This window comes from Dipteris shenzhenensis, chromosome 2 (genome assembly GCF_047967505.1).
Source record: "Dipteris shenzhenensis isolate YYH24624 ecotype China chromosome 2, Dip_SZ_1.0, whole genome shotgun sequence".
NCBI lineage: Eukaryota > Viridiplantae > Streptophyta > Polypodiopsida > Gleicheniales > Dipteridaceae > Dipteris > Dipteris shenzhenensis.
Window position 1 is genome coordinate 6,091,609 of NC_141597.1, and position 72,089 is coordinate 6,163,697.

General features: G+C 41.4%; 2 protein-coding genes across 2 annotated transcripts; both read right to left on the reverse strand.

Moving 5' to 3' along the window:
- Positions 1 to 12,156: 12,156 nt before the first annotated feature.
- LOC147904275 (uncharacterized) lies at positions 12,157 to 13,643 on the reverse strand. The gene is made up of 2 exons (XM_087393853.1): positions 12,639 to 13,643; positions 12,157 to 12,521 (listed from the first exon to the last, which is right to left on the reverse strand). The coding sequence occupies exons 1-2, from the start codon at positions 13,516 to 13,518 to the stop codon at positions 12,439 to 12,441; spliced, it is 963 nt and encodes a 320-aa protein (XP_087249979.1). The 5' UTR covers positions 13,519 to 13,643; the 3' UTR covers positions 12,157 to 12,438.
- Positions 13,644 to 49,769: 36,126 nt separating this feature from the next.
- LOC147904276 (putative pentatricopeptide repeat-containing protein At3g15130) lies at positions 49,770 to 54,424 on the reverse strand. Its single transcript, XM_087385172.1, has 5 exons — positions 53,766 to 54,424; positions 52,731 to 53,687; positions 52,061 to 52,541; positions 51,536 to 51,892; positions 49,770 to 49,883 (listed from the first exon to the last, which is right to left on the reverse strand). The coding sequence occupies exons 1-5, from the start codon at positions 54,422 to 54,424 to the stop codon at positions 49,770 to 49,772; spliced, it is 2,568 nt and encodes an 855-aa protein (XP_087241298.1).
- Between the last annotated feature and the right edge of the window lie 17,665 nt (positions 54,425 to 72,089).

A 72,089-nucleotide genomic window follows, 5' to 3' on the forward strand; every position in this document is an offset into this window, starting at 1 on the left:
GAGATCTATAATTTTATGGAAGACTATGTTATGTGTGCTAGCCTTTGATGAAATTATAGATCTTTCCAAGTACACTTTGGCACTGCAATGGATGAGAGGATTACAAAGAATATTACTATCTCCTAAGATGGTATGGGAGATATCTATAATTTCATGGAAGGCTATATAGTGGGTTTCTTTTCATGTGCTAAAGATGTGGACTGTCATATGCTAGTTAGGACCTGAAGTATGATGCTAGGACTAGTTAATGCTAGTATACTAGTAGTTAATGAAGATGTGGACTATCATATGCTAGTATATGCTACTTAGGACTAGTTAATGCTACTTAGGAGCTGAAGTATGATGCTAGGGACTTGTTTTTGAAGTCCTTGAAAACAATCGTCATATCAAAAGCTTTTTGCCCAAGTCCTTTACATGTGCTTTGGTAGTGCTTTGCATGTGCTTGTTACTGCTTTGCCAGTGCTTTACGACTACTTGGGCTTTTCTTGACTACTTTATGGGTGCTTTTCCACTACTTTCTACTTGTAATGTGCTTTGCATGAAATTTACAAGTTCTCTATATGTGCTTTGTGATTACTTTACAAGTTCTCTTGATGTCCATGGAGTGCTTTACATATGTGCTATGATTTCTATTCCATAGAGTGACTTCTATCCATGATTTCTGTCCAACTATGCTCCCTTTGTTTTGTGCATCGACATAGGTTGAGTTCTTTCAACGATTCAAAGAAAAAATTCTAGAGATCAGGATTCAGCAATGATAGTTTGAGTGCTTGAAGCCCTATTTTGTTAAAAAGATGAAGGACAGGTACACATGCTGTTGCATTTATCATCTACAAATGTGTTTTTTATAGGATGCAGTCAACTAGTTGAGGACCCAGAGTTTTGGGATACATGGAACATGCTGCAATTGTGTTTATAAGGTATGTGGAAATAGCAAAGGGGAGTGGCTGCAAAGCTGTTCAACATGCTAACATGGGTGTCACTAGTCTTTGGAATTCTGTGTTGTGCCCTAAACCTCTTGAAGCCTACCACCATCGTGGGTGTCTTTTGGGTGACTACAAAAAATGTGGCCCACTCAAAATGTCATGCTACGCACACGAGATGAATTTGTTTCCAGAAAGTTGATGGTGAAGGTCTTCCAGAATGTGGACACAGGAACCAGAAGCAATCAGCTCCACAATTGGGGGAGGATTACCAAAAAGCGAGCAGAGAAAAGTGAGCAGCCCCAAATAAGCGAGCAAGATTAAATAGGTTTCAAGCGAGCGAGAACCTCATCCAGCATCTTATTCCTCTCAATATCATTGGAACAATTAATGTGATCATAAGCAAATTAAACATATTCCAACAACGAAGGCATGCCTGAAACTCACAATTAACTTCTCTTTCATCCCCATACTATCAATTTGAGTGGTTGTGGAGAGGTAGAGACACAACAATACATAAAATTGCACATGCAAATAACATGCCAAAACACATATAGAGCTTTTCTAAAACACCACCAAACCAATCACAAAAGCAAGCAGTGAAAAAGCACCACTAAAGCATTGTCATAGCACTAAAAAGCACATGTAAAACACTCCTCAAATAGAAAGTAGTGGGCAAGCAACCACAAATCAATGTTAAAGTACTCATAAAGTAGTCAAGAAAAGGACAAGCAGTCATGAAGCACATCCAAAGAAGTAACAATCACATGCAAAGCACTGCCAAATCACATGTAAAGCTCTATCAAAGCACATGTAAAGCACTCTTCAAATAGAAACCAATGGACACGTTGCCACAAATCATGCAAAGCACATTACAAGTGGAAAGTAGTAGAAAAGCACTCATAATGCAGTCAAGAAAAGGACAAGCATTCATAAAGCACTACCAAAGCAATAACAAGCACATGCAAAGCACTGCCAAAGCACATGTAAAGCTCTGCCAAACCACATGTAAAGCACTCTTCAAATAGAAAGTAGTGGACAAGAAGCCACAAATCAATGTTAAGGCACTTTCAAAGTAGTCACAAAAACTTACAAAGAACTTGTAAATTTGTTGCAAAGCACATTACAAGTAGAAAGTAGTGGAAAAGCACTCATAAAGCAGTCAAGAAAAGGACAAGCAGTCATAAAGCACTGCCAAAGCAGTAACAATCACATGCAAAGCATTGCAAAAGCAGTGCCAAAGCACTAACAAATAATCAAAAAATCAAGCTGTCAAAAAGCAATTTTTAAAACAAAAGCAGTGGTAAAGCAGTCACTGAGCAATTCTTAGCAGAATCCAAAAAGTCAAAAGCACATGCAAATAACATGCCAAACCACATACAGAGCTTTACTAAAACACTACCAAACCAATCACAAAAGCAAGCAATGACAAAGCAGCACTAAAGCATTGTCATAAAACTGAAAAGCACATGTAAAGCACTCCTCAAATAGAAAGCAGTGGAGAAGCAGCCATAAATCAATGTTAAAGTACTTTCAAAGCAATCACAAAGCACATACAAAAAACTTGTAAATTTCATGCAAAGCACATTACAAGTAGAAAGCAGTTAAAAGCATTCATAAAGCAGTTAAGAAAAGGACAAGCAATCATAAAGCACATGCAAAGCTTGCCAAAGCAGTCACAAAGCATTGCTAAAGCAGTCACAAAGCATTGCCAAAGTAGTCACAAAGCATTGCTAAGTCACTGACAACCAATCAAAAAACCAAGCTATGCAAAAGCAATTTTTAAAAAGAAAGCAGTGGTAAAGCAGTCTCACTGAGCATGACTCCAATACCTTAGAAGCTTCTAAAGTGAAAAGATAGCTCTTAATCACTTGCAAGATCACTTCTAAAGTGATAGACCCAATTGGGCACATGTGAAAATACTTCTAACATTGCTAAAGCACATGCAAAGCACACTGTAAAGCATAAGCAGAAACTAGTCACAAACCATTATCAAAGCATTTACAAGAGAAGCTATGAGTGACACAGCCCCACAAGAGGACTAATCGGCATTGCAAAGCAGTCCAATAGAAGATCCACTTGAATGTGTGATTCCTTAACTTGGAGTCTACATGGCTCCAAGCAGTCACATAGCAGTGAGAATGCAACCTCACATCAACTCATCATGGCAAAAACCAGTCTAGAAGTAGTTCATTATGGCAAAAAGCAGTCTAGAAGCAATTCATTGTGGCATAAACCAGTCTAGAAGCAGCTCATCATGGCAAAAACTAGTCTAAAAGTAGTTCATCATGGCAAAAACCAATCTAGAAGCAACTCATTATGACTCATATGAGGAATCATGGGGAGGCGAATCTAGACCTGAGGTTCCTCAAGAAGATGGATTGGGTGCTTCACATAGGTTTTTCTGTTTATCCTCTTTCTACAACCATCTTTCTTATTGGGGGACACCCATGATTCCTAAGTCCAAAATGCAGACACAATATCTTGAACCTCCTGTGTAATGTTCTTGCATCATTTTTGTTGTCTTTGGCAGGAGGATAGTGACAACATTCCCTGTTCTTTGATTGGCAATTGAGATTTTGCAGAGTAGAAGTTTCTCCTGTGGTGGACACCCAAAAGTTTGGAAGCCTTTGGAATGTAGAAATCTTCGCATTCTTGCCCATAAATATTCATCAAATTCATCATGGCTCCATGGTTGTTTGACATGGGTTAAGGTGTTGCATATATTGGTTACGATTGCTTCCTGCAACAACTGAACTTCTTTGTTGGCACTATGCAAATGCTTGATATTGGGATGAAACAAGATTTGCGTGAAGATATCCTTTTTGGTTTCTGAGTCCATTCCTCTTATTTGTTCTTAAAAGAAGGAAAGAACCTCCTTTGCTATCTTTTGTCTCTTGTCCATGTTAGATACAACATTTTCATGATCTGCCATAGCTTGTTGTGCCCTTGCTTTCTATTGTTGCTTTCTTTTCTTTGTAGCCTTGTACTCTCTACTAGCGTCTACCTCTTTTTCTTGACAGGTCAGTTGCGTCAATGTCTCTACATTAACATCCTCAAGTCCCAGAGACAAATAAACTAGACACAGCTATAAAAAGTATCATAAAGCATCGCCACCTGCCCTCATTTACAATGTCATTTGAGAAATAGAAAAGCAAATGTGTTTCCTACAGAGGCACATACCATTTTTTATAGGAAATCTAAGTATGAACTTTGATGGTCCTAGGGACGTTGTTAATTCAGTAGGAGTGCTTGCAAATATTTAGTTAGTTTGAAGTGTTGCTACTCTGCTCTAGTCTCAAGTTGATTTGTTCCTTGCTGTGTAGTGGAATTCGCACACTCCACTCCATTCCATTCAGGATCTCACCTCTTCCAGCATCTGTTTGAAGTGATGCTACTCTGAGGTTGTTTACGAGAGATAGAATGCAAAGAAAGAACCAAGAGCACCGATGAGAGAGAGAGAGAGAGAGATTCCAGGTTACATATTCAAAGCGGGAGGTTTTAGAGAGGGAGGTTTCAGAGAGAGAGAGGTTTCAGAAAGAGAAGCGAGACTAGCAGTTACAGCGTCTTTGTTAGTTACACATCATGGATGTGGGACGTGGCTTTTATTTTTAAATTTTGCGTGATGCAGCTGGTAATCCCCACCACTACCAGATCAATCAAGACATGGTATGGGCAATATTCAACCTACTAGTGGTGGCAAAGAAATATTCCAAGAAAAGGAAGAACCTCGACTCTCTAAAGATGGTATGTCCCTATGATTGCCACAAGTGCAGAGGCCGCATGCAGTTCACCACCATCTACAAGCTCGAGGTAGAATGCCCAACAAGAGCCCTACAATGGCTCATTCAAGTGAAGCACATGGGTCATCATCAATTCATTGTGCCCAATATCTTCTTGAGAATAGTGAACCTTCAGGTGACGAACTGGGCTGACTACTACTATAGCCAGATGAGAGATGATCTCACCACCCACAGGGACGTCATCAACAATCCCATGTTGTACATGCCGGTCCTCTATTACTTGAAAAGTTAGCATCCGTCAATCGGCTTCGGACTCGTCGAGAAATCTGCCATCCATCCCATATAGACCGAGCAGGAAGAGACAAAAACGAGGCCCAAGAGAGCAAGGACAACACCAAGTGCCACTCTGGTCAACCAGGTACAACTAGAACCAAGTCAGTCACTCAACCAATATGAGGGGAGCAGTTGCACGAAATCATGCAACAACAACTACACATGCAACGATTAGGTCCTCAAGATAAGGGCAAACAGGTGCAAGGAGGGCCTCTTCTCATTGAAGACCTCCAAGGCGATGACACCATCAAAATCGGCCTCCATACAGGAGCCGAAACTATGCCGACAACCCCCGCTACACCCTTCATCTTAGTCTCCACCACCCCTCAGGAGACAGCATCCTTTGCCACACGCACCTCTTCCATGCCATGGTCAGGCCTAGCAGAGGCCATACAATTTTGCAGCGCATCCCAATATAGGGCAACAGGAGGCTATAGCCATATGACGGCAGAACAGTTGTCATGCGTCGACGTCATGGAGATGAACCTCTTTGAAGCCATGGCACAATTGCCTCGAGTCACTCGCACGATCTTACAAAGGAGGTAGGAGCAAGCCTCACAACTCTCCTCCAAACTCATCTAGCCTAGCTCTCGGCACAGGAAAGCCAGTCAACAATGGTCGTAGCTCAAGCAACGGGCCATGTTGCACTAACTCGAGCCAATGAATATCGAGCTAAGTGGAAAAGCTCAATCTCACTCTGATGAAAGTCAAAGATGACCTCACCACCAGCGTATCTCTGGTCCAGATGTTTATGGAATAGTCAAAAAAGGCAGAATCAGCCCTACGCACAACGCTGGAGTAGCAAGCATAGGTAGAGCAGCAGTACGCCCATACCCAAACAACCCATGACCAACAGATCCGCTCCCTACAAGATCTCCTGGCACAAGAGAGGAGCCTCACAGTCTCCCTCTAAGAAGAAATCGAAAGACAGCGCACCACTGGCCACTCGAAAGAGTCAGGGTTGGAAGACCACAAGCAGCAGGAGTTCACAATGTACCGGGAGGTGTTTGCACAGTTAGCCACGTATACACTTGCACCACGAACCATCACCCAAACCCTCCAAATGCACTAGAACAAGGAGATGCAAACTTCTGGGCCACGAAGAGTGCATGCACCTTGCACTTTTTAGCTCCACATCCATAGGAAATAGCGACACTGGTCAATGAAAATAGCCCGAAAGAAATACAGCTCAAACTCAGGGAGTTTGTTCCCCAAATATTCCAAAGAAAAGGCTTCCTAGCAACATTCAAGATTAGTTTTGAGTGTCTCACGGAAGCCTAACCTTGTCATTCCAGGTTTTGAGCCGCGTTCATGAGGTCCGAATCCTAAACGGGTAAAGGTGTGAGGGTGCTCAGGGAGTTTGAGCCCCAAATCATCCGAGCCTAGGAGTGGCAAGGCTAACACAAGTGCTATTTGGGAACCGGTTAGGACCACCTCCTAATTCTAGGTTTGTCCCAAGCGCTATCTCCGCTAGTAGGGAGAGTCGGTAAGAATAGCAATATGCCTTGGCGCCCTACGAGCCTAAGAGCCCATGGTTGATTGTAAAGTGAGGGAGAGTGCTAAAAAGGAAAAGGGTTGGCCCTCCCTTCAAAAGGTGACTTGTATAAAAGGCCAAAAGTTTGACTTTGGTCTTCATTGTTGTTTGCACAAGCTTGAATACAAGCTCCCTCTTCTCTTCTAAGAGAGTGTTTTGGGTGTTCTCTTGTTTCCATTGTAGTGCCTTTGTGGTTGTCACTCTATCCCACTTCACTCCCTTCTCCTTCTTCCCTTCCTCCTCCTGCCTTCTCCCTCCTCTTTTGAGTGACACTTGTAGACAGCTTGTGCTATGCATTGCTCCCACAAGGAGTAGACGGGAGTGGAAGCTCCGTCGGCATATCTTCAACCACCCCATGACACGTGAGTCACCGCTGACACCACACTACAGTTGTTTTGAAGGCAGGAATGGACATGGTGCTTAGGTGTATGGTCTAACATGGTTAGAGTTCATTGCTTTTATCCTTAAATGTGAGTGTCTCAAAAATACTTCAATAATGCTTAATAGTCAAATGGTCATGTTAACTTTAATGCTATTTGTACATTCATAAACATTTACATGGTGTATATTGTGTGTGTAGTGAAATACCATGCTATGCAATGGCAAGGGAAATGGTGAAAAGAGATAAGAATGTTCAAAGAATCAAAGAGATGAAACAAGTTCGCTGCATCTTTGTTGATGATGAATGCACTGAGTTCGCGACTTGAGCTAGAGTTTTATGTTGGATTATCAGTCAATTTATTACTTCAACTTGGGCCTCAATTGCTGATTTGTAATTAAGAAAGACTGTTGATGACGGTTTATCATGTTCCATAAGATATTCTAGTGCTTGAATGATCATGTTTGTTGGCTTTTTTTGTTTCTGGTTGTCAGATTCTAAATCAATTGTCATATCTATAATATACTAAGCACACTAATCAGTTGGGACCATTTAGAGAATATGGGTCCTTGGATTTAAGGTGATAAATTTAAGCCATGTATCGATTGGTATCATGGGGCGTGTCTGATTCTTGCATTGGGTTTCAAAATCCTTGAATCACCTACATACTTCGAGATCACATGGAGAACATAGCGCCCAAAGTCGTTCATGATAAATCTTTCTAGGTATTCACTTATCTTCGTTTCTTTTTCATGGAGTTCCATCACCGTGCTTGAAGGATACATGGCAGCATTCAAAGGTTCTTCTATAATGTATCCCTTTTTCCTCCTTTTTTAATTGGATTAAAAAAAATCAAATGGTGAATGGCTTTGGTTATAAAAACAACATGGCCACTATGAATGTAAAATTATGGGTGGAATGAAATGGATATAGCCTACTTTAAGCTAGCACAGGGCAATAGAAAAGAACCGCTACTTCTTTTGCCATGAACAGGAGCACAAAAAGCAAGATTGCTCGCAATTCAAAAAGTTGATAGAGGCCGAATAAGATCTCACTCGCAAATTTTTTGGCTGGAGCTTAAGGAGGCTAGGAAATGTTTGTGGCTTCCTGCTACTTGACTCCCTGACTAGTTTTGAGAATGGGGGGGAATGTTTGGATCCCTCCATGGAGCAAATTCAAAGAGGAACACGTGAGATGCAGTATAGCCATGGCTATTGCCCCATTGGTGATGATGGGTTCTTGATTCTTATTTTCCCATTTGCAAGAATGCTTTATTTTATTATTTTTTCCTCTTTGCATGAATTCACATATAACATCACTATTTATCTTAATATCCTTCAAGTTATAACATGAATGTTTAATTTGTTAATCATACAATGTATTTCTTGGATGAAGCGTGTTACATGTGTTACTTGATAGGATAGGAATGCAACATCATGTTTTCAATTACATGCTATAATCATGACTTGCAAACCCCTTGTAGACCATGTATTTGTTTTTTGGTGTACAGTGCATTTGTAGACCACTACCATGCTATGTTGAAGCAATGGCGAGGGACATGGTGGAGACAGATAGATTTGATATAAGGCCAAAAGAAAAGAAAAGAAAGAAATGGGTTTATTCCATCTATCTTGACGATTAGTGCTACACATTTTAATTCTATCCTTTGTAAAAACTTATCATTGGATGCTTGCTATTTAACTACATAAGTGTACTTTCTTGGTTTTTGCTGCAAACTTTTTATGTCTCGATCAGTTTTCAATGCTCGCTTTATCGATTGCCTCAAATGGGAGAGAAGAAAAGGATTGTGATAGTTGAATGGTGATTTGGTTTCAAGATAAGTGGAGAAAGTTTGTTTGAGAAACTAGATTATTTAGTTTGGTTACAGAGTAAAAAGCGTTATGGGAGAGTTGAGGCAGTAAGTGGGAGGTCTACATCAAACTTTGGTCCATTGAATAAAGAAATAGGAACGTCAAGCCATTTCCAATATTCTATTGCCCTCCACTATCCAATATTTTACTCAATTCTATTTCACCTTATCCTTCCATGTCACCAACCCAAGGGCTCTAGTACAGGGGCCCTTTTTGAGTCCAAATTTTTTGTAATGGTTCATGGAAAAAGAAGCAACACAAAATAAAAAATAGTAATGGATTTATTCAAATTTCATGCATGATTTCTCTAAGCCCATAAGTTTGGATTCCATTTCGATAATCCTTTTTAGGTTTTTACCAATCAAGAAAAGGTTATGGAGCGTGCCCTTGAATAGGTTTATGTAATTCAAGCATAACATTGAAGGCCTCTTAAACCATAGAAACATTATCAATTATGTGTGTCCTTTGGTTAAGGGGAAGATCAAGTATTACACTTATGAATGGTTACATGGTTGCATGTATGTGTACAACAAATTTTGATGTTTTTGAATAAATTTTTTAGCTTACATGCTTCATAGTGAACATAGCACTTGTAATGATATAATGTTCTCATACAAGATGTTAATTCCATGTTTTTTTGCTCTTACCCTCAAGTTTGGAATGTTTAATATTCTTTGGAGACCAATTTTGTCAAATTCCATTGGGAAATGCATAAGTTATGGGCCACGCAAGCTACCTATACAACAAACACCCTAACCTCACAAAAAATGGATGCACCCAAGCTTGCATTAACCCCACAAGGAGGGGGATAGTCTTCCATAGATCAAGTTTCACATGTTTGTGAACGTTGGGATAAAGGAGCTTTTTCTATTTCCCCAAGGATTCAACTATGTAAAAACCCCCTATAACACCTGCATTCAATAGGATGGGTTTTAAGTAACCCTTACACCCCTTACGTATCAATATATGGCTATGGATGTTGCTGCTATGGTTAGCAGGTTTGAGTTTAATGTTGTAAATGTTTATGCTCTCATAGCCCTCATGAAAAGAGTGAGTGTCAAAGTGCTTTAAAATTCTTCTTTGGCTAATATTAATTGGATCCTTGGGGTGATCGGAATATGATAGAGGCCCCCAAGGATTGGTTGCTTGCTGTGGTAAATATTTGCTAGGGTCAAAAGGTGAGTTGTAGGAAGAACTGTGTTTGAAGTAGGGTTTCATGGACTCTACAGATCTGGATTCTAAGGGACTAGATTATAGGAGGGCTTTCATGGAACAATAGAGAAAAGGGGAATGGCTTCAGAGCGGGTAGGATAGATAGGTTTTATGGTTCTCATGAGGAGTGTGGATGCTTTCCCTAATGGTGGGTGGAAAGTACTTGATGTCAATCAGTCTTTCCAATCATGTCACGATGCTATGAAGGTGGTTCTCCTTGCCAGTGGAGAGTGGGAGATTCGTAGATATTCCCTTTAAGTTCAACAAAAAGTACCTATTTAATAAATATTTCTACAAGCTCATCCATGCCACATGGAAGAAATGCATGAAAGGGATGGAGGATCCATGTGTGAGGTCGAATGCTACCATTCAAGGTGTACTTGCAAAGGCTAAGGCTTGGGATTACTAGTTTCATATCCAAAGAAGTAAAGTTGATGGAATGGCTCAAGTTCAGGAGGCATTAAGGATGGCCTTGGAATTGACCCTATTCTTGCTACTTTATTGGAAGAATTGGAGGGGGCCTTGAGACCGATCAAAAGTAGAAAGCTCTGGATTTCAATTGGTGATTATGCCTTCTAAGTTATTCTTTCAGGTGGTGAAAAGAAAGCATGATCAAGAAACCATCGATTGACGATAGGGTGATGGATAGAAACGGGATTGAAATGTCATCAGCAAGTATTTGGAGGCCATGTCAAATGCAATTGTACTCAGGGGCTCCCTGTCTGAGGACATGAACACAAGGATGGTCAAATTGTTTCCAAAGGGTGTAAAGGTTGTTGGGGACTAAAGGCCCATCACGATTCTTAAAACTTTATATAAGGTAATAGCAAAAGAGCTGGCCCTTAGGGTCCAAAAGGTCTGCCTATGTGTCGTGGATCATGACTAGAATAGGTTTATTAAGTCAAGAGATACATTGAAAAAATTTGTTCATGTGTGAGTAGCTTAGGATTTTGCATGCTCAATCTCCTTTTTGGATTTGACTTGGATAATGCATACGATAGTGCAAGATGGGATTTCATTCTGGCAACGTTGGATCGGTTTAGGTTTGGCATTGCTTTTGTTAGGATTGTGTCCTCCCTCTTTGGTAATGCATATACAATCCTCTATCTTAATGGAGCAGTGACTAGGAGATTTGAGTTAAAGATATCTATATGGTAAGGGATTCAGATTACGCCCTTGCTTTTTGCATTGTGCTCAGTTCCTTGAATTGTCTTTTTCAGGAAGGGGAAAAAGATGGGTAGACAAGGGTCAATATCCTCCCATTTGGTAACCATTTATGCTCTCAGCTCTTTGCAAATGAGATTGTGGCATCTTCTGAGGAGGATCAGGACACTGTGGACCATATGTATGTAGCTCTTCCCAAGTTTTTTGATGCATCTAGTTTTGAATGCATCTGGGTGAAGACCTTTGCCATTAGGGTTGATCAGTCCCCCCTTCTCGAGTGGGCTAAGGCTCTTCCAGTATAGTAGGTCCAAAGAGGAGAGATTGTTCCATATCTCATATCTACCATTGGTCTTGGCATGTCCCTTCGACAAAGGTTCGAGTGGTTCAAAGAGAAGGTGAAGTTAAAGATGTGCATGTGGCACGGGATGGCTCTAGGGTGGACTACCTAACCTTTGGTAATCTAGTATGTGTTGGTTGTGGCCATGATGTATGTGGCCAATATTTGTAATTTTAAGAGGTGTCATTGGGAAAAGAATAAGTAGCTGTTCAGGGCTTTTTTATTGATTGAAGATAGAAGAGGGGAGGCTTTCAAAACACCAAATCCAAGGGATGGCTTACATCTACCTAACATTAATCTTTGGAATATAGCATTGTTGACCAAATAATTACATTGGCTTTTTGAGTGTCAGGTCCCTTGTGTGGAGGTCACCAAATGCTCCATTGAGAAAGATAGAGAAAAAGCTGTGGGTCATGGGTAGGCTTGTCTTGGTATGATAGATCGTGCTTAAGGTTTCCTTAGAAAATAGGTGGGTTGAATTCGGGAGCATGGGACTGCACTCTTATCCCTAGATGGCCGAGTTTTATTATTAGGCCCTTTTATGGGGCGACTCACGTAAAATTCCCCAAAAAATAACAACCACCCCCCAATATTAACGCGAATTAAAGAGAAGATGCAATTGCTATGAAATCAGCCAACATAAAGGTGAGTGCGAGTCCTCGCAATCTTCAACAACAAAATGACCATCTATGGTCAAATCTACTTTCTACACAGATTTTACAAGATTACCAGACCAGAGCAATTTGGTGTCGTAGCATGGAAACCAAAATTTGAAGAGGAGGAAACTTCGGCGCGAGTTTCACACCCACGGTATTGCCTACTTTTTTGTAAGGAACGACTTGTAAAGTAATACAGTCCCTTATATCGATGCAGCTGATGCGGAGCGGTGGCGTTTTTACACTGACCACTTTGGCCATCAATATAGTTCTTTGTCCGCTTGATTTATGAGGAGCACAGCCTGACACTGCAGGCCACAGCTTGAGCCCAGTGTCTCAATCTTCCTTTCACATGATTTGGATCATCACCTGCATTCCACCATCACTAATAGTGAGACTTTAAAAAAAAAACTCTAGTACTAATCAAAATTTCTGTCTTGCGGGATCGACTTATAATCACGGAATCCAAGTGCCATTGTAAATTACCTGGGCTTGCGACTTTCCATGCCGGTGATGACATCGGCGAAGGGCTGTGCTCAGATGACTGAATTGCCTGAGCAACCGGTGACATGCACTTTGGAGACTCGTTGAGGCTCTGCGTCACCGCATGGTAAACTTCCAGTGCGGGAAGAGTGTCATACAGTTTTGGAATGCAGGTTTCATCGAACCTGAATCCGAGATCGATGCATCCCCGCAACTCTTCGAAATCATCGTCCGTAAGGCTTCTTGTGCGTGAGCTCCTCCTCGTGGCCTCGTTGGGGGAGCCAGGTGATTCTCCGCCTGAGGGGAGTTTGGCTTCAGTAGCCCCGCACTGGCTCGATTCAAATTGCTCAGGTTTTGGCTTCTCCATCCAGTCCATCAGCTTGTCCTGAAGCATGAGTTCCCTCTTCCTTTCCCAAGCTTCGGCCAGCAGGCTCTCCCTGACCGAAGCCGATCTCCTACGGTTCCTCCTACGAGTCCTAAGCCTCGATCCTTTGCTGTTCTTTCTGCCGGAGCTAGCGATATCAAGAGGATCCATCCCAGAAAGAGGCAGCCGCTCTAAGGCTTGCATCGCAATTTGGCTGTCGGAAGACAAACCGGTGGTACCATCAGCAGTACAAGAGCTCGCAACAGCAGCTGGTCGCATTTCTTTCCTCGAATTTGAGATCGCTTTGTCTTCGTAGGAAGAGCTGAGCTCAAGGTCGCTCTCTTCATTATCGTCGAGAAAACAACTCTGTCCAGCGACTGAATCCATCTCGTCTAGTGGGTCAGGTGGGGAGTCTGGAGAAAAGGGATGCTGGGGCTTGGAAGGAGACAACAGGCTGAGGCGCTCAAAGGAGGAGCAGGCCTGTGAGAAAGAGATGGTGAGAACGTCCAAACGGACCATGGTGGATGCAAGGGGGTTCAGCAGGGAAGAAAGAGTCTGTCGGAAAGTCAAGTATGCAAGTTATTGAGGGCACTTGGTGTGTACACATAGAATAGCTCCTTGGGAGTGGTTTTTAAGTGGAGGACAATAGCATGGGTTTGAGCATTTTTTTGTTTTTCCCAATAGACTTTGTGGCTTATTCTTGCTCCTGAGTCCCAATCTTCCCCACCCTTCTTTCTTCTCATCCCCCCTCCCCACAAATCAAACCCTTCCTCCTGGCGGTCTCACCTCTCAACCTCTTGGCCGTCTCACCTCTCAACCTCTGGCATCCCTTGTCATCACTTCATCACCCTTCTATGATTGAGCAACCTCGCTATCTCAATCCTCTTGTCCTTCCATTTAGGATAAAATTGAGGTGGCATTTTATCTTGTAGAAATATGCAATTTTATTGTCGCGCTGTTACAATGTGGACATGTATCATAATGTTAAAGAAAACATGGAAGACCACTCACCTTATTCCAGCAATACTCTTTCCAATCAACATGTCACATAAAAATCGCACATACTGTTGGATTTCCAAATGCTTCCAATGATCTAAATGAATATGCCGGCTCAAAGCACACCATGACAACCTCTCTCCTCATTGCTCAATAAAAATTGTGTGATCTTGTAAGTCAACAACATAATCCACACATGAGAATGACATAAAAAGCCCATAGTAGTGCATTGTCCACCTAAACTATAGCACCTTTACGCTCTTATCAAGTCTATACACTCTAATTCATTGCTTGGAGCCTAAAGATAGAAAAATCTTCTCAATTGGGTTGGTCTTAAAGAGCTTGTGTTTGTTATACCTACTCAACGACTCTATAGTTTCCACAAGAAAAGTTATTATTATTGCAATGCTAGTTTTGGATAGTCTACATATGTTTTGAGTATCTTGGAGGATCACCAAGTTAATATACAAAATTTCATTTTCATAAATGGTGCCTTAAGATGTGTACCACTACACAAGTATCATCTTATATGATGCACACATGTAGAAGCCTCAAAGAGTATTGTCTCATATGATATATTACAAACATTGATATGATTAGGTCTCCTTTCATGTATATATTATGGTGCAACAAATTACCTATATGCTTAATGGCACTATATACCCCCCTAATGTTAAATCTACGTATTGGAGCTCTCTTTGGTTTGAAACATGTATACACTATAAGTATGCCTCCCTAAGTACTGCTCACTACCTTAAAGTTTTCCACTAAATTAATCTTGTAGAGAGGATGTCAATTATATGGGAAGCCATAATTGTTAGTGGGAGCTTAAGAAAGTCTCTCTAACTCATGCATTACCATTTGACACATCCACACTGCGTCCATAGAGTGTGTTAAGTAACCTCGAACATATGACACATTGCATATGATAAATATACATCATTTCCTTAAATGTTTATAGCTTAATTAAAATTTGTTGACTTAAAGTCTTCTAAAAATAAGATACAGTTTTGGGAGCATGTAGATTATCTAGAAATCCAAGGAAGGTTTGGTCGTCATTTTTCTTTGAATAAAGTGTGTAGGCCTAGTAATAAAAGCTTTCTTGGGGACTAGCACACTTGAATGCATTGTGATGGATATGTAAATGCATGCATGGATTGTGTCATGCTAATCTCTAAATATGTAGAGTGCAAAGCTTTCATTGGCATTTCTGGTGTTAACTAGTCGGATTTGCCATGCGATGGAGAAGCAACGAGGCACCTGCCGGTGGGGTATTTATAAAAAAAAGAAAGAGTTGGGGGGAGCTTTTAAAAGAACAAGCAGGGACAGATATTATTGAAAGTCGAGAGGTTGAAACAGTTGTTACCCACAACGCACGTTGAGGCCACGATATAAAAGATGGTGCGCTAGCCAACTTTGCGGCGTTTCATAGCCGCAAACGGTCATCTCCAAACGGTAAAGGCGGAGAGCTCACAGCTAAAGATGGCGGGTTGGGAGCTAAATTGCGTGTTTGTCCACCTTTGTGGCACCGTCTCGATTAGGTTTATCCTTCGAAACTATATCGACAGCTGGTGCAACGTGTTCAAGCCCCCGTGGACCGCTCCATGGGGCCCTTGGAAAATGGTCTGTGGCGGGGCCCGCTCTGAAAGTTCAACATACAAGCCTTGCGGTCCGGAGCCGCCAACCCACGTGTTGTGTCTCAAATCTCCACGTGTCACTTTTGTTGTGGTGTTGTACACTCGTCATTAGCCTGGAATCTGGAGTTTTCCTTGAATGCCTAGCTAATAAGGCTAGTTTCACAGAGGGTCGACGCGTTTCAATGTCCATCGTTTTCGTCCTGGATGCATGCCTTAACGTGCCACCCTTGTCGATTCTTTTGCCCGCGGGCCGCCATTGATGCGACCAGTTAACTAGCGCTGCAGCACAAAATTTGAGGGCCCTCGGCATCTTCAGTGTATACGACTGGCGAAACTTCATGAGTGACATTACTCACGAAAGCTATGGCTACCCGATACGGTCAGTCGAGGACGTGGCTCAGCGACGGGCGGGCCTTGTGGGATCACGGATGGATTTGTGGCGGACTAGCACTCTGTCCCCCGGGTTTTGGTACGGGCCATAAGGCATGGTTGTCCGTACTCTACGGGGAGAGGGGCGAGATTTAGTCGTTTTCAATATGCACTCTTTGAGCATTTGTATAGCTACTCCTAAACCTTACTATTTTAACTTTATTTAACAAAAAAAAGGGTGGGGGGGGAAATCACCTAAACCTTATATATTTTAACTTTATTTAAGTAAAAAAAGGGGGGGAAAGATCACAAAAAAATTAAGTATTGTCTACTTGGTGGGCATTTTATATTCATTTGGTCAAGCAAAGTAGATAATCCATTCTCCTAACCCTTCTAAACCAAGCAAAATGGATTGTCTACTCTCTTAACCCTTCTTGATGATTAATCAAAGAGATTGCCACGACTTACAAAGGAAATATTATGTTTTGGAGATTGTCGATGTTCCATTGGATAGATCACTAGCAATTCGAGGGCCCACCAACAAAAATTGGTTTCCTCTAAAAAGAGGGTGTGAACATTAGAACTAGCTTAAAGTTTGGAATTGAGTGCCTTATATTGCAAGTGTGAACTCTGTCTAGACCAAGTATCAATTTTATTTCATTCCATGCATTTGCTTCTTAGTGAGGAGATTTAAAAGTGTTTAGATTAAAGTTTACATACAGCCTCTTGTTTCAAGTTGTGTTTGCCTCGGGGGGAAGGTGGGGATGGGGGTTCGCTCTTCATAAACCCATATAGCACATGCGAGCAAGCGTGTATTAAAAATGCCCCTATTCTTGCATTTTTTGCATTTTCTCATGTAATTGATTAAGCCCCTTTTGCATGTATACATTTTTCAATCATGACATTTAGACACCCTGTCATAAATCTACACATACAAATTATACTACATTGCTATTGTATGAATCTCCTCATGCATGTAAACGGCTTGTAAGACCCCTATCTACAAAATACCCCTCCGTGCACTAGTGTGCTATGCTAGATGTTTATGAGCGTTCAACCTCCTCCCCCTTCTTCTCCTACTGTTGTTTGTTCCTTGGCTTTATAGATTTTGGATAACATATCCCCACACTAATCAACGTGTGCTTATGTATTGCATATACTTTTCAAAATATGTATATGTAGCTAGATGCTTTCTAGTGTTTTGACATGGAGAAGCTACAATTCGTCTTGCTAGTGAGAATGGAAAAACTTTTTATCAATAATAATTTTCAAAATCAAGAATAGAAAGCATGTTTCTTTAAAGGTTTACCAAAACAGAAAGAAGGGCAAGTTTCTTGCATTTTCCTCATGGTTACTTATATATGTCAAAATGTATGTGGGCTCCAAAACACATAAGCACACTTGAAAAGCTTAAGCTTGTGGACATAATTGATTAAGCTTGTGGACATAATTGATTCATTTTATAATCCATGTGTTAAAAGAAACACATGATTGCATTGGTAAGATAAACAATAAAATTGTGCCAACTTTCACAACCTTCAATTCTATGACTTATTTTCATAAGTAATTTTGGACAAAATTTTATTAAAAAACCACTACTAAAAAAATAAATTAAAACCCAAAAGTAAGCCAAATTTGAGAGTTTTTTAAAGCAAATAAAATTAAAATTATAAAATTTAACATAACATCTTACATAAACTAGTACACAGGCCCACTTCATTTCTGTACTTAAATTTCTATTCAAAAAATCTACTTTATGAAAATATCCTTCCCAAACCAAAAGATGGCACTACCCTTTTGGAATAAAAAATTGATTTACTTACACTATCATTTTGTACTAATAATGCAAAAACTAAGAAACATAATTCTTACATTACTCTATATTGCAAAAATCCTAGTATAAATTTTTATTTTTAAGATCCTCATTTGAAAGGTTAACTTTTCCTTAACTTGTTAATAACTCCCCCCCTTTAACTCTCTCTCTCTCTCTCTCTCTCTCTCTCTCTCTCTCTCTCTCTCTTTAGTACCCCTCCGACATAGCTCGCTGCCGGCAAGCTATGTTGGAGGGTGTTTAAAAACAATCTTTACTCTTTTTTTTAAATCCCCACGAGCTATGTCCAAGGGCTATGAAATTTTCTCTTTAGCTCATTTTTTGCTCTTTTTCTCTACGCTTATGTCTCCTCCTCTCTCTCACTCACTACCCCTTCGGCATAGCTCGTCCGCAAGCTATGTTGGAGGGTGTTTAAAACAAATCTTTGCTCTTTGTTTTTTATTCTCCCCCAACATAGCTTGCTGGTGAGATCTATGCTAGACGAGGTTATTATTTTTTCATTTTTGTGGGCCCGGGAGGCACATTGGAGGGAGGCACTTTGGTCAAGCAGATCTTTGCATCGTCTCATTAGTGCTCCTTGGTTGATGTCCCACTATCTTGGTATTAGTATTCCTTGGTCAATGTATTCATCCCCCCCCATCTTAGCAAATTATTTACTCGATGGAAGAGTTCATCTTAGCATGGTTCAATACTACCCCATAATGCTCTCTCCTTCATCTTGTCTCTCCTAATTTCTTTGTGAGGAACTGCGGCCCTCCTCCTTCTCCACCATGATCCCCCTCCTCTTCCTCCACTTCAAATTTCTCTCAAAACATGATTGTGAGAGCAACTGCACTATGAATGGTTATGTGGGATCATGGTCCGTGCACTCCTTTGACACTCTACTATGCATCACCACTCACAAGCTCAGCTTGACCAGAGGCATTGTCAATCCTTGAACATATTAGTAGGTCTGCTAAGTTTCTTTCCTTGTAATTCATGGACAAGTAGGGGATTGTATAATCTAAGCCCCAAGAGAACAATGTCATCTAGACTTGTTGGTTTTCGAATCTAGGCTTGGGAAGTAGCAAGCTAAGGGTGTCCACTTTTTGTTCACTCCCCAATCCTTAGGAGGTGGAAAAACAAGCTTTATGCAAATCTCGCCTACTTCCTTGTGGATCTAGTCTTTGAAGTCTTCAGACACAACATCATACATGCTATTGTGCACACACTCGTATAGTCGGATTGAAAATTTGATGCACCCACAAAAAATTTCTTTGTGTCACACGGCATGGTTCCAGGGCGGTCACACCTTTGTCACGAACAGAGAGTGTCATATTAAATTCTAAATTTCTCACTCATTTTAGATTAAATGTTATTGAAAGTTTGTAGGTGGTCTGAATGACTTATCTAATTATAAATAATCATTTATAATAAATAAAGTCATAAAATACATGCATTTTAGTAGCACACCACATTTTTTTAGTATTTTGAATAATTAAGCAAATCCAATTCGGTGGAAGGTTAGTAGGAACATAAGGGTGTGTGGTTGAATCATCAAATCCCAAATCCAACGGTTAGATTTAGGAAGATTGAAGTTTAATTTTTACTTTTACTCCTTAGAGGATCAATAAAGAATATTAAAAATAAATCTAGTAATTCTCAAACATGACCAAACATTTCAAAAATGTCAATATTTTTAGTCCTCCGCATGATGAATAAGAGAAAAAAATTTGGTTAAATTTGAGTAAGGGAAACGTACAATATGGCCTCCAAGAGTGAAATCTCCCTTTTGTGGGGGAAAAAGGGCCACCCAAGCCTAATACCAAGACAAGGTAGGCTTGGTATTAGGCTTGGTGAGGTAGGCTAGGAGCATCACTGACCCTAGTGGCAAGTCTTTGGAGTGTGCATGCTGCCCATGTGGAAGGCTGAGTCATCTATTTTTGCCTTGCAACCGTGCCATGTTGTTAGACCGCGTGGTGCCATGTCATCAAGGAGATGTGACATCACTCCTTGCCATGTCACCTTACATTGCCACACGTGTTGCCACATCAGCCACATGTGCCACCTCATCATTCCACATCATAGGAACTCTTAGAGCCGTGTCATCACACCTTGCCACCTTGGCATACCTTTTTCAACCTTGCCACATCACCAATCCCTCCACCTCAATTTGCCATGTCAATCTACTACCTCATGAATCCCAACTCATCATGCCACATCATATTTTCACGTCATGGAAGAGACTCATATATTCCACACCATATTGCCAGATCATGACCATGCATGGTGCCACATCCGCCACATGTATACACATCACGATGTGCGCGAGGCATAGAATACCTCGATCGAGGTTTATGACCGCGATGTGCGAGGCATAGAATACCTCGATCGAGGTTTATGACCTGCGTGAGGCATAGAATACCTCGATCGAAGTATATGACCGTGGGGCATAGAGTACCTCGATCGAGGTTTATGACCTGCATGAGGCATTGAATACCTCGATCGAGGTATATGACCTAGGCATAGCATACCTTGATCGAGGTTTATGACCACGATCGAGGTATTTGGAGGTAAAAAACTGGAATAAAATCAAACGATGCAAAGATTCGAAATTAACGTTGGATTCCAGCCAATTAGTTTCAATCTTAGCACCTTCTCCACCAATAATAATCAAGAGCAATCTAAGAGCAATCTAGTGGATGAGTTGAGGCTCTCTATAAGAGACCACGTTTTGGTTCATTTCACCCATTCTTAGCCATTCTTGCCTCCCCATCACTTTGTCACACCTTCCATCCTACTTTCATTGAGAATGGGTTCTCAAAGCCGTAGAGCTAGTAGATGTGAAAGATGTAGCAACCCCCCCCAAATCTCATTGATGAGGAGCGCAAGCGGAAGGCTCGTGAGCGCAAGAGAGCCTCTAGAGCTAAAGCTCCCACCTCCACCTCCACCCCCACCCCCACCCCCACCCCCACCTCCATTGTCCCCCCCTCCACATCCTCATCCGCTCCCCTACCTCCAATCTCCGCCCTTCCCCTAGCCACCTACATTTTGGCCTCCACCTCTACCTCTTCCCCCTCCACCCTCCACCCTCCCCCTCCCCCTCCCCCCCTTCCTCTTGGTGCTTCCCTTCCCCCCTCCACCCTACCATCTCCCATTGATCCCCTTGCCCCACCTTGTAGCAGCAGTGTTGCTTCACGACGTGACTTGCCGAGGTCCACTATCCGTCATCGTACTAGCAAGATTGTGCAGTCTTTTTTTAGTGACCTCACGCTAGCTTCGCAATCTGCTCTTCTCACGTCCCTGATTGATCACCCTGACTTGGTAGAGTGTAGAGGCTTGCTGGTCTTGGTGCACGTAGAGATAGGTTTGTATGTAGCGAGGTCCTTAGCAGTGTTCGATGTTGCTATGCTTCTATTAAGCATAGGAACTCCAGTGATGCCTTGGCAGCATGTCATGCTATTGTGGTTGCCATTAGTAGACCTCATATGATAGGCCATGTGCGTACCGCTTCACATCTTCTTTAGATTGCACCGCGCACATTGCGAGCAGGCATTGCGAGCAGGCATGATTAGGAGGCAGAGTCTAGAGGATAGTGAGACTGATGCTCTTTGGGCTTCGAGTGGTCATGTACCTCGCAGCGATCGATTGTTGGATGATTCCACTAGGTCCTTCATACAACAGTTTTGGGAAAAGCATTGCAGAGCATCCCTGGTGTTCAAGAAGGCATTGTGGAAGAGGGTGTCACGTGGTGTGTACATTGAGCATGGTGCATGTTTTTTGGAGTGTACCCAGACTGAGTTGTACACTCAGTTTGTAGAGGCACACCCGGAGTTCAGGATTAGGCAGAGGTCATTTGAGCGATGCAGGCCATGGTTTGTGTGATGCTCTCAGGAGCGTGACACATGCTTTTTTCACTACCATGTGGATTTTGGATTGATGTATGACGTATTCTGTTCCCTTGATGGTCATAGGGGAGTGGTTCCTACTAGCCCTCGTGACTTCATTCATTCCATATTGTGTACACGAGATGGCGATGCTTTATTCCACTCCCTTGATTGTGTGGAAGGCAGGTGTACTTTGTGTGGTGACTTTGCTAGAGTGCCACGAGTTGCACTAGATACTTGTGATGTGCAGATGGTTCGTTGGCAGCAGTATGAGTACAGTACCTTGACATTAGATGGTGGTGCACAGTCAAGGAGGTTGCAGCTTGTGGGGTACAGTACCTTGACATTAGATGGTGGTGCACAGTCAAGGAGGTTGCAGCTTGTGGGGAAGGACACACCACGTGTTGTATTCATTGATAGTTTTCGAGGAAAGCTGTACCGCTACATACGCCACTCGCACACTGCGAAGTGGGAGGATCGTCAGTTCCGTGCATGTTTGAGGACATTTCCTATTAGGGTGGTTGTCTCAATGGTGGACTTTGCGGAGAATTATACCTTTGCACCACAGCATGAGATCCAATTGGAGTATTATTTCTCTTAACAGGTGACGTGTGATTGAGTTATTGGTTTTTTTATGGCCTCATTATATTGAATTATTTCAATAGTCATATTTTTTTTCAATGCCATATTGCAAGTTGCTATATTTGTGCACATTAGCTATCGTCATGCACAGGCTCATGTGGATGGCATTGATAGCACCATGGACTCATGCGCCATTGTGCGAGAGTATCACTTCTACATTAGTGATGATCGATCGCATGATGCCCATTTTGTGCAGCATTGCTTCACTTTGCATGATAGTTTCTTGAGGGATCATGGTGTCACATGGCAGCAGCGCTGGATCTGGTCAGACGGCTGTGGTGGTCAGTTCAAATCTGCTAGACACTTTTATTGGTTCTGCAGATGGCACCGTGAGACAGGCATTCCGATCACATGGAGCTACTTCGAGACATGGCACGGTAAGGGAGAGCACGATGGTGCAGGTGCTTGCGTGAAGCGTGCTTTGCATCGATACCAGTTGCGTCACAGTGCCGATCGCTTCAAGGATGCACATGATGTGGTGCGGTGGTGCAGCCAACACTTATCCACTAATGCTATCTCCTCATTTCAGTCGCATGACGATAGGGTGGTGAGCCGGTATTTTTGGTGCATGGACATTGGGAGTCTTGATCGGTCTAGGCCTTTTGATTGTCGTTCAGTGTCTGGCACTCTTGATTTCCATTCCATCAGGAGCAAAGGTGAGTCTCACCCCACGATCTTTTCTCGACGGTTTGCATGTTTTTGCTCTGCATGCATTGATGATGATTGGGGAGGGTGCTCCATGATACCATGGGCCGATCCATGGGCACGGCGAGTGCTTTCTCCCTTCTAGCCTTGGGAGGAGGTACATGATGATCAGGATGCAGGATTCAGTTGCTCTAGAGATTATGTCCAGCTTACAGATATGTTGCATATTGGTGATATCTTCGCGGTTATTGCTTCGGAGGGGATTAAACTTTGCACGGCTCTTAGGCTACCTTAGATGTACATCCATGCAAGATTTGGTCTCCAACTGATTTGGTATGCACCATGTGGAAGATATAATGCATACATCCACGCAAGATTTGGTCTCCAACTGATTTCGTATGTGCCACGTGGAAGGTATAATCCCTACTAGTGACTATGTATGAAAAATGGCAAGCATTGATATATACGAAATTCAATATGATATTCAAAATGATAAAGTTCATAGCACGAGAGAGCTCTAGAAAGAGAGAGAGAGAGAGAGGAGAGAGAGAGAGAGAGAGAGACCTTATACTTGAACACATATCTAAAATTCAAAATCATACTCCTAATCAAGGAGTACATAAATAATTTTCGTTATGTAAATAGATTATAAGTCATATTGAATAGAATATTATTTTCAGTACCCAAATAGAATATTAATTTTCATGTGTTTTTTTTGTGCATGCGCTAGCCAGCGCACAGGTTCTGGCACCACTGTTCGTATGCAGATAGCAATTTTGAGACCTGAGATGAGGGCACTACAGGATGCTAGGGCACCCCTCACTTGGTTGCGAGTCTAGATTTAGTCATTGATGCTCTGGGTCAATTGGACGTAGTTGAGGACATTGTGGATACCTTTCAAACACAGGATGAGGCAGAGATCACTGGTCATGGCTTGGATTGGAGAGCCATTCGAGAGTTGTTTGAGCGTGAGTCACCTCACAGGCACGCCTTAGAGGATATGTTTTGGGATGGTCACACTGAGGCGATGCGACCACGATCAGGGCTGCCCTTTCATATTTTACGTTGTAGGCACCCCATCATAGCAGCACACATTTATCCGAGATATCTTGCTGCGAATGGTGGTCAATTGCCTTACAACCGTCAGATAGCCAGGTCATTTGCCATGTAGCTATACACCGAGTTTGTGCTTGGTCATCGGGTAGACTACCTTAGTACCCGCAGGAGTGCAGGACATGGTAGGATGGGGTGTCATGAGCGTTAGACTGTCGGTGTCGACGCGAAGCGCCAGAGCTGAACACTATCCCTACACCGGCATTGCGAGCTGTTGGAGGATGGATTAGGGGGGATGTTTATTCAGTGGCATCATCCTTGTATGACATGGTCTTTGCCCTATCGAGATCACTTTTGATTCCACCTCCCCCACCTCCCACATCTATGGAGCCTCCCACATCTACACCACCTCCCACATCTACATCGTCTCAGCACGAGTTGGAGACTCGAGATGCACGGATTGCAGAGTTGGAGGCATTGTTGGTTGAGTCTAGGGATGAGGTTAGTTATTCTGATTATTTTTGTTTATTTTTTTGTTGCGTGTTTTGAACTGAAGTTTTTTGGTTAATTCTCACCATATACGCGACATGTTTGCATTGCAGGCACATCTATTGCAACAGGATATGGAGTCTCATGTACGACTGTTGGAGGTAGATTTGGAGGAGCAGAGGATTCGGACACGCATAGCGTACCATCAAGCGGAGCACTATATTTTGCAGTTGAGACATATTAGTTGTGATCCATCTCGCCATAGGATCGACCCCAGCATGGCCCTGTACCCCGCTCCTCCTGTAGATGTGCCGACTAGGACACCCATAGATGCACCAGTCATATCCAGGCCTCCTACTGCCACTTGCATGCTTTGCCACGAGGAGTTTGACACCGTAGGGTGGTTTGGACTAGGGTGCGGCCACATTGCACATCTCCATTGCATGACCCGCCACATGATGGCACGATCAGTGTGCCCTGTATGCTTTGCTGACATTGATGTGGCCACATACATAGGACTAGGCATGGATGATTTGTATCTTGGTCATCGTTAGGCCATTGATCCATTTGCCCACGTGGTCTTGACAGAGCACTACAGGGAGGAGGCACAGAGAGCTTTGTTGCAGCAGAAGGGTGCTGATACGTCAGTGGTTGTAGCGTGTATTCTGCGAAGCTTCTCATATGGTGATTTCATGCCAGGTGACGAGGCACGAGCAGAGGAGGCATGCTGTATTGAGCGAGAGGCAGAGCTTCAGATATCATTGCAGCAGTGGGTGGAGCAGCAGCTTGGGCGGCGGGGCCGAGACCAGTGTCTTCTCTACATGTAGAGACGATTACTCACGCTGGATTTGAGGCACGAGTATTTGCAGATGCACAACTTTGGGAGCTGAGACGTGCATACATAGAGGAGGCGAGGGAGGTAGAGATGGTAGTGGTGGCTCGTGCAGCATGCCCTCCTCTTCATCAGGATGAGGCTGGCCCATCTCATGCAGTCATTGGGATCATCCTATGCACCTACCGGTAGATGGGCCAAATGTGGGCTATGCCTACAACAGTGCTATGTTGCAAATTCAATTCGTATTTACAATTATTTACAAGTTGTTTACTTTAGAAAGTCGGTTTCTTCAAGCTCATTCTCCTTGTCTATACTACCCACCCTTACTGTAATTAATAACAAATAGCTTTTGTTCTAGATGCTCCCTTCATTTTTCAAGGCTCTAGACTACCATGGGCTCTACTAGCATGTCAAAGTATGTACCAGAGGTGTATTTTTGGAAGAGAGATGTAAAGATATTGAGTGATAGAAAGAAAATGTTATGTACAATACACTAAAATGGACTACAAGGAATAGATGCTAACTTGAAAGATATGACCCAAGGCAAGACCTACATCCTAGAATATTCCACATGAAGGTGGACAAATGCACCTCTCAATAATTGCAAGTGGAAGTCAAATTGCACCTCTAAACATATGCCAAACTAAAGTAGAATAGCATCTTGAAATGTATAGAATATATAGGAAATGACAATATTTATAGGATAGAGATAGGTTATGGTCATTGAGATAACCCTGGTTATACTGCTTGACTTGGAGCATTTGTTGAATGATTGGTTGGCATGACTGGCTCCTAGCTAGTTGGGAATAGCTAAGGCCTTAACTAGATCATCTTGCTCCAGCTTGTTAACTCAACCTACTTACTCTACCTAAATTATGAAACAACTCTTAACCAACTATATAATCTATAATATTCCACATAAAGATAGATAAATGCACATTGCAATAATTTCTTTTTTTTAATAGATGATTTCTAAAAATAAAATTTAAATGTTATATTTAATTAAAAACTTCACTAATTTAAAAAATAACATGCAAACTACTTTAATCTCTCTTTTTTTTAATAGATGATTTAAAAAAACAAAATATATACTTTTTGACATTTAAATAAAGACTTCACTAACTTAAATAACATAAAAGCTAGCTTAAACTCTTATTTTCTTTTTTTTTAAAAGATGATTTTTAAAACTACTACCAATTTGAAAAATAACATAAAAACTACTTTAATCTCTCTCTTTTTAAATAGATGATTTTAAAAAACAAAATATATACATTTTCACATTTTAAATAAAAATTATGTAATTAAAAAAATAATTTAAAAAAACTTTAAAATGCATTTGAAATTTTGAAATATTTTATAATTAAATTAGATATTCCTATAAACTAAAATAATATAAAAGCTACTTTAAACTCTTATTTATTTTTTTTAATAGATGATTTCTAAAAACAAAATTTAAACGTTATATTTAATTAAAAACTTCACTAATTTAAAAAATAACATGCAAACTACTTTGATCTCTTTTTTTTTTAATAGATGATTTTAAGAAACAAAATATATACTTTTTAACATTTAAATAAAAACTTCACTAACTTAAATAACATAAAAGCTAGCTTAAACTCTTATTTTCTTTTTTTTAAAAAGATGATTTTTAAAACTAAAATTTAAACGTTTTTTAATTTAAATAAAAATAGCACTAATTTGAAAAATAACATAAAAACTACTTTAATCTCTCTTTTTTTTAATAGATGATTTTAAAAAACAAAATATATACATTTTCACATTTTAAATAAAAAATTATGTAATTAAAAAAAATAATTTAAAAAAACTTTAAAATGCATTTGAAATTTTGAAATATTTTATAATTAAATTAGATATTCCTATAAACTAAAATAATATAAAAGCTACTTTAAACTCTTATTTTCTTTTTTTTAATAGATGATTTTTAAAAATAAAATTTAAACGTTATATTTAATTCAAAACTTCAGTAATTTAAAAATTAACATAAAAACTACTTTAATCTCTTTTTTTTTAATAGATGATTTTAAAAAACAAAATATATACTGTTTGACATTTAAATAAAAACTTCACTAACTTAAATAACATAAAAGCTATCTTAAACTCTTATTATTTTTTTTTTAAAGATGGTTTTTTAAAATAAAATTTTAATGTTTTTTATTTAAATAAAAATAGCACTAATTGAAAAACTAAATTTAATCTCTTTTTTTTAAATAGATAATTTTAAAAAACAAAATATATACATTTTCACATTTTAAATAAAAAATTACGTAATTCAAAAAATAATTTAAAAAACTTTAAAATGCATTTGAAATTTAGAAATATTTTATAATTAAATTAGATATTCCTATAAACTGAAATTTAAATAAATTTTCACCCAAAAAAAAAACTACATTAAAAAAACCTTACATGAAATCTCTCACTCCGTCCATCTTCGTCGTTGTCCATCAGTTGTTCTCCGTCGTTGTCGCAATTTCGTCAAGCTCCCACAAATCCGTCGATTTCGATGAGGAGGAGCTCGATTGAGGTATGAAGAATGAGGGGGGGGGTCCCTCTCTTTATATACAAAAATTTAGGGTTTCATTACCTCGATCGAGGTATTTCACATGCCACATACATATCGATCCATCATACCTCAATCGAGGTATAGACATGCCACGATACCTCGATCGAGGTATTTTACATGCCACATATACATTGCTCCATCATACCTCGATACCTCGATCGAGGTATTCGACATGCCCCATACACATCGGTCCATCTATCTCGATCGAGGTATGGACTTGCCACGATACCTTGATCGAGGTATGTCAACTGCCAATCGGATGCCACATACCTCGATCGTGGTATCGGACATGCGGCCAAGTCATCAGTCCAGCATACCAAGATCGAGGTTCCTGGACTTGCCACAGTACCTCGATCGAGGTATGTCATCTGCCATGTCGGATGGCACATACCTCGATCGAGGTATTTGACAAGATCGAAGTCATCTATCCACGATACCTCGATCAAGGTATGTGGACTTGCCACAATACCTCGATCGAGGTATAGCTGGCTTGCCACGATACCTCGATCGAGGTATAGGTGGAATGCCACGAGACCTCGATCGAGGTATAGGCTCGGCTCGGCGAAAAAAAGTCTAGGACCTCAATCGAGGTATTGGCTTGGCTCGGTTGTCCTCGTGTGTGAGTTTCATTGGAGATAATACCTTGATCAAGGTATTGCACACTGAAGCAAAACCTTTGTATTTTCACTCAAGCGGGTGTCACACTCACCCGAAAGTGGACACCCTTAGCTTGCTACCTCCTGATTCATTATCCACCAGGATTCAAGCCCAAATGGCGAGGGGAACCCCCCCCCACTTGGCATAGCTCATCGGTGAGCTATGCCAAGAGGGATTTAAAAATATTATCTTCTAAAAAACAAATACCCCTTGCTTGCATAGCACGCCGGCGAGCTATGCCAAGTACGAGACAAAACATTTGCCATGCCAGGAGGGAGGGAAGAAAGAAGTGGTCAAACAATGTCAATTTGGTGACTTGTAGCCTTTTCGAATGTTAGCGGGCTGTTTTCTTAGGTGTGTAGCCAATGACCAGTGCACCTTTGTATATCTACACATGTTCCACCGCAATGGGATATGCTTCGAACCCATTGCTGTGGGACAAGAAGGTGTTTATGTTTAAATAAGCAAACTCCTAGTAAATTAGGAAATCTCCTTACCTAGGCAAGAGGGTCTATGGAGTATGCTTGTAGACATTGTGAGTCATGAGGGGGTAGTCATCTTATAGGATTGTCCTTCAAAAGTTGCTACCTTTGCCTCTCTCCTAAGAAGCTATGGCAAATCCAAGGCCCTATCTTTTGGTAGACATGTGCACACCCACATCATTAAGCATAACTATGATCACAACAGATTTTTAAAGAACTATCTTATTGAAATATATGGAAGCTATGGTAGCATAAACGATGATCGAGCCATGCTTGACTATGCAACTAAGCCCAATCTATACTCATGGAAATTTTTTATCAAAAGTACATGGCCAGAATGGGAGTTTGGATGATGCTAGCATTATTTTTAGTAGAATGCCTTGTCGAGACGTTGTCTCTCAAACAACTATCATTGTAGCATTTTCTCAGAATGTGCTTTGCAAGGAATCTTTGGATCGATGCATCTTGAAGGAGTCACACAAAATTTTTTAAACCTTGTCTATATCTAGATGCATGCACAAGCTTAGAGGCCCTTAACGAGGGCCAAGAGACTCATTTTGCCAACATTAATGACGATTGATAGAGATGAATTTGAAGTTTGGGCAGAGAGGTAGGGAGGGAGGAATCTTGACAAAAAGGTAGAGTGTATGGAAGATAATGGAGAGAGAGGTAGCTTGTGGGGAGAATAAACGATAGGGAGCAAGAAGAAAGACACACACACACACACACACACACAGTCTAAAGGCCCGCTCGCATGGAGGCATAGATAATCCAAGGTTTAGTGTGTGTTTCGAGAAGAGTGATTCTTGGACAATGATCATTGATTGGCCAATGCATACCTCATGTGGTGATTTGGCAATTTGTTTGATGCATGCATGGCTTCACATTTGGTGGCATTCCTCATAGTGATTGGTGGACTGATGTGTAGACATGCAACACATGGCAATCTCGACCTAGCTTTTCATGGACAAGGTTGTTTCCAAGGCACTTTCAATTGGTGTATAGCCTTGAAGTAGTGGTCCCACTGGAGTTTGTCATACCAAGCTTACACATGACAATGCAAGAATGCATAGATGACCATGAGTCCCTCAAAGAAAGACTCTATTAATTGGGTGGAAAAGCATGTAGAGACAAGGTTAAATGCCTATCATGCCATAAGAGTACAAAAACAAATAAGGAAGGCATGGTTTGATAGAAACCTTAAAGATAAAGAGATAAGGGAAGGTGACCTAGTTCTACTCTACAATGCCAAGGTCTACAAGGGCAAACTGAAATATCTAGTTGAAGGACCTTATAGAGTAAAAAAGATGAATCCCATTGGAGCTGTGTTGCTAGAAACATTGGATGGAGTCGAATTTACCACAACAATAAACGGGAGCCGATTGAAGCGCTACTACATCAACACACAAGACATCTTCAACAATAAGGAAGATTTGGGAGCCCCAAGTCTTCCATAATTAGTATTAGATTGATCACAAGTACTCACTAGCATATGTACATCTTCGTACATATCAGTAGCATCAACCAATTTCAACCTAGGGCTCAAAGGTGATCCTGAGTCCTACTTGCCCTATGAAATTCTAGAAAAATAAGCATTTAGTTAGTCCCTACCTAGTTATTAGGTCATGTGCACTCATAGACTTTCGCATAGACACATAGTAGATTGCATCAATAATTGTGCCACACACTTTCATTCCACACCCTCAAAACATGTGCTAAAATCACATCCTCACACTACACAAACACAACTGGCATACATGCATACCAACTAATCTAATGTTCAATGGTACACCCTATGATGCATGTTCAGAAGCCATGTTGGCACTAAAGAGGATTTAAAGAAAGAGCCCATAGCCTCAGCCATGAGATGCCTACGAGAGTTCGCAACCATCTTCCCACAAGACCCCTGCCAGAGTTCGCAACCATTTTCCTCCTCTAAACCAAGGTGACCACATGCATTTGTGGTTAATAGTGTAGCTCCAATGAGGATTTTGTGCATGACATGGAAACAAAAGAGGCACAAATGCCACCCCAATCACCACCCGACTTGACAACATAATTCCATATTGTATCAGCTTTTAGTATATGTTTTTGGATTTTTAAATGCAAATGATTTTCTTGTCAGATTGAGGTCCGACTTGTCTACAGCTGTCACAAGACAATCCCACATGGTTTTGAATGTCAAATTTTAAAGTCTGACCCAGTTGACACTTCTTCAGGAGACTATCAACATATTTGAGTTGACTCATGAATGTGCTATCTGAATCTCTCTAGAACTCAATTCCAAGACAATAGTGCATAAAGTCCAAGATCTTTCATGTTAAACTCTGTAGATAAGTCTTGTTTCAACTTTTTGATGAAGTTATCCTTACTTCTAGTCAGAATCAGATCATCTATGTACAAAAGTGCAATATTAATGTCTTCCCCTTGAACTTTGTAATAGAGAGTAAGATCTGCATTGGACTTCATGTATCCTAGATCAGTAAAATACTTGTTAATTCTATTGTACCAACTTCTGAGTGCTTGCTTTAAGCCGTAAAGACTTTTCTTAAGATGGAAAACCTAATTCTCTTTTCCTTGTTCAACATAACCTTTTGGTTGTTGCATGTAGACTTCCTCATCTAGGTAACCATTGAGAAATGCATTCTTAACATCAAGCTGGTACATATTCCATCTACTGAGCATCATTAGTGATATCAAGAACCATATGGAATCCATCTTTGCTAGTGGAGCATAAGTCTCATCATAGTCCTAACCCTATTGCTGTGCAAATTCTTTTGCAACTAGTCTGGCTTTGTATCTTTGAATACTTCCATCTGGATTGTACTTCACTTTGGATAACCATTTGTTTGTTATGGCCTTATTTCTTGGTGGAAGGTCACATAATTCCCAAGTATTATTCTTGTACAAAGCATCCATTTCTTCATCATTCATAGTAATTTGCCATTCTATCTTGTCAACTACATCTTCGACGTACACTGGCTCTTCTGTAGCCATGATGGTAGTCATAAGAGCATAGTTGGTGGTTTCAACATGAATTGCTTTGCATTTCTCAGCATATATCAATATGCATGGTGGTCTGCTTTCCCTAGTAGACCATCAAAATTGATGTGGTTCTTCTCGGGGTGTTTCTAGCAATTCTTGCTCTTCTTCATCAGCCTTTTTTGTAGATGACTATGAAATCCGTGCGTCTATCTCCTATGTATTTGAGGTTTTCCATTCTGATTTCTCATTGAAGATTACATCTCTGGAGATAATCACCTTGCGGTTGATGGGATCATACAACTTGTATGCTTTGCTTTCTTCACTGTAGCTAACCATGATGCATTTACCTGACTTCACATCCAATTTCTTGCGATGGTCATCATGCATGTGGGCATATGCTATGTAACCAAATATGCGGAGATGCCTAATGCATGGCTTGTGTCCAGTGAATGCTTCATAAGGTGTGATACCTTGAATCAGATCAGTAGGAAGCCAATTAAGCTAGTAGTTTATAGTGGCTATTGCTTCTGCCCAATACTGATTCAAAATATGCTTCTCACTAAGCATTGCTCTAGCACTGTCTGCTAAAGTACCATTATTTCTTTCAACTCTTGCATTTTGCTAAGGAGTATCTGCACAAGTGAATTGTCTTCAAATGTAGTGACTTCTGCAAAAGTTCATGAATGCTAAAGACATGTATTCACCTCCCCTATCTGATCTCATGACTTTGATCTTTCTGCCTGTCTGGTTTTCTACCATGGCTTTGAATTCTTAAAATCTGGAAAAGACCTCATATTTCTCTTTCAGAAAGTAGACCCAACAATATTTGCTATAGTCATTGATGAAATTCAAGTAGTAAAGTGAACCATTGATGCTGCGGGTTTGGGCATAACCCCACACATCTGTATGTATCAAATCAAGAATATCTCTTGCTTGAGAGGTGCCTCTACAAAAGTTGGTTCGCTTTTTTTGGCCAGAGCATCATGCTTCACAAACTTTTCCAAGAAACTGTAGCTTAGAAATCCTAATTGGCATGTTTTGATTCTTGAGATCTAGTAAGCTCTTTCCCTCGATTACTGTTGGATCGACCACCTTGGTTGCGGCAATCTCTTTCATAGTGTCCAAAGTTATGACTATAGTTGCACTGGATGTTTGACACATTGGTGGATGCATTTCCTCATCCTTGGAATCTTTCTTGAATGAAATGATTTCCTCTTTGCTGATGCTGATTTTGCTGAGGATGATGCTATGCTGATTTTGACTTTACTGATGACTTTGTTGCTAATGATGACCACTTCGTTGGAATGATCTACCTTTGCCTCTACCTCTTCCTCTCTGCCTCTACCTCTGCTTCTACTTCTATCTGAAGCTATGAATGCTTGATAATTGTAATGACCTTTGTGTCCATGAATGGCTTGTGTCTTGAGTTCTTCACCAAGTAAAACTGAGTGAAGTTCTTATAGTGTCAAAATTTGATGTTGAATGGCAATACTCTGGACTAGATTCTCGTATCCCTCTCCTAGTCCATTCAGGATGACTTGAAACATTTTTGTTGGATTCATGGTCTCTCCTACTACTACGAGTTGATTGTTATAGTCTTTGATCTTGAGTATGTAAGCATGACCAGTTTTGCTGTTGTTGCAAAAACGTTGGTTGATTTGGTTCCTCAATGTGAGAATCCTGGAAGTGTTCTTGGACTCATAGAGAGCTGCAAACATATCCCATGCTTCTTTTGATGTCTTGATGGTGTTGAGCTATCCTAGCATGACATCTTGCACATTTTTCTTGATCAGGATATGCATAATTGTCTTTCTTATCCCATTCTTCCTGTGCTTGGGCAATGGCAAGATCTGCTATAGGCACAGAAACTACTGGTGTAGGTAGAGATCCCACTATAGATCTCATTATGCTGCTAGTGCTGTGACAATAGATGGAGTAGAGCTACTACTGGCTAGATCATCCAATGGTCTAGGTGTAGATCCATTAATATACTCCCATTTGTCTTGAAGTACAAGAATGGTCTCCATTTAGTATTTCCATGTGCCGTAATTGGAGTTTTCTAGCTTAGCAGATGCCTCCAGATTGAGGTTGCTAGTGGTAGACATGGTGCAAGAAGTGTACTCAAAGTGTTTGTGAAATCATTGTCTGAATCAACTGGTGCAAAACATTGACTATGGTGGCAAGTGAAATCTGAACTATCAGTGAAGGTAGAACTATAATATATAATCCAATCTATTACAAGGCTTGTGGCAAATGATGCCAGGAATAGCCAAGAGGCTTTACAAGGCTGGGATAAAGTGCACAATGCCATGAAATAGCCAAATAGGTTTTACAATGATGGCATGTGGGTGTGAAATCAAATCATGTGCTATCTGCCCACTGAACAATCAGTCAATGCCTTTGAACTCTCTAAAGTCTGCTCACTGAACTGATGAATGTCAGGTTTTAGGTAATGTGATGATGTGAAACCATATGTGAGTGTAGGGACTAACTCTGAGTAGGAACTAGTCGAGAATTTGGGCATGGCTTAGATTGGCAACTTGGAGAAATTCAAATCATCTCCTCTATGGTGATCTAGTCTACTCTGATCTAGATCCAGACCAACCCTCGATTAAAGAAAAGAACAGCAAATAGTTTCTTTTTCTTTGGTTCTTTTTATGTGTTGGGTCAAATGCATCGATGTAGAGGCTGATGTGTGTGTAGAAAGTGGATTTGTCAGCAAGGCTCAAAAGTGAGTCATACTTGCACCAAAATGTGCACGTGATGTCATGAGCATGTAGAGCACACAAAATTGAGTGCTTTTTCTTTTTGGAGAGCCCTCAAATTCTTCCTAGATCAAGAGATACGGCTTGATCTATGTGGAGGCAAAAAAAGGGTGCAAAGTGCTCAATGATGATGTGGCAGCCAGGGGGTCACATGCGGTGACTGTGCCTATGAAGGGGTGGGCCTCTGGGGCACTATGTGAAGATGTGGCAGGCAGGTGCACAAGGAGTGTGCCTGGTAGGGGTACAGTGTGCCTGCAAGGGGTAGTGTTGATCGAACAGCTGAGGTGGCATTGACTGACTTAACCCAAGGTCAGGTTCGACAAGGCCACGATTCTACACAGATAGATGGCTTCAAGCAACAGCTGCTGCTACAATGCTCCAAATGACTGCATCAAAGGTGCCATCCAACAGTGCAGCAAACAATAACCTCATCCTCTCCCACGGATCGGCAAACGAGCCCCCTTCAACAACTCTTAGCTAGATAAGCACCTAGCTGCTCGCTCAACTACAACTCTATAGTAGTTGACTCATAGCAAGTAACGACTATACATACTCGGCCCCTATAGCATACTCTTGCAAAGCATCCATAGCTTCTTTAATCACCATCAACCAAAAGGCTCAACGAACCTCCAACCAGGGCTCAGGCAACTCTTCTCCGAGCAACATACTCTTCTCTGGCTCTATGGCTCATTGACCTAGGGTGCCAACTCAATATGTAATATGTTACTACCCTCGTCCAAAATCCAAGGTATGGGGGGACAAGGTCCATATATAATATGCATGGATTTCCTTTAAAAATTTCAAATATACAAGGGAAAAATTTCATGTCCCCCCTCCCACAAAATATAAGATATGTACCTTGAAAAGTATGCAAGATTTTAAGTTTGTACATATTTTTCATAATATGTGAGGCCCAAGGGGGGGGTTCTTTTGGATGACAGGGGGTAGAACAAAAATAACACTAAAATATGAAAACCCATCTCCTTTCAAATTAATGTAACTTTTTCATGTGTTACCCAAATTTCAAGGTGTAAAGCCATATTTGAAGCTCTTTTAGTGTAGAACACAACCATCTTAGATTTTGATAGGTATTCTTACTAAAGGAAGTTGGCACCCCAGGCTCATTGATTGCAGCTGCACTTTTAGTAAACAAAGACCAAATTGCTTCTATGGCCCATAGACGTGCAAATCCAAGCACTTGCACATATGGCAGACTTGATTGAGGTGACTCACACGGCCAACTAAGGCACACCCCAACTCCTATGACCTTCATTTGGTCTTCACAATGAAAAACTCCTAGCACACAGCATGCATATGCTCCAACAACTACAATGCTCCATCAGCCACCACGACTCCATCAACCACATGCTCCCAACAAATCACCACCTCTATGACCTCCACAATGACTTCTACAAATGAAAGCGTGGGAGACAAGAAGGTTGTAGCACAACTAAGGGACATGCACACAACATCCAGCTGGAGGCAGAAATGATATGGTAGTTGTTGATAGAGAAAGCAATGCTGAGGACATCTTCAGTATGGCCAACGAAACAACAACTAGATGCTACACCTACTGGCAAGGCCACTCTAACACCTCTCCATCATCACACAAAGGCTTGTTGAACGGATGAAATCTTGAAAAAGATTTCGTCGATTCCAAACAGATTCCGGCTAACCATGATTGCGACACGTGGTCACAGTCTTATCCTCACCTAGGATCACCCCATCCTTTGGGCTTGGGTCAACAAGCTGCCACATGAAATCCTTACCCTTATCCATAGTGCCACATCACACATGTCCACATCAACACTGGGGTCCCTTGAGACATGTCATCATATCCAATTCCCATGTCATCATCTAAGTCCTCTATCCACATCAACAGCCATATCACCCTATCCAGTCATCTACCAGCTTTCACTGCCACATCATCCTGGCCAAGTTAGCAGGACACCTCATCAGTCAAAGTCAAACTACCACTTCAGCACTACCACATGGAAATCCCTTATTAAGCACAGTAACCGCTCTGCAGGCACATTGTGCACATTGCCTCTTGATACCTCATTAGTGCCCCAGAGGAACCCCTCTTGCCTAGCACATTTCTGCATGTGACCCCACTTGACATCATCATCATTTTTCACCTTTTTTTCCCCTCCACCTTGATCAAGCGATATCTCTTGATCTAGGAAGAAATTGAGGATGCTCCAAAAAGGACAAATGCTTGATTTTTTGTGCTCTACATGCTCATTACATCATATGCACATTTTGGTACAAGTATCACACACTTTTGAGCCTCGATGACAAATTCACTTCTTGCATGCACATTAGCCTCTATATCGATGCATCTTACCCAGCACCTAAAACGAACAAAGAAAATGAATTATTTGCTACTTTTTCATTGCTCGATGGCTGGTCTAGATCTAGATCAAAGTAGGTTAGATCATCTTAAGAGGAGAGAACTCCAAAGCAGCCAATCAAAGCCATGACCAAAAATTCCCAAATGGAGTCAGTCCCTTCGTTCACATGCGGTTTCACATCATTACATTTCCTGAAACCCGACCATCATCAGTCTATGAGCAGACTTTAGAGCTTTTGGAGGAATGGGCCGATTGATCATCAGTGGGTAGATTGCACATTTTCTCATTTTACACACACATGCCACTATTTTAAAGCCTATTTGACTATTTTTTGGCATTGTAAACATCATTTAAGCCTTGTAAAGCCTCTTGGCTATTCTTGGCATCGTTTGCCACAAACCTTGTAACAGATTGGATTATATATTGTAGTTCTATCTTCACCGATAGTTTAGATTTAATTGATATAGATAGTGTATTGTAATTGATTCAGACAGTGATTTCACAACAAATTGAGTACATTTTCTAGCACCATGTCTACCACTAGCAACCTCAATTTGGAGGCATCTGCTAAGCTAGACAATTCCAACTATGGCACATGGAAATACCGAATGGAGACCATTCTTATACTTTAAGACAAATGGGAGTATGTCGATGGGTCTACACCCAGACCATTAGATGGTCCAGCAGCAACTCCCACCGTTGCCATAACACAAGCAGCGGTATCTATGCCTGCACCACCAATGTTTGCACCTACAATAGATCCTACCATTTCCCAAGCACAGGTAGAATGGGACAAGAAAGACAAATATGCATATCATTTAATCAAGTAGAAGGTGCAAGATGTTATGCTATGATAGCTCAACATAGTGAAGACATCAAAAGAAGCATGGGACATGTTCGCAGCTCTTAGGGTGTCACCAACCCAAAAGAACTAACAGCAATGTCAAAGGTATGTTGTAGTAGAGTAATCTCTATCATATGATGCAGTGTCAAAGAAGACCGCATAGTCAGTGTGGACAAAGTGATCCAGGGGCTGAAAATTTGGCGCCAAAGGTGTAGGTATGATACTCTACTCTGTTGATGAAGAGGCTCGTACAAATGACAAGGTATAAGAACCTGTCCAACCTGTATACTCAACCATCATGAACTGAAGGTGATTTGATGTGTGCATGGCTAAACATCCATCGGCATGGGATGTAGCATCTATCATAGGCTTGTTAAGAAGGAGCTAATAGTGTAAAGGCCTAGAAGCCTAAAATACAATTGAAAACATAAGATATCCCTGAGGCATATGAGGTGTCGAATGCTAATGTAGCAATTGATCTGAAGTCTTGGGTCCAACCACTAATCTGCATCAAGTATGGACTGTATACGATAGCCATAAGTGCATGTTGAAACACTGAGTCTCCATAAAGTGCACTATGGCTGAACCTGATGATGTCCACTACACTGGGCAAAACTGTTGAGAGTTCATACTCAACATCATGTGATCACGTGTGCATAGCACCATCATGTGATCATATGTGCATAGCACTAACCCAATAGAGTGCTATAAAGGAAAGGGTTAGATTCCCTAACCCTAACCCTAAATGGGTTTGTATATATTCTATTTTTTTAACTAAATCTAGTGTACAGTTAGTCATTTGTGGTGTGCTCTCTAGCTGTGCCCTCTCTCCTCATCTCCACTCTTCTCCTCTCCCCTCTTCATATTTTGTCATGGTATCAGAGCATGGTTCTGCCTTTCGCTGAGGCACCATCCTTCTTGTGAGAGTGATTGAGAGGTTGAGAGATCGAGAGAGATTGAGCGTTCATCTTTCATTCCATTGATGAAAGACTTTCATTCTTGAGAGAAAATTCTGTCCGTTGGAAGAAGATTTCTGTTCATCTTCGAGAGAGATCTTTGAGAGGTACTGCGTATTCTAAGAGAAAGTTCTCTAGATTGAGAGAGAGAGACAGCAAGCTTCTACAAGCCTCCATGCATGCTCCCTTACTCATAGGTATCAACGGGGGAGTACTGTAATAGGCTACCATAGCCAAAGCTAATCTCTACAGACCTCTCCAACTCTAAATCTATCGATAGATTTGCATACTGTGGAATTATGACCTGCTATAGCTCCTACAAACCGGACTTCCATATGTAACAAATATCTGGCCATGTGATAGTCACGATATCCCTTCAACGGCTTCACGAAAACAACGTTCTCCTTGCATTCGCCAATCGATTTTGGAGCAATCGACCTCCTAGCAATGTCCATCTACCAGAAGAAATAATAGGAGCACTGCTACCTCTCTTCTACCTATAGCAACAGTGCCAAGAGCCCCAAGCTCATAGTCATCTCTTGTTCTAGCATCCACGGGCGACCTCTTACAATGAAACCTACAAGAGCTCTACGCTCAGTCGCTCCTCTATCAAAGTTGGCTCTAGCTCCATCGGCTCTACAACTGGCTCACCCGTAACCAGCCCCAACTCTAAGCTCATAGCCATAGCCTCCAAAGGTGACGCTCCATCGACTTGGTAGCATTGCTCCAGAGGCCACAAAGCTCCAAGCTCTCCAGCAGCAAGTGCACATCAAACTCAGGCACATGGGCCACTCTATCAATTGCCGTAGGCTCCAAAACTTTGGTGCAATAGGCCCCAAAGCCCATTCGCGTCTCCATACTCAATCTGTAGGTCCTTCCAAGCACCTCGACTTCACGAGACTCTAGCACACCTAACTATTGTATCACAGGCTGCCCTAACTAGCAATGCCTCCACGACAGGTGATGAAATCTCCAAACAATCACCCTTTAATAGACTCCAAAGACTGTAGCGCCTACTCACACGTCGCCCTACCTCACCTAACGACTTGACGACCTTGTAAGCCATGGGCATAGGCTCTCCTACAGTGCTCTCGCTCCATGATGAGCTCATCTGCACAGCTCGGACTTGCGCTCCTCATCTCCTACAACGAGACGCCCGACAGGCTCCTTGCATAATCAGCACCAGCTTCATCTACAGCCACCGGTACAACGCTTCTCATAGACGAAATCTAAAAGATTTCGATCGGTAGACTGCATCTCGACACGTGGCCACCCTTGGATAGGGTCTAGCTCTAAAAAATTAACATGTCGCAGACCTTATCTACCACGTCAGTAGCCTCTCGCACATGCCACATCAACAAGAGGGCTTATCCTACCACATCACCCTTGCCAGCTCAGCAAGGTCCACATCATCAGCCATGTCATCAATACCACATCAATAGGCCACGTCAGCCTACCAACTCATCTATCATGTTATTTGCCACATCATCATCATCAGTGACATGTCATCTACCATGTCATCACTTTGACCAGTCAACAGTCAACTATCACCTCATCAGTCGCAATAGTTGACCAGTCAACATTGCCACCTCAGCATCCCAATCAACTGCCACATCATAAGTGCCACATGGCACACTGGACCTCTGCAGGCACACACAATGCTCCACAGTCACTGCATGTGACCACACTTGCCACCTCAGCACAGGGCTCTATTGGCACACCTCTTGCTAGGCACAGTGCCACATCATCACTGCATGTGACCCATAGTGACACTATTGGGAATCAAGCTCTCGGTTATTGTTCTTGTTGTGTGAGTAGGTGAATAAGGTAAGTCACACTGACTCAACCATAGTTAGTTCTTATCTACTATGTATGGGTGTGACCTTAGTAGTGTTTAATTGTATTCTGTGGGGTGAATATGAGGTGAGTGTGCAGGCGATTGTTGCTCCCCCCTGGTTGCTTCCTATATCTCTCTTCTTGTTTTTTTCTTAATATGGTATCAAAGCTACCGTTCCTTACCTTCTGGCTGCTTGTGGAAGCTTGTGGGAGTGCTTCTCTTGCTTTGAAGCTTTGAAGCGATGAAAAGAGATCTCGTTTTTTGGACTAAAGTAGTAATCTCTAGCTTCTGTTTGGCTTGGGAGCTGTCCAATTAATGTCTTCTTGCTAAGGGGAGATTGCTATTACCCATAGGTTGCTCATGGGAGATGTATTTTGACAAAATACAACTCGTTTTTACTATTTGGGTGTGATAGAACGGAGCTGATCTCTTTTTCTGGACAACTACTACTTGATTTGAGCCAAGCAAGAGGTATATATAGTAGTAAGAAGCAAAAACGTCTCTCCAAACCTCATCGCCCAACTCTCTAGAGGTTGTTTGTGAAACATCTCTCCAAACCTCATCACCCAGCTCTCTGGAGGTTGTTAGTGACTGGAAAAAACTCTTTAACATCTCCTATCAAGTGAGGAGAACCTTCAGCTTGTAGATCTCATTTTTTTGCTTTGCTAGAAAGAAATGCTACTGCAAAACAAGTTAAGAATCATAAAGCTTTGGCTGGAAAGAGCACAGAGGGTACTTCCCTGGATTTTAATATCTATTTCAGATGCCATGGTTATGCAAATTCTAAACTGCAAGTCTCCCAAGAATTCATGGGATATCTTGACAAGATATTATGGCACAACTACAAGTGCCAGGAAAATTCAGATGAAGCAAAAGTTCAACAATATGTCAAGGCGGGGTAGAACAATATAGGAGTACGTGACTAAAATTAAAACCATAACTAATCAATTAGCTTCTATTGATGCTTCTATGGATGATGATGACATGGTTGCAGTCACTTTGAATGGACTTGGTCCTGAATATAAGTCTTTTGATACTTCTATTTCTGTGAGGCAGAATATGCCGGATTTCAATAAGCTTGTTGCTCTTTTGATCCATGAGGCATGAAGCATGGGTTGAATACTAATGGCAGTAGCTCAAGGAATAGTGATGCAGTGTTCTACTCTCATCAGAGAGGCCATGGTGAACAATGACACAGAGGTTCATTCCGTGGTAGAGGTGATGGCAGGCATGTCCCTAAAACCGCTAGTCAGCAGTCACCTCAGAGAGGAGGTGGAGACTTTAGAGGTAGGGGGAGAGGTGCTTCTCATGGTAGAGGTACTTGGCAGCAACCGCAACAAACAGTGCATAATCCTAGGCAAGGTTGGCCATATTGCCAAAGACTGTTTCAAGAAGCAAGCAAATCAAAGAGGAAAGGCAAATTAGCATGGTCATTTTGCCTCTTCTAGTCATGCACGTGAAAGATCCTCAAATAAGCTATTTGCTATGACACATGTGCAAAATCATAAGCCTACTAATGGTGGCTTGGATGACATATGGTATATTGATTCAGGAATATCTAATCACATGACACCACATGGAGAGTGGTTTGATGAGATGACTCCTAATGTGCATGGTTATGTTTGCACAAGAGATAATACACAGTATGACATTACACACAAGGGTGTTGTGTCTCTGGTGATGCATGATGGTCAGACCAAGAAGCTGCATGAAGTGTTACATGTGCCTTCGATCACCAAGAACTTGTTGTCTGTTGGACAAATGGTTGAGCAGAACTTGCAAGTCTGGTTTAATAAGAATGGATGCTTCATTGAGTAGTTTGGTAATGGCTGCAAGTTGATTGCAAAAGGGAAAAGGCAAGGAAGAATGTTTACTTTAGATGCAAGCATGCCAGAACTAAAGGCTGCCATGTTTACCCATGGTACAGGTGTTGTCTCTGATTTGGAAATTTCGCACAAACGGATTGGTCATATTAATATTCAGAAGCTGAAAAATATGCAGCATAAAGGCATTGTTGTTGGCTTGCCAAAGTTCAAGTATACTGCTTTAGAGCATGTTTGTCCTACATGCAAGTTTGGAAAACAATCAAGGTTGCCATTCACTAAGCATATGCGGGAAAGTAATAGACCCTTGCAGTTGATTCACACTGATGTCTAGGGTCTAGCTTAGACTACCTCGATGGGAGGTTCATCATATTATGTCACATTTATTGATGATTTCAGCTGGTATACATGGCTGTATTTTTTGAAACATAAGGATGAGGTCCTGCCTGCCTTTAAGCATTTCAAGGAACATGTTGAAAAAGAGTTTGGGTCATATATCACATGCTTGAGATCGGATAATGGAGGTTAATATTTGTCAAATGAATTTGATGACTTCTTGGCCTATCATGGGATTAGACGGGAGCTTACATCCCCATATACACCACAGGAGAATGAAGTGGCTGAATGTAAGAATGGGGTGATTGGTTCGTGTGGTAGAGCCATGATGAATGAAAAGTACTTACCTGATTATTATTGGGCAGAAGCACTTGCAACTGCAGTGTATGTACTGAATCGCACTCCTACTACTGGCATTCATATGCTCACACCATTTGAGAAATTGTATCGATAGAAGCTTGATGTCAGTCATTTAAAAGTGTTTGGTAGTTTGGCATATGTGCATATACCAGATGAAAAGAGATGGAAGTTGGATCCTAAAGTTGAAAGATGTGTGTTTATTGGCTATGCACAGAACCGGAAGGGTTACAAATGCTACAACCCATCGACCAAGAAGACTATGGTGAGTCGGGATGTTGTTTTTGATGAGCTAGAATCTTGGTATGGCAAGCAGAAAGTGGCTGTTCCTAATGATGCATCTGCAGGTCATGCATATGATAAAAATCAGCAAATTAGTACATCCATATCTGGGCCTACATCTACTGGTTCTACTACAGTGAATCCTTGGTCTGTAGGTTACGCAATTCCACTAACACTTCTATGTCAGTGAGGGGGAGAGATAAAGGGAAAGCCAAGGTTGTTGAGGTGCTTTTGCAAGCTGAGAATGATGTCCCTGGGCCATCAAATTATGGCTATGATTTGTCATGTAGTGATAGTTTGGATAGTGAGCTGGGTATACCATCTGTGTCTACACCTAGAGTCAAGGGAAGCAAGTACATTACTCCTCATGAATGAGGAGAGTCAGGCACTCTAGTGAGAAGGTCACAAAGAGTCAGGTATCCTATTGATAGGTTAACTTATAGTGGTTATGCTACTCGGCATTATGCATATATGACAACAACATATTCCTCAACAACTTCAGAATCAGCAAAGAGGAAATCATTCCAATCGAGGAAGATTCCAAGGACGAGGGAATGCATCCACCAACATGTCAAACATCCAGTGCAACTATTGTCACAAGTTTGGACACTATGAAAGAGATTGCCCACAAGAAGTAGTACGACCAAGGCAGTCAATCTAGTAGCAATCGAGCGAATTTCCACGGCACAGGAAATCATTGTGGTGGACATTCTAGTCACAGTCATTTTGCAAATGAACATGGGAATATGTTTCTTGCAAGCGAGGAACTGCAGCACACTGATACAGTGTACCTAGACAATGTGTGTACCTAGACACTGACTACAATCCCAAAGAGGATTTCAGCTATCAAGTCGACCAAGCGGAACAGGATCCTTGGTACATCAACAGCGATGCATCATCTCACATGACAAATCATCAAGAATGGTTCACAAAGATGAAACCATTAGAAGGTCAGAAAAATGTCATCTACACAACAGACAATACACCAAATCTAGTTCAAGGGACAGGTGTTATCCCTATGAACAACTTCACTGGTACGAAAGGATTGGTGAAAGATGTGCTCTATGTTCCGAAGCTTAGCAAGAACCTCTTGTCAATAGGTCAAATGACGGAACACAACTACAAAGTCATCTTTGATGGAGATGAATGCACTATCAGAGACATCCAAAAGATGTCAGCTAGGAGAAAAAAGTGTCAAGGAAGGATGCTTGTACAACATGCTAGCTACAGTACCAAATAAGCATGCCATGTCAGCTCATCCGCAATAAAAGCCACTATCTGGCAAATGGCACAAGAGATATGGTCATGTCAATTTCAAGTACTTGTTGGATCTCAGGAATCAAAATATGGCAATTGGGATTCCGAAGCTACAATTTCATGGAAAAGTTTGCGAAGCATGGTGCTTCGGCAAACAAAAGTGAACCAACTTTCTTAGAAGTACCTCTCGTGCACGAGGTATTCTTGACTTGATTCATACAGATGGGGTTATGCCCAGACCCGCGGCATCAGTGGTTCACTTTACTACTTGACCTTCATCGACAACTATAGTAGATATTGTTGGGTCTACTTTCTGAAAGAGAAATCTGAAGTCTTTTCTAGATTTCAAGAATTCAAAGCCATGGTAGAAAACTAGATAGGCAGAAAGATCAAAGTCATGAGATCAGATAGAGGAGGTGAATACATGTCTTCAGCATTCATGAACTTTTGCAGAAATCACGGCATTTAAAGACAATTCACATGTGCAGATACTCCTCAGCAAAATGCAAGAGCTGAAAGGAAGAATGGGACTTTAGCAGGACAGTGCTAGAGCAATGCTTAGTAAGAAGCATCTTCCGAATCAGTATTGGGCATAAGCAATAGTCACTACGAACTATTTGCTTAATTGGCTTTCTACCAAACCGATACAAGGTATAACTCCTTATGAAGCATTCACTGGACACAAGCCACACATTGGGCATCTCTGCATATTTGGTTGCATAGCATATGCCCACATACATCATTATCATCGTAGGAAATTGGATGCGAAGTCACGCAAATGCATCATGGTTGGCTACAGTGAAGAAAGCAAAGCATACAAATTGTATGATCCCATCAACCGCAAGGTCATTATATCCAGAGATGTAATCTTTGATGAGGAATCCGATTGGAAAACCTAAAATACATAGGAGATAGACGCATCGATTTCAGATTCATCTACAAAAAAGGTTAATGAAGAAGAGAAAAATTGCTAGCAACACCCCAAGCAGAGCGAAAGCAGCTCAGACGGTCTACTAGGGAAAGTAGACCACCAACCAAATTGCATTATGCTCAGAAAGGCAAAGCAATTCAGGTGGAAACCACCAACTATGCTCTTATGACTACCATCATGGCTACAAAAGAGCCAGTGTACTTCGAAGACGCAGTAGACAAGCCAGAATGGCAAACTGCTATGAATGAAGAAATGGATGCTTTGTATAAGAATAATACTTGGGAATTATGCGACCTTCCACTAGAAAAGAAGGCCATAGCAAACAAATGGGTATACAAAGTGAAATACAATCTAGATGGCAGTATTCAAAGATACAAAGCCACACTAGTTGCAAAAGGATTTGCACAGCAATATGGTTAGTACTATGATGAGACTTATGCTCTAGTAGCAAATATGGATTCCATATAGTTCTTAATATCACTAACGACACTTAGCAGATGGAATGTGTATCAGCTCGATGTCAAGAATGCATTTTTCAATGGTACCTAGACGAGGAAGTCTACATGCAACAACCAGCAGGTTATGTTGAACCAGGAAAGGAGAATAAGGTTTGCCATCTCAAGAAGAGTCTACGGCTTAAAGCAAGTACCCAGAAGTTGATACAGTAGAATCGACAAGTATTTTGTTGATCTGGGATACATGAAGTCCAATGCAGATCATACTCTCTACTACAAAGTTCAAGGGGAAGACATTACTATTGCACTTTTGTACATAGATGATCTAATTGTGACAAGAAGCAAGGATAGCTTCATCAGAAAACTAAAACAAGACTATCTGCAGAGTTTGACATGAAAGATCTTGGACTTATGCACTACTGTCTTGGAATTGAGTTCTGGAGAGATTCAGATAGCACATTTATGAGTTAGCTCAAGTATGTTGATAGTCTCTTGAAGAAGTTTCATATGGCAGATTGCAAGATTGCAGCCACTCCCATGGAACAGAGTTTGAAACTGACTAAAGATTCAGAAAATCCTACAGTCAATGACAGGTACTACAGGTAGCTCATTAGATCTCTTATATATCTGACTATCACACGGCCAAATATTTGTTACGCAGTAAGCTCGCTTGCATAGTGTATGGTGGCAATAGTCTCACTGGAATGCAGCCAAAAGAGTCTTGAGATATATCAGAGGTACAAGACAGCTTGGGATAGAATACAGAGGAAGTCATCCATGGTTGCATGGATACTGTGACAGTGACTATGCCAAAGATCATCAGACCAAGAGATCGACACAGCGATATGCATTTTTCCTTGGTCAAGGTGCTATATCATGGTTGTCAAACAAACAACCAACTGTTTCTTTGTCTTCGACTGAAGCAAAATATAGAGCACTCACTACAGGTGCATGTGATGCTATATGGCTCAGAAGACTATTGTCAAAAACAGATTACTTTGATGAGTCAAAGCCAACAACAATATACTGTGATAATCAATTGGCTCAAGCATTAGCCAAGAATCTAGTATATCACTCTAGGACAAAGCACATTGATGTCAGAGAGCACTTCATTAGAGGTGACATCACACTACAACATTGTGATAGCAAAGAGAATGTTGCAAACATCTTTACCAAACCACTCGGTCAAGAGCTTTTCGAGAAACACCAATTAGCTCTTGGTTTGACACAGAGGAAGGACATTCCCATTAAAGGGGTGTGATGGAATGTAATGTTCCGTCCTTCTTCGATTCCCCAGAATCATCATCTTGAGGGAAGGCCTACTTCATGATGTTGATCTTGAGGAAAGGTGTTGAGAGTTCACGCTCAACATCATGTGATCACGTGTGCATAGCACCATCATGTGATCATATGTGCATAGCACTAACCCAATAAAGTGCTATAAAGGAAAGGGTTAGATTCCCTAACCCTAACCCTAACCCTAAATGGGTTTGTATGTATTCTATTTTTTTCAACTAATCTAGTGTACAGTTAGTCATTTGTGGTGTGCTCTCTAGCTATGCCCTCTCTCCTCATCCCACTCTTCTCCTCTCCCCTCTTCATATTTTGTCAAAGACCGCACTAATGCATAAATTTTCTCATGCTGGATCAAAGGTGGTGATAACTAGATCCAAGGGTGGTACAATGCAGCATAACTGAGCTGATGCTAGAATGTCATGAAGACTAATGTGCTGATTTGTACTGCTCATGGAAATTGTGTCCAAGGTATGCTCTGTGTCAGAGGTGAAAGCATCAATGATGGATATTGGAATGGAATCACCTGAAGAGTTGAATGAATTGTGGCATGTATCTCTGCATGCTACAAAAGTTTTGAGTGCACTCATATTCAAGGACTTACCTGCTAAATAACTTCATGATCACTAATGGACTCTTGCTGAGTATATGCATCTGATGTGACAATAGATGGAGTCGGATCCATGCATGAAGATGATGGCTGTGCATCATAAGAATCAGACTCTGCTGATGTAGATGAGACAGCAGCCTATCTTCTGGGTTTCATTCCCAAAGGCGAAGGATGACCCACACCTTAAGAGGGGGAAATGCGGGTTATATATAGGATCATAAGTTGTACTCATCGTTAGCCCGACTGGAGAGAGAGTGCTTCTACTTACACATTTAGGACCCTCGGACCAACGCTCTCCTTTTCGACTCCCTGGTCCTTCCAGCAAGCATTTATGGTAGCCCCTGGTGGGGGCTGGATCTCTTGGATATTCATTAGGCTAGGGTAGGGTTCTCATATTACCACTAATGATATGTAGTAAACCGTCAGTTCCCCACCAAATCATTTAGGCTGAGTTTGGGTCATCTCCACTGTAGCTTGATGCAACATTCTAGGTTATCACATATCTATACCCTGTCAGAGGGTATGGTGACTGCACCTCATGCCAACATAGACTACCATGGCTAGCACTATCCTCTTCTATGACTTTAGCAGCTGAGGGTGACCAGAAATTTTGGAGTGCACACACTTGCAGGTGGTTTGAGAGATTGGGATTCCCTTTAGCTAGAGTTAGAATGTGCAGGTCCCCATCCACCACTCATTGTAGTAGACGTTTAGCTAGAGTTAGTGGGATATGTGCAGGGGCTATATAGGTCCCCATCCACCACTCATTATACACTTGATGTGACATATAATCCTATCTACTCACTCATCCTTGCTACTACATCCTACTCTCTCTCTCTCTCTCTCTCTCTCTCTCTCTCTCTCTCTCTCTCTCTCTCCTACCCCTTCTTCCTTCTCCCCCTGATTCTCTCTCCCTTCTACTCTTCTAGTCCCTTTCTCTAATTTGCCCCCTACCTCTTTTCTACATGCCCAATACCTCTTCTCTACATTGGTATCAAAGCTCCAACCTTGCTTCCCTCCTTTTCACCTCCATTTTGAAATTTTCCAGCAGCATACCAACGCCAAAATCCATGGGCGGACAACCTCCAATAGCAGCACAAGGCTCATGGACCCACGAATCCAACAGTTGACGAACAATGCATGCTCTGCGGAGCAGCAAGGCTATACAACAATGAGCCAATGCATCTGTCTCACGACTCATATCATTATGCAATGATAAGATCACTAGGCACGTTTTCTAAGCACCATCAACGTTCTTATGGTGAAAGAGTAGCAATGATGCAAAGCTCAAAAAATGCTGAAGCAGAGGTCCTAGAATGCTTGCTAGAGGGCTTTCAAATCCATATCTTGGCATAGCATCTACAATGTCAACTGCTGTGGAGCGAGCTGGATTGTTGTAGTTGCTACTGTGGGAGCAAGGATTGAATCCCTCGTCACCTTCTATGAAGCTCCTACCAGGTCATATCTACCATACCCGAAGCACCTTAGCGCTGCTTAGCGCCGCCACCTTGAAGTCGACACGACACCATCGTACACAGTGTTACACCCAAGTTGCCACACCATCAACTTCAGATGCCCCATGTACTATGAGATTCAAGGCCGCTACCATTGTCTCTTCAGAGATGGCCTTTGAGATTCCTTTCCCGATTCCTCTCTTATCCAGCTTAGAGATGCTTGGCCACCTTCATCCATGAGGCGATTAGGCATAGAGAGCACCTACTCAAATTGCAAAGACAAGGTCAGGACAAATAGACAGACTCGTCTCAGAGTATACTTATGGAGTTCCTCTAGCCAGATCACATAGACCACCAGATCATAGGTGGTTGGCGAGATAGAGATCCAGAGCCAACGACATAACACACTCGACAGAGGACGGATGCACAAATCACGCTTGGGGACATCCCATCCATGTTCAGGACCGTAGGGTTACAATGGCCTTTGTCAAATGCAAAGCCATTGTTAAGAGGCCACGATGGACCGGATCCACGGATAGCCGACAGGGTTCTATCTCTGATCTCTTACCAACACAACCCCACCCACCACCGGGTCCATCATGATCTCCCCTTTTGGCTTATGTTTCCGCTGTATCTGGCCAAACTTAGCATTGGATTAGGATGACGATGATGATGATGATGATGATGATGTTATGACTATGCAAAATACTTAGCATGGGTGATGATGCTCGTTTAGTAGCTCCACCCTTTCAACTCATTGTATCAGGATTTTCATAGTCTCATAGACCCATCCGTTACTTTAATAAACTCTCTCTCTCTCTCTCTCTCTCTCTCTCTCTCTCTCTATATATATATATATATATATGTATATATGTATGTATGTATGTATGTATGTATGATCTTACCATCAAGGTAAGGTTTCTCTAATTTTGACCAAGTGTGGACCACTTCACACATTTCTATGTAATTTACCTGGGTAAAACATGTATTTTAGTGGCAGTGGAGATGGTTTATTGTAACTCGAAAGTGTCAATATATGGGTGCATTCTGTGTGTGACCTTGTGTGGCTTTACTTGGGTTATGAGCTTTGAACCAGTGGTCAAAGATGGAATGTTAAATTTCTTGATGTGGGTTGAAAGCTGATAGGGTGCCCACAAGGCTGACCATGTTGGCAAGCCACCAAAGACAGTATGGACAATAGACCTGGGGTCTTCATGGTGACTCAGGATTCTGCAGTCTGTGGGAGCTGTCAGTTTTGGTTGGGTAGAGATGGATCTCGCACACTTGGTATTGAGACTGATCGACAGGTTCTTAGTAGCATGATGCAACTTGTGTGTTACAAATCCACAAAATTCACGAAAAATTTTTGAAGAAATGGAAGAGCTTTCAAGATATGCTGATTTTGTTCAAACTGGAGAGTTGACTCAACCAACCCCAGATTCAAAAATAACAGCAGCTTGTTTTTAGCAGCACATTCACCATCTCACAAGGCAGCTCACTTAAGAAATCATGATCAGACTCTTATTTTCCTCCTCAAAGTTGCACTTGCCGTGCATCGTAGTGGGACATTGGCTACTGTACATGCATACTATCACCCGTATTTCCCACTAGTACACTTTCCTTCAAGACATGAAAGCAGTTTGCAACTATGACAAACATACTTTGCTGCTCTGTCCTTGATATAATCATTTTGGCCACATAAAAGTTCGCATTGTTGGCAGCACATAATGATGTTTTAATGGTATATCTCATTAGAGCACATATGATAGCCAGCTTCTCACTGTGTCGACATTTGCATCATCAGAAAACACCTTCCTCCCGTGTGGGAAAGATCTTCTAGCTTTACATATATACATTCTTGGTTAGGGAATAACTTTTATCTCCCACTATAAATTTATGCACAATTCCACCAACGTCATTCCAACTCTTCCATGCTTGTTCTTTCACTCTCATTGCCTCAACCGTCTTCTCATCCTCCTGCATGTGAGCATCAGCATAGATGTTAGACATCAAGACATATGCTGCAGCATCTTTTTTATCCAATCGTACTGCATATTCAAAGGCCCGTCTTCCAAGCTCAACATTACCCCATTTTTGACAAGCACCCAAAACCGAATGCCACACTGCAAGATTAGGTTGAAAAGGCATTTTCTCTACCATGGTGACTGCCTCATGTAATTGTCCTGCACGGCCAAGTAAATCTACCATGTAAGTGTGATGCTCAATGGTTGGAGTGATGCCATAGTAATTGTTCATGGCCTCAAAGTACTTCTGCCCAGTTTCCACAAGACCCGCATGACAGCATACAGCAAAGATGCTAAGGAATGTCACCCTGTTTGGCGATACGCCTTCTCCTCTCATTCTCTCAAGCATATGGAAAACACTGTCACTTTCTCCTAGCTGGGCATACCCTGCAATTAGTGCAGTCCACAAGACTACATCTCGAACTGGAAGCTTGTTAAACACTTCACATGCTTTTGCAAGGGAGCCACATTTGGCATACATATCTACTAAGGCACTGCCGACAACAAGATCTCTTTCCAGGCAATTTCTTGCAATCTTAGTGTGTATTTCTCTACCCTTGTCTATAGCTCCTATGATGCCACATGCTTTCAAGCTGCTAACAAATGCGACAGCATCCGGAAACACACCTTCCAGTTGCATCTCTTCAAAAAAGTTTAGTGCTTCCTCACCAAGACCATATTCAGCATATCTTGTAACCAGTGCAGTCCATGAGATCGCATTTCGAACCGGAAGCTTGCTAAACACTTGACGTGCTTTTGTAAGCAAGCCACATTTGCTATACATGTCAAGCAAGGCGATCCCAATGCGAGGATCTCTTTCTAGTTTCTGTTTGGCGATCTCAGCATGTATTTCTATGCCCTTATCTATGGCTCCCATGCTGGCACAAGCTCTCAAGCTGCAAACAAACGTAACAGCATTTGGAATCACGCCCTCCAGTTGCATCAATATGAAACAGTTTAGGGCTTCCTTGGCAAGCCCATGGTTAGCATATCCTGCAACTATTGCAGTCCACGAAACTACATCTCTAACTGGCAACTTGTTAAATACTTCCTGTGCTTTTGCAAGCAACCCACATTTTGCATACATGTCAACCAATGTGCTGCCAACACACGGATCTTTTTCCAATTTCTTTCTGGCAATCTCAGCATGTATTTGTATGCCATTGTCTATGGTTCCTACGCTCCCACAAGCTTTCAAGCTGCAAACTAGAGTGATAGCATTTTGAGAGATCCCCTCCAGTTGCATCTGCTTGATGCTGTCCATCGCTTCCCTGCCAAGCCCATGTTCAGCATATCCTGCAATTAATATGCTCCACGAGACAACATCTCGAAATGGCAGCCTGTCAAACACTTCTTGTCCTTTTGCAAGTGACCCACATTTGGCATACATATCAACCAAGGTGTTGCCAACAGAAGGATTGCTCTCCAATTCCCGTCTAGCAATTTCAGCGTGGATTTCTTGGCCTTTGTCTATAGCTCTTATGCTGGCGCAAGCTTTCAAGCTGCAAATAAACGTAACATCATTGGGAGACAGTCCTGCCACTTGCATCTGTTTGAAACAGTTCAGAGCTTCCTCCCCAAGTCCATGTTCAGCATATCCAGAGACCAGTATGTTCCATGAGACGACATCTTGAACTGGAAGCTTGTCAAACACTTCCTGCGCTTTTGCAAGCATGCCACCTTTGGCATACATATCAACCAGGGCATTGCCAACAAAGGGTACTTTTTCCAACCCTTTTTTGACAATCACTGTGTGTATTGCTTGGCCCTTCTCTATAGCTCCTGTGCTCCCACAGGCTTTCAAGTTGCAAGCAAACGTGACAGCATCAGGAGAGACACCCTCAAGTTGCATCTGTTGAAAACAGTCCAGTGCTTTGTCACAAAGCCCATGTTCAACGTATCCTGCAATTAGTATGTTCCATGAGACTACATCTACACCTGGCAGCTTATAGAACACTTCATGTGCTTTTGAAAGGGAGCCACGTTGGGCATACATATCGATCAAGGTGTTGCCAAGGAAAGGATGTCTTTCCAACTGCTTTCTGGCAATCTCAGCATGTATGTCTTGGCCCTTGTCTATGGCTCCTATGCTCCTGCAAGCTTTCAAGCTGCAAAGAAACGTGACAGCATTCGGAGAGAGACCCCCTATTTGCATTTGCTCGAAGCAGTTCAGCGCTTCCTCACCAAGCCCATGTTCAACATATCGTGAGATTAGTATGTTCCACGAGACTACATCTCGAACTGACAGCTTATCAAACACTTCACGTGCTTTTACAAGGGAGCCACATTTGGCGTACATATCAACCAACGTGTTGCCAACGAAAAGATCTCTTTCCACTTGCTTTCTGGCTACATCAGTATGTATTTCTTGGCCTCTTTCCACATCTTTTAGCCGAGCACAAGCCTTCAGTAAGACCACAAACGTATAGTTGCTAGGATGCACGAAATCGTCTTGCATTTTCTGGTATAGACTAAAAGCATGCTGTGATTCCCCAGATTCTATATAACTCACGATGAGAGAGGTCCAAGAATACACATTCCGATCAACTAACCTTGTAAAAACCTGCTGAGCATTACAAATGCTTCCACATTCCAGCAAGATTGAGACGAGGTAGTTCCCAAGGAATTTATGAGCTTCCAGCCCACTTTTGCACATGTAGGCATGCAACCGTTTGGCATACGCTAGATTCCTGTTTTTTCTGCACTCCTGAAGGATGCATAAAAATTTATCAACCGAAGGCAGCTGGGCCGTTCGTTCGAAAGAATCTAAAGTCAGCATCTCCAAGTCTTCTGCTTTATTTTTATTCACACGAATATGTAAGACATGTCGGACTCCTTTTTCTCGCACATGTCTTTAGCCCAGTATTTTTAATGCTTGAAATCTGCCCCTGGATTTCGCTCTTAACCACTAAGAGAGATCCCTGAAATAAGTCTCCTGCCTTATGGGGTAATTGAGCTATCTGCGAAGAACGATGCAATGAAAACCAATTGCCAGGAGAGTGGCGATGCATGAGGGAGAAATTGGAAATTGAGAGGCGTAATGGAAGACTCCTCGTTGGCTGAGAAGGGGATGGTCCTCCAAGGGCATGGATCGACCGAGCAAAACTATGCTCAGGCCTCTCGACTGGTGACTTGACTGGGGCCATAAGGTTGCAAGTCGATGGCAACACGAGACGCTTATACAAATCGATCTTATAAAGACAAACTAGAATGCTTTGCCACCTCTGCTAGAGAGTAGGCCAGATGATCTACCGGCTTAGAATGTGCCACATGGCTTCATAGGATTTTAGTGCTGGCCAAGTAACTAGAAGGGTGACAAACTAGCAGCACAACATGATTGCACAACAATCATCACCTAGCATCTTCTCGGAGGAGGAGAAAAGAGACCTAGTTCTTGCACGCATGGGACCTCTAAGCAGCAACATACCCATGTGCTTTCAATATTTGCTTACCACCACTCCACCTAAGCTTCTCAAGAACTCAAAAAATGGTGGTGCAACACTCCCACCTAGTGGTTTGAGTGTTGGGCTGCCAACCCTCAGGTCATGGTGGGTTTACGTCTTGGAGGCTCCGGCATAGAGTCTTAGCTTGCCGTTTTGTTTGTGAGTGCCACAACTGTGGACCCATTGTCCACCCGTCCAGGGCAAGGTGCCCCTCAATAGGACCACGCGTTCAAAAAATAAATAAATAAATAAATAAAGTAAAACCACATCAATTTTAAGCATGTGTATTACAATGTGCTAATTGCAATGAATCTAACATACCTGCAATAGGCACCTCTTGAAACTTATCTTTCAAGATCTTTCTAGATTCTCTCCTTTCTTTTTTCAATGACAGTGTGGGAACTCAATCTTGAAGATTCCTTGAGCAATATCCGTCAATTTTCAAAAATGGAAACAACATAATAAAAGGTAAAAGTTGTTTGTTGCATGCCTATACCCATATAAAAAGAGCTTAATAATCCATCCATACCATCTCTCAAATGAAGGATCATGATATTCTTATTACAAAAAGCTATTCCATTATTATCCAAGCATGCTTTGGGATATCTAACCGCTATGGACAATGGTTCTCCACCAATCACACAAGATAATTTGGAGTATTTAAACCTTGATGGCCATAATTATTATTGAAAACAGGCAACCAAAGGCACCTTAACTTACCAAACTTAAAGAAACACCCGTATGCATGTACATTTGATCAATTCTTCAATCTATGACAATGCAAATGGGGCAAACTCTTGAGTTGATATAACTCCTTGTACTTCGTAGATACTTGACTAAAAAATTATGCTTACGAATCATCTTACATTTCAAGAAAAATTGTGAAATGGAGAAAAACATTGCAAAATCGCAAAATACACTTGTTTGCCATCCTTTGGGACTATGGTGGCATAGCAATTGGATGATCGATAGGCATTGACTAGTACTTCATGGCGCCCAAATGCCCCTTAAAATGTTTACTACATAGTAGGTAGGGATACACTATTCATGGTATACATACTCACCCCTTCCTATGTCAATTTTTTAAAAAATTTTAATCATCATAAAATTTGTTTAGCCATAAATGATTTTATGATTGACAAAGTGTGAAAATGAATCTAAGGTTGCATTAAAAGGGTTTATAAGGTCTCATGTTTAAGATGTGAAACTAAAATGGCTCAAAAATCCTATCTAGATGGTATTAGTATTGAAGATTTTTTCCTTTTTTGAAATTAATACAAACAAATTAAAAATTTGAAGATTCATTGTTTTTGTGAATTCCTTAGGAATCCTTAGAATATATAATCCCTTTAAAAGATAATTTGACATTTTGTTTAGGGATGTTTTAGAGTCTCTTCAAATAGATGGCACAAGCCCAAATAATATCCTTTATACAAGAATGAATTTCATGTAAAACATGGATTTCTAAAGAAAGAATACCTTTTCATTTTCAAATCACATTTACTCTCAGACAACAGGCTTGGTGTCTCTGACACTATCTTAGGAGCTTGAATCCTGTTGGAACACTGAAAGGAAAGAGTAGAGTGGACACAAAATCAGAATACTTGCTTATGGAATGAAGAAGAGTGAGGTCCTTAAGTAGGCACCTCATACAAGGTCACTGACATCACTGATGACCTCAGAGCTCCACAATCATCTCCTCAATCTGCTCCTAGATTCTCTCAATCATCCTATGTGGCTCTCCACCACCTAACTGTGCTTGTGGGCACCTAACTGTGCCTCTAGCACTCACACATAGAAACATAAGGTGTGCCTGAGGCATACACCTTGAGATATCCCAACAAACCCCCCCTCAAGGAAATGCCTCAGGCTATGTCAAGGATACATCTAGTCTCATAGTTTCTCATGCCATCTCATGGTGGTCAAGGATAAATCTATGGCTAGGTTCTCATGCTAGCAAGGGTTCCCTTGGGTGTAAGGTAAACAAAAGGGATACAAACAGACCTTCCAATGGTTATCTCCCCTGCATGTACATGCACACAATGTCTGCAGGAGGTACCATGGAACAAAACATACACATGGCCTACATCATAAGGTGACCAGAGGTGTTTACAAAACACACAAAACACAATAGTTTATTTTCATTCATTTTGGAGGACTATCCAGAGGCTGAGTACCTTGACATAAAAAGAGAGATCTGGAGCATACATAGAGATGAATTAAAATGCATAATCTTCAAAGGATGCCTCATCTTGTGGAGGCTCATTCACTGTAAGTAGATTTGCATTTTCTGTCTTTGCTTTGGCTCTGCAAAACTTCTCACTATGGTTGTTTTTGCCACAGTGCTTGCATGGATTAACTTTGAAGCAGTCCTTTGAAAGGTGATTTGTCTTTCCACAGTGATTGCAAGGAGTATACTTGCCCTTCTGGAATTTCATAACATAAGTAGTGTCATTGCCTTTCCTTAGCTCCATATGCCTTTCTTCTTCTTGGAGAGCAGAGATAATGCCTTCAAGGTTAGGATTGGGAAGATTCTTCAAAGTGCTAACAATGTGATCAAAACTTTCAGGCATACTCTTAAGTAACACTGCCATAGCATCATCAGGGGTGATAGGAGAGTTGATAGAAGCTAATTGAGTCATAAGGCTCCGCATATAGTTGACATGAGCAGCTAAAGTAGTATCACTTGCCATCTTTAATTCAAAGAAAGAGATTTTAAGTGATAGTTTAGAGATGTGAGAGCTTGCACCAAAAATCATGTCTAGCTTCTGCCAAGCTTCCGAAGGAGACTCCAAGTCAGAGATATGATGTATGTAATCATCACCCAAAGCTAGAGCAATTATACCATATGCTTTTTCTTCTCTTGCTGGATCCCTTGCCGGTCGTGTCGGAGTTAAAGATTCTCCAGCATTGGAGGCCGTAGAAGAAGCGGTAGGAGTAGGTTTGACAAGTCCCCATAAGTTCTCCCGCATCAATGCAAATTTCACCTTCATTTGCCATGTATGGAAGCCCTTTCCATTGAACTTCTCAAGATTATATATGGTAGCCATGAGAGGGTCTAACCCAGAGATTGGGCAGTGTCTATCTCTCTTACAAGGCAAAAATAACTGAAAGACTTCCAAAGTATGAGCACTTGATGTAGCAAATAGTAGTGACTAGATTTCAAACAATGATGCTTCTTCTTACATGCTTCATAGAAGTGGATGAAATAAACACTTTCCAATCAAAACCAGGTCTAGCAAGTCAAAACAAAACTGAAGCAACACTTGTAGTGAAGTTATTGAAAACTTCAAAAGACCAGAAATGCTAGAGTAGCATTTTATGTAGCATCATTTTCAAAAGCTTGTCAAAACTGTCAAAACTAGAGAGCTGAACTTGGAGGGCTCATAGCTCACTCTTCAAAGCAAAAGAAAGGGGGCTTTCTAAGGCAAAAGAAAGCTGGTATACCACAGTAGATACTCTGGGAAGAAGAGGCGAAAAAACGCGTCAGGTCGCCTTCTCCTTCTTCAACAAAGTCGACTGGTTTTTCTCTGTTTTCTCCTTCAATATGCAGCCATTGCTGCTCAGATTTCAGCACAAGGTAGCTGTAGGTATGGAGAAGCTTGCCCTAAAAGGAATTAGACAAAGAAGGAGCAGGCACAGAGAAAACGCAGCAAGAAGATTCGATGAAATTCGTACAATGGCGACCACCAGAGCTTGTAATTCTTCAATTCCTTGCAGCTCGAAATTCGCCCCAACAAGAGGGATCTCCAGCTGGAAGGGCATGGGAAATGGGTGAGAATTGGAGGAGAACAAGCTCAAGCAAATTTTTGGAAGAAGAGGGAGAGATGGTGAAGAAGAAGAAGAGGAAGAAGATGATGATGTGGCAAAAATGGGCTCAAGGAGGATCAAATGGCTCTGATACCATGTTGGAACACTGAAAGGAAAGAGTAGAGTGGACACAAAATCAGAATACTTGCTTATGGAATGAAGAAGAGTGAGGTCCTTAAGTAGGCACCTCATACAAGGTCACTGACATCACTGATGACCTCAGAGCTCCACAATCATCTCCTCAATCTGCTCCTAGATTCTCTCAATCATCCTATGTGGCTCTCCACCACCTAACTGTGCTTGTGGGCACCTAACTGTGCCTCTAGCACTCACACATAGAAACATAAGGTGTGCCTGAGGCATACACCTTGAGATATCCCAACAAATCCTTGCTCACAACTTTGGCCTCTGTGTGGGTAGGACATGGTGAGAAATCTCCTTCCTCATCCAATATATCTATTCTCATGTCATCGGCTCTTGTAGAGCCTTTATTCACAATGCTTGTGCATTTTCGGTGAGCTCAGATCTCCAATTAGCAATTTACCAAATCATTATACAAACACCAGACAATCAGCAGCATGAACTTGTGCATCCTCTATGAGCTTAGATCTGAGTTAACAGTTTACCAAATCACTAGTAGGGACTTAACAATTTACCAAATCACTAGTAGTAAATTATGGAGACACTAGTTTCAACAGAATCCTATCCATGGGACTTCTCATGACCATCTATGCTACACATTCCCATATGGGGATTTTAGCTCATTATTAACTACATCTAGGTTAGAACCACCGTTGAGTTGAGGCCCCATGGATGCTTGGCTATCCTTTAAAGTATAGCACATTGGGAAGTGTACCTATGTCATCTTCTATCTCATTCTTTGATCATTAGTAATGCAATTCATTAGCTTCATGATGCTTGTTCATGATCAAAGGTCCATTCTACACACTCACTACATAATTGGGTGATAACTCAATTGTGATTCTATGCAACAACAATTTTATAAAGTATATTATAGTTTCTAAGGACTCATAGTGTGTCCATTCTTAGAAGCACTGGATACTTCAATCCCACAAGTCCTAGCTTAGTCATCACCAATTGTTGGTGTATTTTTTGCTCACCACCAAGGAATTGGAAGGAAAGGGTGGCTTGTAATGGTGCAATATGTCTAAATGGTAATATATATGCACTTGGCTCCACCACATTAAGATAGCATAGTATCACTTTTGCTCTATGTACCTTCTTTAAGTGTGACTGTAGTGAGTCTGTTTGAAAATTTAAGCTGGGTGTGCTAGAGTTCTTATTCATGGTAGATGAAATTTACTTCGCATCTTGAGAAGTGACTAGTGGAGTCTTTTAGAGAATTTCACCACCATTCAAGAAGATATTCATAAAGATGTGGTAAGCAAATGCATGTTTGGGCTAGAAATCTTACACACCTTCCTCATCCCCGTGAATAAATTGCAAGGCCTTGTTCATAATACAAAGGCCCACCCCCTCTAGCATGTTGCCATTGAACATTTGATATTTACCCATTTGATAACAAAACAAGCTTAGCTGAGCTTGAGCAAGCTCATAGGATCCCATTGAAGGCCTCCAAGGAGGCATGTAGGATCCTCACCATGTTGTCATGGTTGTAGCTTGGGCATTATTGTACATTTCGGTAGGCTCAAAAGGATTGAGGCCCCTTGAACTTTGGGGAGATTTGTACTCAAAAAGGTCTCATAAGGAATGGATTAGTAAAAAACCTAAGAATATATTTTCTAGCTTTTGGCATGTCGCACTTGTCCAAAAGTAAGAACACCTTTCAATAGACAAAATAATAATAAATACACAATGCAAAAAATATAAATGTTGTTAAGTTTTATATTCCTAGGTCATGTCATACTTGAAAATACCTTTGATTTATTCAATCAAATTATGAATGGCCATGGCACAAGGAGGCTTACATATATCAAGTATTGATGTTGCTTCAAGTCATCTTCTTACTTCAGTTCCATCCAATGTAAAGAAAAAGTCTATTGATAGCAATGTATTTTCAAATCTGCTTCAAGCTCCAACTATATGTAATATCAAGGCATTGAATTTCAGCATTTAGCACATGTACGCCTATTTATTGTGTCCACTAAATCACAATCCATAAAATCAATGTGCCATGCTTATTTTTCCAATGTTTATAAGTGTATCTCATATAACAAATTCCATGCCCAACTTGATACCTTTTTATCAAACTTTCCTTACTAACTCACATATAAAATGCTCTCCCTTCTAGAAATAGGCTAGAAACCCTCTTGGACATCCCATATTGTGTACAGGAGATTATTCAAAATTTCCCTTACCAAGTCTTTGCATACATACATCATCTTTGTTTTGTGATAAAGATTCATGTGAATTAGTGGTGGATAAGTACAATGAAGGGCATGAATCAACGCAAACCCACATATTTTGGACCATCCTAGACTATTAAAGTTCGAAAGTGATGGGGGACAGAGGCTCCCACATGCACCTTCTCCTCAAGGTATGCATTACAGAAATAAATCCTAGATTTTGGTAAGGACATTGAACTCCACTCTCAAAACATTAACTCCCCAATAATTGAATGCAAAGCTTAAAATGTTCCTGTGAGACACTAAGGGTTGGCTTTTGACTTTAGTGGAAGGAAATAGTAAGCAAGCAATGATAAGAAAGATGTCAAATATTCCAATCTCTCTCTCTCTCTCTCTCCCTCTCTCTCTCTCTCTTCCCCATCATACACCACCCCTATTCTCTCTTTCTCAAAACCCCCTCCTACTCTCTCAATATGTCTCCCCCCACACATATCAATATGGCTACCTCTCTCTCACACACACATACACACTCAACTTTATTAGATTGGAAAATAAAGTGTCGGAATGCAAAAATGACAATGTAAAAGTAAATAATAGTATAGTGTTATAATCCATTCTTCTACATATACTCTGCAGGAAAGCAAGTCCAATTTATAGGATCCAAGTCCATATATCGAGCCATGTACATGTGCTAAAACCTCACATTGAGACCTTTTTTTAATCTTTAAAGTCCCAACAATGTAACGTTTCAAGTGCTTCTCTTTCTTTTCTCTATACTTTCTTAAAACCTTGTGTGGACCCATTGCAGAAGGTTGGATTTAAGCCAATAGCTAGTCCTAGACTCTTAAGCAATCCAAAGCTTATTTTCATCTTTTAGAATGTGGATCAAAGTGATAGCTATGGTCTAGGAGAAGGTGGTTGCTTCAATCCATGTCTCCAAAGGCAAGGCTAAGGCCAAAAAGTCCACTGCTTCGGTAGAAAAAGAGAAGGAGATTGAGGATAAAGAAGAACTATGACAGGAACCAGCCCACTACAAGGCCTATACTATTTAGGATCGTAAGATCTTGTACCAACAAGCCAAAAGACTCGAGAGGACAGTTGTTCTCAAGGATATGATGGACCAGCCAGAAGTAAACCTAGCCTTGGAAGGGCACGACCCACAACCCGTATTTGTCACTGATGACCTCACTCCCAGTGAGGAGAATGCCTTAATAGCTTTCCTACGAGAATATAGGGATTGCATGGCTTGGAAATACATGGACATGAAAGGAGTACCTACTGCAGTAGTGCAGCATACAATCCCCATGATGAACGATGTTAGGTTAGTACGACAATGCCCCTACCCTATGAATCTTAAATATGCACTCATAGTGAGGGAAGAAATCTAGAAAATCATAGATGTCGGATTCATCTATGAGATCGAGCATACAGACTGGGTATCACCCATTGTGATAGTCCTAAAGAAAAATGGAAAAATTAGAGTATGCGTGGATTTGAAGAAGGTCAATGCACCCACGAGATGTGACCACTACCCCCTACCATTCATGGAACATGTTCTAGAAAGGGTAGCTGGAAAGGAAGCTTATAGCTTCCTAGATGGATTTTCAGGTTACAACCAAGTCTCAATTGCCCCCCAAGATCAACACAAGACCTCCTTCACAACCGAATGGGGCGTATATGCAGCCAAGGTTATGATATTTGGATTAACCAATGCCCCGGCTACCTTCCAACATATGATGATTGCGGTATTCAAGGAATACCTAAGGGACTTTGTGGAAGTCTTCTTGGATGATATTTGCGTGAACTCGAAATGGGATGACCACCTGAAGTATCTTATCGTCCTCGAGAAGTGCCACTTATACTGCATATTCCTCAACCCCCTTAAGTGCCAGTTTTGGGTCAAACATGGTGTCATCCTGGGGCACATAGTGTCCCAAAATGGAATCTCCATGGACCACAACAAATTCAAACTCATCTTGGAGTTACTGCCTCCCACCAACGCTAAGGGAGTCTAATGATTTACTGGCCATACGGGCTATTACTGGAGATTTATCTTGTTCTATGCCAACATAGCCCGCCCATTATACAAACTGCTAGTATCCTTTGAGTGGACCGAGGAATGCCAAACATCCTTTGAAACCCTTGAGCTAGCTCTAGCCACCGCACCAGTATTGAGGTCTCTCGACTGGAATTTAATATTCCACATCCACATTGATGCCTCTAACCTTGCCATTGGATGTCTGTTAGCCCAGCCCGGGGAGCATAATTTGGATTACCTAGTATACTTTGCGAGCCGTCAACTAAATGAGGCCAAAGTTAACTACACCCACCACCAAGAGAGAGGGTCTCACCATGGCCTATGCAGTCAAGAAGTTCAGGCACTACTTGTTAGCTAACAAGTTTGTCTTCTTCGTGGACCATCAACAAGCATTGATGTACTTGGTCAACAAACCCTGCATGAGACGCATCACTAGGTGGATGCTGATCCTGCTAGAATTCAACTTCACAGTTGATGTGCGTAAGGGAAAAACCCACATTCTAGCCGACCACCTATCGAGGATCCCAAATGGCGAAGCTCCAACGGGAGTAGAAGATGATCTCCTTGACACTTCCCTCTTCTTCCTCAACATCATTCCAGAATGGGCTGCCGAAATCGACCACTACTTGGCCAATGGAATACCCCTAGGCCAAGACCTCAAGAAGGATGGAGCCCATAAACTCATTAGTGATGCAGCACCATATCAACTGATAGTAGGCCAACTCTACCGCATGGGTAAGGATGGCATACTGCGAAGATGCATGTGCAAACATGAATACATCGAGGTGCTTGAAGAAGCCCATTCAGGAATCACAGGAGGCCATTTTGCCACTGATGTTACAGCAAGTAAAGTGGTGCAAGCTGGTCTCTAGTGTCCAACACTCTTTGGAGATGTGGCCAAATTTGTCAAACGATGTGACCCCTGCCAGCGCATCCAAATCCCACACAAGGTAGACATGATGTCCCTGACCAGAATCCTGGCCAACCAACCCTTCGAGAAATGGGGCATGGATTTCATTGGTCCCATAAGCCCAGTCACTACAAAGGGGATCGGGGCATAATACATCATCATGGCCATTGACTACTTCACTAAGTGGGTAGAAGGAAGAGCCACGGTAAAGGCTGATGGAAGATCCACTACCAAGTTCTTATATGAAGAAGTCATCCTGCAGTTGGATGCCCGTTGGAGTTAGTCAACAACCAAGGAACTCAATTCCTCAATGAAACCGTAGCAATCCTAACGAGCGAATTCATGATCATTCATAGGAAGTCAGTGCCATACTACCCCAGAGCAAATGGCTTGGCCGAAAGCTCCAACAAGACTTGCTCTAAGATTATCACATGTACAGTAGAAGCCAGTTGTACCAACTAGGCGCATAAGCTCATAGCCGCATTATGGGCCTACAGGACCTCCTACAAGGTGGCAACACATTGTACCCCCTTCAAGTTAGGCTTTGGGGTAGAGGCAGTAATGACAATGGAGTATGTAGTGCCTAGCCTCCATCTTGCCGTAAAAGAAAGACTCACGAAAAACGTGCCAGTCGAAAGGCTAGTCGACCTCAAAAAGTTAGAAGAGACAAGGTTGCGAGCAGTCTACTCTCTTCGAGTAGAAAAGGCCCGACATAAAAAGTGGGTTGACCGCAACCTCAAGAACAAGGACCTAAGGAAAGGAACTTGACACTCCTGTACAGTGTCCACAACACCAAATGTAAGCTTAAGTACCAAGGTATAGGTCCTTGCCATGTAGTTGAGATCACTCCTCAAGGGTCCTGTTGAATAGCCACCCTTGATGGAAAAGAAATGGATGGATACCTAAATGGAAGCAAATTCAAAAGATACTATGGACCACTAACTATCTCCACCCTTCAAGCTGTGCATAGAGAAAAGGAACTCAAGGCAGAGGTGGCCAGGATGAAGCGTTAAACCATCGAAGAAGCAAGAATCCGTAATGCTAAGATCTGACAACGTAGACAAATGACCCTTCTTAAGGCAACTATTAAACAGATGCAACTAACGGATGAGTTTAACAATAGAGCCATCCAAGTTGCTTGTTCAGCTACAAGTACCGTGCATGCACATCAAAGCACTCGTGGACCATAACTTCATCTCTTGAGAGGTATGGCAAAAGCTACACGTACCCCTAACCCTCACTATTGCCTCAATAAGGGCTATAAACGGCCAACTTTGGCAAACCTTGGGTTATGTAATCTACGTCTAATGGTTGTTTGCCAAGTTGTGGATATACGCTTTTATGTTCTTCCTATAGAAGCCACCAAAGAGCAGATTATTCTAGGAAGAACTTGGTGCTACACCGTCAACTGCAAAATCGACTGGCACGCCCGAACTACTTCGCTTACCAATGGTGGTCAAACGGCAGTAGTCCCGCTATGTACAGTAAGTTCCCCCTCTTCGCCCCGACCTCGCCAATTCACGACAATGAAGTGATGCAGCAAAGCCAACTGGAAGCCCCAACCTCCACAGCACACCACTTAAGGGCCCATCTCAAAAAGAGAAGAAAGCTCGCCACAGTGGTAAACCAATTCCATTGCCCGCTCAATCAACACTACTATCCTCTGCTCAAGAAGCCCGAGAGCTGCAAGTACAAGATGCTATCCTCTGCGACCAATTTCACTTCGATTGGAACCAATGCCTAAAGAACGGTAACACAGCAATGGCAGCTCTGGTCACCTCAAGTTCGCTTCCCCCACACACATGCACTAATCAAAGAAAGTTGCACCACGTAGAATGGAGTCGAGACCTGAGGACATAAAAAATGATGTAAGAGAGATTCATTGTAGTGTAGGATTGGGTAGCATAGGATGTAGAGGCCCTGGCCATGGTCATCAAAACTACTATAGATGCCATCCTTCTTTATATCCAATGGACCAAGATATTAGCAAATGCTTGGGAGGTGCTCGAGGAGATGTTTGATGTGAATAATGAAGCACAATTACTTGATCTCCAGGCAAATATTTATAATGTCATACATGACAATGGACAAGGGAGATTTTGTGTGGGACTACATCAAGAAGGTGAAGGTGGTCTCAGATGTAGCAGTTGTAGTTGGAGATATTACATAATTATTCGAATTGCGATATCCCCTCCATATTCCTTGTCAGATCCATTATTTTTAAGTTTCTTAACTTTGTACCATTTGTGAGGCCACTCAACAACCCTCAACACAGTATTGTTTCACCTTTAGTAGTGGTTAGTTAATTGGTGATGAGCACCCTTGTTTAGGATGCAAAGTCATACAGTCAATTCCCTATATCTTTGCCTACTCTATGGCCATGGTGTGGACTTGAGTCAAGGTGGGAAGAGAAAAGGTGAGGGGGAGGTGAGAGTGAGTAATTAAGAGGGGGGGGCAAATGTGAGTTTCATGCATGGAGGGGCTTAGTCCCTCCCAAAAAAAAAAAACACACAAACACAAACATGGGGGCAAAAATAGAAAAGAAAGCTTGATGGAAGAAGGAAGAGGAAGCTAGTCGGATAAGGAGACTCTCATATCTAAGAAACCACACCAAAATTGTGAGGGATTTTCAGAGAGCTTCTTGGTGTTGCTACAAAATTCCTCGGCATCCATAATTGTGGCACATTATGAGAACCGCAAGTATGGAGAAGGATGTAATATGGACAAAGGAGGCCAAGGCTGTGTTTTAAGGAAGAGAGGAGGTATGCTTATAAGGGGAAGGCGTGAAAGAGAAGAGTGGCAATATTCAAGAAAGGGAGGATGAATAGTGTCTATGTTGCTAAACCAAATGTGAATCAAATAAAAAACAAAGCAAAGCTTTACTACATACCTCATCCATAGGAGGATGAATAGTGTTTATGTCTCCCTTCATTTGATCATGTCCATCCAAAGTCCATCCAACAAAACTTCCATACTACAATTTGTCGAACCAAACTTGATGCCCTGAGTGAGTACTCAATAGGTTGTCATCCAACCTCTAGTTCTTCATAGCTCCAAAAACACTTTGTCTCTGAGCTTCCTTCTAGAAGCAGATGTTGGATGAAGCACACCTTGTCATTGTAAGAATCCATATCTTCTACCTGGTAATTTGAAGTGATAGAACCTAGCCCTCATGACTCTTTCTTAGCTACTTCCGCCCAGATCGATATTTGGGGAAGCACTGGATTGAAAACTATTGCCTTTCACAAATTGTGTAAGATTTTCTCCATCTGCATTTCTCGAATCCTTGGCCTTGTTTTTTAGGCTTGCTATATATTGTATGAGAAAGAATACCAGACCATGTTGATGATTTGATTTGTTCTAATCTTACATATATATCAAAACCCAAAGGAGCGATCTTCCTGTTCTAGCCATGTGGCACCTCTCCTAGCTCCCAACTCCTCCGACCACATGGCAACTCTTCCCTAATGAAGGACTAGGTATATGGGTTTGAGAACATATGAGCCATAATATAAAACCCAAAAGTAAATCAATAAGTGAGTTTAAAGTGGAAGCTATGATAGACAAGGAGCCACTCTTCATAGTTACAAAAAAATTAGCTGCAAAGAGCACTATATTGGAAAAATCCAACAAGCATATTGCCAACATCTCTTTCTTGGTGAGGGCATCATGCTCCTTTTGGATTGCCTACATGCACGCAACCAAAAAGTGTAATCAAAATTTGAAGGTGTTTTGGTTTTGAATTGTCTAAAGAGAGAGAGCACCAATACCTTGGTATGCCATTGGAGGCCCAGTCTCCACCAAAGCATCAAGATCATTGAACTCATTGACAATCTCCTCTTGTCGAGCAAAGTACTTGTTGCAACTGTTGTGCCTACCTAGAAGGGAAGCCAAAACCACATGGTGACTAAGAAGGTGAGCTCCACTAAGGAAAAAGAGGATCATCTAGAAGGTAGCATAGACACCAAACACTCAGACACAATCATGAAAGATCTTGGTGGAGTTGAACCTACTTGTCGGTTGAAAATTTTGTTGCCTTGATTTTTTCCATACATATTAGTTGGTGAGATTAAGGATTTCGTAAAGTGATCATGGGAAGTAGACATGGTGTGATGTGAAAAACCAGATAAGACACTGAGGGCACATAAATTTTGTAAAACTGATGGACCACATTCCGTATTAGGCAAAGCACACCTCCCATTGAGCAACACATGGGTGTACCCTCCGAGTACCATGTGGTACCTCACAAATAAAAGATTGTACAATTGAAGCAAAGTTATGTGAGTCTACTCCTAAGTGTAATGATTCTTCAACAATTAAACTCTTACACATTACACGATGCAAAATGATTTGAATCACATAATCCATCCCCCAAAAGAATTTTGACTTAATCATGCCATCCATCCCATAACATTTCAAAGAGTTCGAGGAGGCAAAAAACACTACTCAGATCTTGAATAAATTTCAATGTTTGTACTACAGAAAGCATTTCACGTAGCTATAAACCTTAGAAAAAGATTATGTGTATAATAAAAACATGTGCCAAAATATATAGATGGGGTCGAGAAAACATGTTGGCCAATAAGGATGATTCAAAATGTTACTCTAGTTATCACTAGATTGAGCAGTAGGCTCTTTCTTGTGACATTGCTCCTTATACAGATCCCTTGCTATCCTATAGATGCGTGATTGGTATGTTGATTTTGTTTGTTCCTTGTTTGAAGTGTGATGAAGCTTGATTGTTAGTTGTGCTCCTCAACTTTGTATTAACTGCTTCCACAATAGTCTACTCAAGACAACGGAAAGCTGAAACTTTGAATTCAGTTCAAGTAGAGACTCTTAGGAAATGGTACACATCCTAGGAAGGGATTGGGAATCTAAGGTGAAGATTTGATTTTGTTTAGAGCTTCCATGCCATACGCAAGAAGATACATGAGTTTCATAAGATACTAGGGTATGGAGATGCCAGTATGATAAACCCTTGGAAAACTTGGTTCAAGGTAAGGTCTTATTGCTCTCCTTAGGAGGTTAGACTAAGATATATTCTGCATGAACTGAAGAGAAGGATGGACAAAAAATATTTGGGCATGTGAATCAGATTTAAAGGAAGCGGGCTAGGGAAGTGAGTGCCTTTTGTCTATCAAAATTGGAGGTTAGCATTGCCAGGGTTTAGGAGAATTCGTGGGGATCTATTGCATGGTGTATAAGTTGCTTGAGCATCTTGATTTTACCAAGTACAAAAGTGCTATTGTAGTACTTCCTATCGGGGTGAGGTGTTAGCTTTTGTGCTTTTAAGATAAGCAAAAACTATGGGAGCTAAGTGCTCTTCTACCCTCTTGAACGAAGATTTAAGAAACTCTGATTCAAAACTCGCTTGCTAAGGTATTGCAACTCACCTATATGTCTCTAAAACTCAATGCTAAAATTGATTTGTGAGCGCCTCATGGATTTTAGTTGTCCTCATATGTGCACTACTTTGGGAGAATTTAATTCAATAAATGACAAGGCACCTTATAAGATGGCGAGGATGTCCATTTCACAAGCAACCGGGAACGAGCCAAAGTCTAAATCAAGCAACTGGGCAATGAAAAATGTCTATCTAAATTTGTTTCATGATAACTAATTAAAGACAAAAAATATTCCCATGCATTGCTAGAGCATGGACAAGCATATGTTTAACAATGGAAGAAAACTCCAAGTTAAAAATATTCACCCAAAAGCATTGAAAGGTACTTACTTTAAATTGTGTTTAAGGAAAAATACATTTGGGATTGATAGTGATTGAAACGATTGAGAGGCAGAAGATGACGAGCAAACTGATCGTAGGTCCGAACAACATTAACTTCATGTACTCAAACTCCAAGACAAAAATCAGTCTTCTGATACCTCGTTAGACTTAGCACATAATTCTTGCTAACTCTTTCATTATACCTGCAGCACAAAACACACAAACAATCAAATTATACATGCAACACCCACACAATGCTAAACATGCTTATGCCGAGGCATTCTTTTAATGAAAGGCTTTAAAAAAGAAACGTGCCCCTACAAAATTTGCAAGAAAACTATCATTATAATTCATTGAGTTTACCTTTTGTCATGATAGATTTTAAAAGAACTATCGATAGAAAAGAAGAGAAGCACAAGCCACAGTGGGGTAGGATGGCAATTTGCATATTTGTACATAGTCCCCATTCAAGCTCGAGGAGGTATACATATCATGCAACCATCTCTACACTTTTTACATATTGGGAGGCACATACTATCACATGAAGGATACTCTTCAGGATACATCAAATTGCCCTACAGTACATCAGCACTTTGATGACCACGAAAAAGAGATCTTGAGGTAGCTCACTTCAAGACATCATGACAATATTTTGTCTTACATCCAATTTTGGCCGACCTTGGAGTCTCGCACAAACTTTATATATGATGTGTTGTCAACCGCTTGGCATCATGACTACACAGAGAGGATATGCTACAACTTCAAGATAAACAGTCGGGATGTCTGTTGTAGAGCATGGTATGAGATGCATGGAATTCCAAGGACATCATTTTATCGATACAGGGAGAAATTTGAGAGTGGTGTGCAGCGATATGTGCATGGCAATTCAGGGATTATGAGGAGGAGTAGGGAGCACATAGGTATGGGAAGGGCTCTCATTCAACACTTTGTGGATAATAGCACAGAGCATATGCCTCACAAGAGTAGAACCATGCAGGATGGTTCTAGAGAGACACAGCAAGTGATACCTGAAGTGTATAAGAAGATAGACGTCCTACGTGAGGTCAACACTTCACTTAATCAATGTGGTTATCAGAGCCTATCCACATCCACATTTGGCAAGATTTGGAAATCAGACTTAAAAAATGTAGCCCTTGCTAAGACAAGTGAATTCTCTAAATGTAGCGTGTGCAGTCAAATCAAGGCTCAATTGGCAGCCACAAAAAGACAAGATGAGTGCAATTCGCTGATGGAAGAGAGAAAGATGCATATGATACAGCAACAAAGTTGTAGGAACTTATATTATGCATGGTGTAGGTACTCCGAGATGGATCCAAAAAAGTATGTATGCATAATCCATGATAAGATGGACCAAAAAAAGATGGTAATTCCAAGACTTTGGGTGAGGTCCAAGGACACCGATTCTGCATGGCAATTACAGGTTTCACTCATTGGAATGATTACCCATGGGCATGGAAACGGTCATTATGGACACTTCACCCTCAATGGTTTGTGGCCATCTGATCCTAACCTGACGATTGGATCGCTCTCAATTTGTTTGCGCAACCTCGAGAGGATGGATATGCATGACCTTGGAGACCTTGCTACCAATGGGATTCCTAGAAGCAATGCTCACCTTTTGAATGCTCTATGTTTAAGAAATGCTTTAGACTCCCATTACAGTTCTAAAGGTGCACATGTTTCCACAAGTGGAGCTAGCTTGTCTGAAAATGTAGATATCACGATCACAAATGCAAATCTAGAAACTATATCGGAAAGTGACCCGAAGTCTGTCACGGAAGCCATGACAACTTCCATTGCAAGGGCTACAGACAATGTATGAATTTTTTTCCATCAAATACGAGAGAAAACCCACCCTCTTTAGAGGGGAGTGTTGCTATTGAGCCACCATTCCAAAAGTTGCCAGAGAACTTGCTACTCCAACTAGATAATTGTAGGTCTAAGAACAAAAATGGATACTTGTTTGCATACCTTTCTCTTCTTGTAGCAAGGGGCATTTTCAAGACAGTTCAATTGGGCTTCTTGATGGTAGGGCACACACATGAGGACATTGAGGCAATGTTCACTAGGTTTTTTGAGAGCTTGTGGGTGGGACAAACATTCACTTTCCCGCATCTGATGGATACATTCAAAAAATGTACATCATCTTCACCGGCACCATTTGTTC

Excerpts from the sequence above, each read along its gene's own strand:
- LOC147904275 (XM_087393853.1), bottom strand. The coding sequence starts at position 13,518 with ATGGTCCGTTTGGACGTTCTCACCATCTCTTTCTCACAGGCCTGCTCC. Across the intron at positions 12,522-12,638 it reads ATGGAAAGTCGCAAGCCCAG|GTGATGATCCAAATCATGTG; the intron begins GTAATTTACAAT and ends GGTGGAATGCAG.
- LOC147904276 (XM_087385172.1), bottom strand. The coding sequence starts at position 54,424 with ATGCTGACTTTAGATTCTTTCGAACGAACGGCCCAGCTGCCTTCGGTT. Across the intron at positions 52,542-52,730 it reads GGCAGCACATTGGTTGACAT|CTTGAGAGCTTGTGCCAGCA; the intron begins GTATGCAAAATG and ends GTTTGTTTGCAG. Across the intron at positions 49,884-51,535 it reads CATGGAAGAGTTGGAATGAC|GTGCTCTCTATGCCTAATCG; the intron begins GTTGGTGGAATT and ends CAATTTGAGTAG.